Source organism: Nicotiana sylvestris, chromosome 1 (assembly GCF_000393655.2).
Source record: "Nicotiana sylvestris chromosome 1, ASM39365v2, whole genome shotgun sequence".
NCBI lineage: Eukaryota > Viridiplantae > Streptophyta > Magnoliopsida > Solanales > Solanaceae > Nicotiana > Nicotiana sylvestris.
In genome coordinates, this window is record NC_091057.1 from 175,101,979 (window position 1) to 175,174,067 (window position 72,089).

General features: G+C 38.7%; 1 protein-coding gene and 1 long non-coding RNA gene across 3 annotated transcripts in view; one reads left to right on the forward strand and one right to left on the reverse strand.

Annotated features, from left to right (window-relative positions):
* Positions 1 to 24,180: 24,180 nt before the first annotated feature.
* LOC104246161 (uncharacterized) lies at positions 24,181 to 25,891 on the reverse strand. The gene has a single exon (XM_009801927.2). The coding sequence runs from the start codon at positions 25,889 to 25,891 to the stop codon at positions 24,287 to 24,289; it is 1,605 nt and encodes a 534-aa protein (XP_009800229.2). The 3' UTR covers positions 24,181 to 24,286.
* A 42,408-nt stretch (positions 25,892 to 68,299) lies between these two features.
* Positions 68,300 to 72,089, forward strand: part of LOC138880900 (uncharacterized) — a 12,018-nt gene continuing 8,228 nt past the window's right edge. The window contains exons 1-2 of one of the 2 annotated variants that reach the window (XR_011403371.1): positions 68,300 to 68,535; positions 69,810 to 69,874. This is a non-coding gene — a long non-coding RNA (uncharacterized lncRNA). The remainder of the gene's footprint in view (positions 68,536 to 69,809; positions 69,875 to 72,089) is intronic. The other variant, XR_011403370.1, reaches the window with a different exon arrangement.

Genomic DNA, 72,089 nt, shown 5'->3' on the forward strand with positions numbered 1-72,089 from the left:
ACCGGGTTCGCATTGCCGAAAGGGATGAGCCGAAGATAACATATGTGACGAGATATGGAGCCTTTGATTGGTTGGTGATGCCCTTTGGCTTAGCCAATGCACCGTCCACATTTTGCACCCCTATGAACAAGATTTTTCATCCCTACCTTGATCAGTTCATGGTAGTTTACCTAGACGACATAGTCATCTACAACAACACCTTGGAAGAGCACATGGAGAACTTAAGGAATGTTTTCCAAGTCTCGTGGGAGAACGAGTTATACATCAAGAGGGAGAAATACGAGTTTGCACAATCAAAACTGCACTTCTTAGGCCATGTCATTAGCAATGGCGAGCTACGCATGGACGAGGATAAGGTACATGCTATCCAGGAGTGGGAGGCACCTATAAAGGTAACTGAGTTGAGATCCTTCCTTGGCCTTATTAACTACTATCATCGGTTCATTAGTGGCTACTTAGCCAAGGCCGCACTATTGACTGAATTGCTAAAGAAGAACAATCCATGGGTTTGGAGGAACATTGTCAAAAGGCGTTTGAAGGCCTTAAGGAAGCTGTAACAAAAGAGCCAATCTTGGCCTTACCTGACTTTTCCAAGACATTTGAGGTGCACACAGATACCTCAGACTTTTCCACTAGGGGTGTCCTGATACAGGATAAGCAACCCATAACGTTTGAGAGCCGCAAGTTAAATGAGACGGAACACATTGTACAACAACAACAACAACCCAGTGTAATCCTACAAGTGGGGTCTGGGGAGGGTAATATGTACGCAGACCTTACCTCTACCCGAGAGGCAGAGAGGCTGTTTCCAGGAGACCCTCGGCTCAAAGAGGCAACAAGAGACACTATATTAGTACTATCAATAGACTCATAATAAAACAACATAAAATACCATGAAATCCATAACATAACATAAATGCCATAAAAAACAAAGTAACAGCAATATAAGAGATATAGGAAATACGAGAAAGATATAAGGTATTAATACACAGCAGATAAATCCCATCATCAGTAGTTGATCAATAGCATCCTAAGACTAACTCCTAACTGGCTAGTCTCACTCTAGTACGCTGTAAAAAAGACATCACAATTTCCCCTAACCTACAACCTTAATGCTCGATCTCCACAATTCCCTGTTTAGGGCCATGTCCTCAGTAACCCTAAGTCGCGCCATATCCTGCTTGATCACCTCTCCCCAATACTTCTTAGGTCTCCCTCTACCTCTCCTCGTACCCACCACCGCCAGTCGTTCACACCTTCTCACCGGTGCATCAGTGTTCCTCCTCTGAATGTGCCCGAACCATCTGAGTCTTGCTTCCCGCATCTTGTCCTCCATGGGGGCCACACCCACCTTCTCTCGAATATCTTCATTTCTAATCTTATCCTTCCTTGTATGCCCGCACATCCACCTCAACATCCTCATCTCTGCAACTTTCATCCTCTGGATGTGTGAGATCTTCACCGGCCAACACTCGGTCCCATACAACATAGCAGGCCTAACCACTGCCCTATAAAATTTACCTTTCAGTAACAGTGGCACTTTCTTGTCACACAGGACTCCCGTCGCTAACCTCCATTTCATCCACCCCACCCCTATACGGTGTGTGACATCCTCGTCGATCTCCCCGGACCCCTGAATAAACGACCCCAGGTACTTGAAACTACCCCTCTTAGGGATGACTTGAGAATCAAGCCTCACTTCCACTCCCGCTTCCGTCGGCTCTGCCCCAAATTTGCACTCAAGGTATTCCGTCTTCGTCCTGCTCAACCTGAAACCTTTGGACTCAAGGGTATGTCTCCAAACCTCTAACCTCTCGCTGACGCCGCGTCGTGTCTCGTCGATTAGGACTATGTCATCAGCAAATAGCATGCACCATGACACCTCCCCTTGTAAGAGAAGAAAATGACTGCCATTGTGTATTGCCTTCGTACATGGCGACATTATTTGCTTGGGTCGAGATTTGTGGTCAAGACGGACAATGTGGCTACTAGCTACTTTTAGACGCAGAAGAAGCTCACGCCAAAATAGGCTAAGTGGCAGGATTTCTTGGCCGAGTTTGATTATGTGCTAGAGTATAAGTCGAGCAAAGATAATGTTGTAGCCGATGCCTTGAACCGGAAAGCCGAGCTTGTTGCCATCACTTCAGCAAGTTGGGACATTCATGAGGCTATAAAAGAAGGCATGCAGCATGATCTAGCAGTCAAACATCTTATCGAGTTAGCCAACTAAGGTAATATGAGATGTTTTTGGGTAGAAGACGGCCTATTGCTTACTATGGGTCGGCAAGTTTACGTGCCTAAGTTTGGAGATATTAGATGGTGAATCATAAGGGAGAGTCATGACACAATGTGGTCTGGTCATCCTGGCCAATGTCGCACTAGGGCCTTGGTTGAGTCAGTCTACTATTGGCCACACATGCGAGATGACATAGAGTGTAATGTGCAAAATTGTCTTGTTTGTTAGCTGGACAAGGTTGAGAAACAATAGCCCGGAGGACTTCTGGAACCACTACCAGTCACAAAGCATCTACGGGAGAGCGTGACTTTGGACTTTATCACTTGTCTACCGAAGTCCAACGGTTATGGTACTATTATGGTGGTTGTGGATAGATTTTCTAAATATGCCACATTAATGTCCGCCCCACTAGGTTACATAGCCAAGGAAGCCGCCAAGCTATTCTTTAAAAACGTAGTAAAGTATTGGCTTACCGAAGCATATCATCAGTGATCGAGACCCCCATTTTACTGGAAATTTTTGGAGGGAGCTGTTCTACATACTTGGCACGGAACTGCACTTTTTCACTAGTTTCCACCCATAGATGGATGGACAAACGGAACGAGTCAATGCCTTACTAGAATGCTACTTGAGGCATTATATAAGTGCGCATCAGAAAGATTAGGCAAGGCTCCTAGACATCGCCCAATTCTCTTATAACTTGCAGTGTAGTGAGTCCACGGGGCGGATACCATTTGAGCTAGCCACAGGCCAACAACCACAAACTCCCCATTCATTACCAGCCGCGTTCGAGGGAAAGAGTTTGGGGGCTTATCTTATGGCTAAGGGATGGGAGGAGTAGCTTTTTCACTGCTAAGTCCTGCTTGATCAAGGCAACTAAGAAGATGAAGAAGTTTACGGAGCATAAGCGGTGTCCCACGGACTATAGAGTTGGGGACATGGTCATGGTGAAGTTTAACCCGAGATAATTCAAGGCACTATTGGGCATGCATCAGAATCTGATTCACAAGTATTGTCACACCTCCTTTTTGCGCGCCCGCCCCGAAGGGTTAATGCGCGAGGAAGTTTTTCCAATTTAAGTGACAATATTCGAAATGAGATTATTTATTTAATTTAGAGTTGCCACTTGGGAAAGGTTTGGCTTTTGGTGTCCCAAGTCACCGGTTTATCTTGAATCCCAAATCGAGGAAATTTTTGACTTTCCAAATGAAGTCTGCGAACCAAAAATTCTAAGTAAGGAATTCTGTTGACCCGAGGGAAGGTGTTAGGCACCCTCGAATCCCGTGGTTCTAGCACGGTCGCTTAAATTGTTATAATGGCTAAATATCTGATTTAAATACATGTTGTGACTTATGTGCTTTTATTAAGTTTAAACCGCTTTTATTATTATCATTTATTTTTTATAGAATTGCAACGTCGTGAAAATGCATCTCGAACCACGTCACAATCAATGCACCCGTAGTTGTTAACACATTTCGACTCCGTTGAGATTTGGATTTGGGTCACATAAATGTGCACCCGAATTTAAGAAGGTAAGATTATTAAAACACGCGCCTGAAGCAATTATCGTATTATTATTTCTGGGTAAGGCCGTGGAATTTTGCTAAACGGCTCATCCTGAAGTCTAAGTAATTTTAATTAAACATTTATCGAGGGCCCCGCAAATGTGCGTTTTATTGGGCGAGGCTCATCTCATTTATTTTATCAGGATAATCCTAAAGTGCCTACATTTTCTATTAAAATTGTCTCCAAAAATGAAAGAGAAAATGTCTTAATTTATTTACATGCTTGAGTTGTTGTAGTTGAGTTTCGAATATGATTCGTAAATTCTGAAAAATGATACAAGCAAGGCAGTCTGTTGCCAATACGGGCACAGGCCCAACGTATATGGCATTAAACTAAACCTGGGCTTCACGTATTACTACCTAATTACATTATACTAGGCATGTTCTCAGTTTGTCAAATTAAAAAAAAAACTTGGCAATCTAATTTTAATCCTAAAACAATTACATGCTGGAATTAACCAATATTATTTAACTAAACAATTTTCTTACAAGTTCCGAAATGGTCTATTCGTTTGATTTTTAACTTAGACGGAGTTACTACACCATTTATTTATTTTTAAGCAATATATAGATAGTTCATCCGTTAAGCTATCGTTGGATGTTCCACTATATATACATTAAATAGCTACATGATTCCGATTTTTGTAAGCTAAATAATTTATATATACAAATAAAATTAAGAATATAATTCAAAATAAATTTAGAACTTCAATTCTTCATTTTTCGTATTCATGCTTCCTGTTTCAGTTTACAATAATCAGCGTGTCAGTTGTGTACCTGATATTGGAAGCAAAAGAAAAGTGAGAGATCAGCAGAAATTCAGTAGCATACAACAACAGCAATCCCAGCAACTAGTAACAACCAGCGACGAGAAACTTAGTGACAGATTTTAAAATCAAGACAAAATCCAGAAACAACAACAACCAACAGACAGAAGAAAAGGGAAACTTTTCAGATTTTTGAAAGACTAGTTAGTGTTTAACCCTTAATTTCTCAATCCGTATCTCAGAATATTTGGATTGTATATCAGGTGTATATTCTTCTTCTTTTGAATTTCCAGAATGTTTTTCTTTTTGTTTTTCTAAAGTCTTAGTATTTTTTTCGGAATTTCCTCTCTTAAATTTTTCTTTTTCTCTCCCCCTCTTCTTTTTTCTCTCTATTTCTGTCTTCCCTTTTGTGTTTTCAAGACCTCCTATATATAATCTCATCCCATAAATCTTTTAATCAATTAAAATCAACTCATTTTCTCTACCAAACCCATTATCTTCTCACTCATCCCCATTACATTAAATAAACATATCACACCACCCCATTATATTTTGTCCCCCATGCCTAACATAAATAAATACAAGATTCCCCCCACTAAATTTTGTCTTGTCCCCCCTTTATATTAAACAACTATATCACAACCCACCCCATTTCATTTTGTCCCCCATGCTTCATATAAACAATTACAAAATGTACAATTCCTAAACTACCCCTCCGACCCTATTGCAAATTACTATTTTACCCCCGATCGTACTACAAATTACCAAACTACCCCATCAACTATAACAATCAATTAATCAAACTTAACCAAAATATAGACAATATGATCAATTTCTAACAATGTTCAAACAACAATATGAACACGGATGAACATCATAACAACAATATCACATGAATACAAATTAAACAAAGAATAACTAAAATTTGATTGAACAATATTTTTAGCAACAACAAGCCTATTTTCGGATTCAACAACAACAACAATGAAACAAGTATATTTAGATTTCTAAATTCAATAATATTGAACTTAAAATTAACTCTAACAACCTTACAACCAACAATTCTTATATTAAACTTTATGAGACAAATTCAAGAAATAATCATAAATGGTAAACAAGAAATCAAGCTATACAAATTTCGGATTCAAGAACAAACAAACAAAGTATGAACATGAATGAAATCTATTTTAAACAACAAACATGATGGATTCAAACGATTAAATCAACATATTTCCCTTAACACAACTAAATTCTTTTAGACAAATAACAAGATCGACGAAGAAACAATTATGAACTTAAACTTGAACTTAACAATATTAACAATTTCTAAAAATACATAAACACATGAAACAAATTGAAGAAACAATTAATTAAACTTCAATTTGTATCTCACCAACATTAGACTAACAACTTTTACCTAAACAACAAAACAAACATGAAATAAACATGAAAAACCATAAATTTCCATTTGAAATCTGAAAATTAATTTAACAAAACATATGAACATGAACAAAACAAAAAATCAAATATCTAACCATAGACATGAACAAAACAAACATTTGCCGTTTTTAGATTCGAGAATATCAAAACAAGGTACGGACAAAAAATAAAATTCAAAATCTACCAACCGGATTGAAACGACAAACAACGACCAACCAACAACGACGACATCGACCAAAACTCATCTGTGTACGCGAGGCCGAAGTGAAGAGGACGAAGGTGAGTCGGCAGCGCGGCAGCGTCGGGGGCAACTGAAGCAACTGTCGCGACGAGGCAGCAGCGGCGACGACCCAGCAGCGGCAGAAACGCCGGCAGCAGCTCGACGGAGGAAGCAAAAGCAGCTGCCGCGCTGAGCATCCATGGCAGCGGTCGCGAGCAGCAGCATCATGGCGACCAAACGCAGACGATGCAACAGTAAGGTCAGCCATGGATGACACAGCAGGTCGTTTGGTTTCTTGGATGGAGAAGATGGAAGTAGAAGGGTCGTTTGGGTCGTAGCAGAAGCAGAAGAAACGAGGTGGAGGAGGAGTAGCCATGAACGTCGAGCTCAAGCTCGAGCTTGACGAAGAACGAAGGAGGAGGAGTAGCCATGAACGTTGGTGAAGCTGAAGGCGCAGCTGGGTTGTCCATGGTGAGGATGAAGGGCAGCCATGGGAGGTGGGGTTTGGAAGGTTTGGAGAAGAAGATGAAAAAATGAGGGGGGGGGGGGGTTAGTTTTTTTTTTTTTTAGGGTTTTCTCTTTTTATTTATTTATTTTGTTTGTAAAATAATAGGGGTGTTAGGTTATGGACTGGGTCGACCCAGTTCGAAATGGACTGGGTCGTAGGGAAGATTGGGCCATTTTTTGGGCCTGTGGCTTGAAATCGAAGAAGAGGTCCAATTCCGACTTTCTTTATATTTTCGCTCTCTTTTCTTCTTTTATTTTTCTAAAAACTAAATTATAAAAATACTTAACTTATTATTAAGAACTAAATTAAGTTATAAAGGCGCAAATTAATTCTCAATAACAATTAACGCACAATTAAGTAATAATTAAGCATAAAATTGTATATTTGGACATTAAATGCTAAAAATGCAAACGATGCCTATTTTTGTAATTTTTATTTTTTTGTAAAACAAACTTAGTTACTAACAATTGTATAATTAAATCCTACATGCGAAATGCAACATATTTTGTATTTTTAATAATTTAGCAAATAAACATGCATAGACAAACATACAAATAGTTACACAAAATATCACAAAAATTGCACATCAAGAAAAATTATTTTATTTTTGAATTTTTTGGGAGTAATTCTCATATTGGGCAAAAATCACGTGCTTACAGCTGCCCCTCTTTGCTCGAAGACACGAAGAGTTTTCGTGCAAAGATAAAGCGAGCGATTTTTGCCCATCCGAGTACTCCGTATGAAGCATTTTTTTTAAAAGATTCGACCGAACCTTTGCTTCAAAGGTTTCCTACATATCCTGGGCTAAACAGGAATCAGGTCAATGTAGTTCGGGAAATTTTGGTAGCTGGGACTACCATGGGATTGCAATGCTTGTTGTTACTGCTGTTGCTGTTGCCACTACTGCTTTACTGACCTCCTTATTACAACCAAAGGAAATTGAAACTGAACTAACTACTTATGCCTGTCAACCGCTAGTTACAAGATTCCTATCTATAATTCTTTTGCAACTTGATCTTGGGTCTCAGCTAATTCTGCTTGTAGACTTCGATCCGAATCTTGATGCTCGCAAGTTGTAGGCGTTTGTTTATTTCTGCAGTATTGAATGAAACGGGATTGGCGGAGCTCGGGAATTTGATCCAATTTTTGAGCGACCTGCCCTTTGTTTGTTCCAATATGTGGGAACATCTTCTTTTTTTCTTTTGTTCTTTTGTTCTTTTCTTTATTCTGGATTGAGACTCACCCCGTAGGTCGTCTCGATCCATGCACCTCAGGGTCAGACCTGCTGAGACAACAAAACAAACGAACGAAATTTCTGCCCCAGTTTCACTAGGAAAATTTCGTGAGTTAATTGTCATGAAAATTTACAGCACTGATGAGGGGATTGGAAAAAACCCTAATCTACAAAGCGCAACTCAGGGATTGGAGCCCTAATGTCGGCTAACAGAAAAAATGCTTAGTTCAGGGTTGGAGCCCTAATGCTGGCTAAATGGAAACTTGCTCAACTTAGGGATCGGAGCCCTAAATTGGGAGGATTGCCAGGTTATGCTGGGCACTTTTCGGGTTATGTCAAAAAATTTGTCGGGTTTTGCCGGAAAAAGGGAAAGAGTTCTCGGGTTATGCCGATAGGTCATCGGGTTATGTCGGAAAGATTCATCGGGTTATGCCGGAAAGATTCATCGGGTTATGCCGGAAAAGGTCCACGGGTTATGCCGGGGAAGTCATCGGGTTATACCGGGAAGATTCATTGGGTTATGCCGGGAAAAGGTAAGAGTCCTCGGGTTATGCCGGGGAAGTCATCAAATCATGCCGGGAAAATTCATCGGGTCATGCCGGAAAGATTCATCGGGTTATGCCGGGAAAAGGTAAGAGTCCTCAGGTTATGCCGGGGAAGATTTATCGGGTTATGCCGGGAAGATTTATCGGGTTACGCCGGGAAGATTTATCGGGTTATGCCGGGAGATTCATCGGGTTATGCCGGAAAGATTCATCGGGTCATGCCGGGAATATTCATCGGGTTATGCCGGGAAGATTCATCGGGTTATGCCGTGAAAAAGGTAAGAATCCTCGGGTTATGCCGGGGAAGTCATCGGATCATGCCGGGAAGATTCATCGGGTCATGCCGGGAAGATTCATCGGGTCATGCCGGAAAGATTCAACGGATCATGCCGGGAAGATTTATCGGGTTATGCCGGGAAGATTTATCGGGTTATGCCGGGAAGATTCATCGGGTTATGCCGGGAAAAGGTAAGAGTCCTCGGGTTATGCCGGGGATTTGGATAGAAAAAGCTCCTTGGGTGATGCCAGGGAGATCCGTGGTTTATACCGGGATAGTTGAGGAATGAAGTTCTATGTTACCCTGATTTGTTTTTCTTCTGGGGATTTTCATTTTTCTTTCTTGTCTTCTTTCTTTTCTTTGGTTTTCCTTTTTATATATATATATATATATATTATTTTTTATTTTATTTTTTTATTTTATTTTTTATTTTTAAAAAAAATGCATGAAAGAATTCCGGGGAAACTTACTTTTGGTCGTTTTCCTGCTGCAAAGCTGTTTCGACGCTCGCGCGCTTCATTTCTTTTGGGCTAACCTGCTTCTTGCATGGTTGCTTTGGATTGTACCTGTCTCAATTTTCCTAAGCAAAGAAAAATTGTCAGTTTAAAAACGGTGGTTGATTCGGTGGCCCTGATCGTTACAATTGCTTGGTCTTGGACTAATTCCTGTTGAGAAAATTTGCCATCGATTGGATTCACAGGCGACCCGTTTTAAATTGATCAAACTCGCATTTCCGGATTTGTGATGATTTGTTCGTGTAAGGTTTTGGTTCTTTCATCCCATTCTGCTTGGGGATTCTTTACGAGGCCAACTCAGTGGGGATTTTTTATTGGGGAGACTCTGTGGGGATTTGTACAAGGCAGACTTGTTGGGGATTTGCTGGGCGGACTCTTTGGGGGATTTTTACAAGGGAGACTGGGATTTTTACAAAGGGAGACCCTGTGGGGATTTGTTGGTTTTGTGTCAGGGATTTTGATCCTGAAACCTAAACTACAGTGGCTAACCGCGTGGTACTTAACCTTTCCAACTTTATTTTACCTTTGTAGGCTCTTTTTTTCTTTCGAAGTCTTTACTTTGGAAGCAAATCAACTACCATGGTCAGTCGGGATGGGACTGACGCACCTCTGAGGCCGCCTATTTTCTTTGACTCTTGCCAAGCGGGGGCCTGTGAAACCGGTCCTGCCACCTTTTCTTTGTAATTGTTACGGAATCAGAGTTAGATCGAAAGAGATTCAAAGGAAACTATGCAAAAGGAAAGCATATGAGTTTAAAGAGAAGCGTCCCTTTCGGGGAAAAGGGACTTATCTGGAGTGCATGCTGGCTTCAAACTGACATGACATGCCTTTTGGACTGGATGTTCGATCCGTATCAAACTCCAGCTTCTCATGAACCTATTGATCTGGGTTTCTAAACCGGAGAACCTTTCGAGGACTTTCAGTAATGACGTATCCTTTTTCCGGTCGACCACGCCCTTTGCGGGTTTTCGCTAATCGACCTCTCTCATTTTTGATTTCTCTACTCTCATCGCCTCATGGTGCCCAAAGGTTTTCACCAATAAGATTTTCTCACTTTATTCTTCTCGATTTGATTTCTATCAGATTCCAACAATGATGTTTTCCACTTTCCTGCCTTTGCCGATTGATCAGAAGGACTTGGACAAGGTTTGGGGTGAAAAGAATCGGGATTGAACTACAACTTTGGAACCTTTTGGGCGGGATCATTGCCGAACCATTATAACTTCTGCCCCAGTTTCACTTTTGGGGGACTTCTTGGATTTTTGTTTTGGTGTGACTGAACCCCAGGGAGAGGTTGCCTACGTATCCTTTCGGAATCAAGTCAGACGTAGTTCAGGCCACTTTTGTTTTTGGAATTTCTTTTTGTTTTTCTGCTTTACTTTATTTTTCACTTCCTTTTCTTTTTCTCATTTTCATTGTATCTTTTATATATATATATATATATATATATATATATATATATATATATATTCTTATTTTTTTCTTCTAATTCTTTATTCTTCCCTTCTTTTTTTTGTCTTTTTCATTTCAATTTCTCTTTTTCTTTCATTTTATTTTTAATAATACTTTCAGGTTCCAAAGAGGGTAATCAAAGAAGAGTAACCGGCTCAAATGGGTTTGCAAAGGGTTGATAGTGTTTGGGTAGCGAGAATGAAAGCCTTCGTCATCTCAAACTGTGCGAAGACATTGCCGGAGCGATTTAGGCATAGTACTGCATTTGCTTTCAAAGCGGGGTCGGCGTTATTTCTTTCGACGTCGCCTAGATACAAATGCTCCTCTTGGCAATATTTTCCAATGACGTATGGACCCTTCTTTATCGGTACAATTGCTCGTGACAAACCGCAGTCATTAAGGTTAACATTCCGTACGGGTCTAAACCCATTTACTGTCCTCAAACTCTGCTTTAGTGACAGACATTTTCCAAACCATGAACCAATTTTCTTTAGTTGTCCCTATTTTCTCAAATTCTTTATATTTCAAATTTTGACTCATTATTTGAAGTCTGACGGAGTTCTCGGGATCTGGGCATGAAGTCCGCAAGCATGTCATGTTATTTAAAGCTGCATCATCAGAATTGAAGAGAACAAAAAAAAATATAGCAGATCTCTTGAAAAAGAAAGTGAGCGATGAAACATGATTTCATTTCTTGGAATTTTGGGAAGATAATAAAACAAAAGTTGACATTCAGGAAATTAAAAACAGGAATCTAAAGAAAACATCTGAGTCACACCCTGGGGTAGCTCGTGATGCAGAGAAAGTGGCAGGACAGGTCCATTAGGACTTCTGTTTGATCAGGAATGGCGTAGCCTTCCAGTTTTGAAGCTTGGCGCTTGGTCCCATGTACGATACCTCAGCGGTGCTAGTGCCCTCTCTTGGCTGGACTATGTGTGTTTCGCATAACTTATTCCTCATCGCCTCACATGTTCCCTCACTCTCTTTGAGCGTGAACACCTTATCATCTTCCTCTTTACTGTACTTTGGCTTCTGTGGTATGCGTCCAATAACCACTGGCTCATTCAGCCGAGGTGGTTTGATCGTCCCCCATACCACATAGGCCTGCTTGGATACATCAATTTTCTTTTCCGGTTCAGTCTCGGTGATTTTACTCTTCTTTTCACCTTTCTCTTGCTTCGAGGTTGCCTTGGGCTTCCTTTCTATTTTAGAAATAGCAATTATGGCCTTAAGCGCCGGATCAAATTCCTTGTCTTCACAAATCATCGCAATTATCGGTCCGTTGTTGTGGGCGGGCAGCGGATTATTGGTCACATTTGGGACATCCTCGTCTTTCAACACAATTTTCCCTTGCTCTAACAAATTCTCTACCGCTTGTTTCAATGTCCAACAGTTGTTTGTATCGTGCCCTTCTACCCCTGAATGGTATGCACACCTGACACCCCGCTGATATGATGGTGATTCCGGGTTTTGCCCGTTTGGTGGTATGGGCTGCAACAAATTCATCTGGACAAGCTTAGGGAATAGGGTGGAGTAGGGTTCACCGATTGGTGTATAGTTGGGTCTCCTGGGTGGTTCCCGAGGACGGAAGTTATTTTGGGAAGGCCGAGGATTGTAGCGGTTTCGGTAAGGAGGCTGACTTCTAGGAGGTGGAGCTTGATTTCTGTTAGCCTGTGGTTGCGGTCGGCTGAAAGGTTGAGCATTCATAACCGCATAAAGTGGTGGAGCATAGACCATATCAGAATGAGGATAGTAGTGTTGAGGGGTTATTTCAGAGAACACAGGTCTAGGGGCCCGGTATCTTCTTCCCCATGATGCTGCCATGGTTGTTTCTTCTCTTGTCCTATTCTTTGCCATTCCTCCGGACCCGCCTTGGATGGCTTGGGAGGTTTCTCTAATGGATGCCTGACTTAAAATCCTACCTGTTTTCAAATCGTGTTCCACCATGTCACCAATTTTGATGGCCTCTGCAAAAGGTTTTCCCATGGCCGACATCATGTTCTGAAAGTAATCGGGATCTTGGGCTTGCAGGAAGACAGTGACCATTTCCATCTCATCCATTGGAGGTTTCACTCTTGAAGCTTGTTCGCGCCACTTAACTGCATATTCTCTGAAATTTTCTGAGGGTTTCTTCTTTAGATTTGTCAGAGAGTTCCTATCTGGAGCAATATCGACGTTGTACTGGAATTGCCTGACGAAATCTCTAGCAAGATCATCCCAGATGTACCAGCGAGACATATCCTGGTCCATGTACCACTCAAATGCGATGCCAAACCAGACTTTCTCCGAAATAGGCCATGAGTAGTTCTTCCTTTCCACCGGCTCCCCGCAGCTGATTGCAATATCTTTTGAGATGAGCAATAGGATCACCATGCCCATCGTACTTCTCGAATTTTGGGGTTTTGAATCCCAATGGCAGGTGCACATGAGGGAACATGCATAAATCGGCATAGGATACACTTTTCTGTCCGCTCAAGCCTTGTATGCTTTTGAGACTCTGTTCCATACTCCTCATCTTTCTGGTCATTTCCTCTTGTTCAGGCGTTTTCTCGGCTTTCTCCTGTCCCGCAGCGAACTCAAATTGGAGTGGTTGAGGGTAAGTGCTGGTGGTAAACCGAGTTGGTTCCAGTGAGAAGGATGGTGCTTGAAATGTGAATGAGGACGAGTCAGAATTAGGCCTGGGTAAAACAGGTTGTGCCGTGGATGAACAAGGTGGAGCAGTGAATATGTTTGAAACCGCTCCGGCAGCTAACACCTGGGGGCGAGACTCAGAAGGTGTTCCAGTAAAGTAGGTTGAGATGGTAGGAAATCCCAGTGGGGTATTTGGATAACTTGTGGGGATGTTGGAGGTCCCACTTGCCCTAGGAAAAAGCTCAGGGAATCCAGGGATCGCACTTGGTGGCTCTTTTCCATTGGCCCAGGCGTCCCACATTTCCATCATGCGGAGACGCAGAATCCTATTTTCCTCGACAGTTGCTGACTCAGAAGTTGGGATGACTGAGATTGAACTTTCCTCCGAAATAGGAATCGTTGGCAAAGGAATTTCTGAAGACATTTCGACACTTCCCTTCGACCTTGTGAAATATGTATGAGCAATTCCTCTCGATTTAGCGACGGGTGGCTGAACGTTTCCTTTTGATCTCGTGAAGTACGTATGAGAGGCCAGATTACCACAAAACCAAACCACTTTTCTAGGAACCTGAACTTATCAGCAAACATGACGGTTAGTTTGAAACAAATAACAGACAGGTAATCTCACATTGGGGTGCACCTATACAGTCAGGGGAGTTTCTAAATGCTTGCAACAAAGACATGCGTCATTCTGGCTTCTCCTTAGGCTTTCCTTTATTTATTACCATTTTTTTTCTTTTTTCTTTTTTTTTCTTATTATTATTTTCATTATTTGCAGTAAAAAAATGTGACCGGATCCGATGAGGTTTACCTACGTATCACGATGTCGCGTGAATCAGATCTTGCGTAGTTCGGGAATCGAAAATGGAGTAACTACACTAACCCCTTTTTTGGATTTTTTTTGAAAGAAATGCTTTAAAAGAAGAAAGAAAATATTATTTTTTTTATATTTTTATTTTGATTTTTGTTTTATTTTTTAAAGAAAGTCTTCTAAAAATTTATTTGCTTTTGACTTGAACTTTGGGAATTTTTTTTTGTTTGGTTGATTTTTTCATTTGTTTCACCTTTTTCTACGGAAGAAAGAATATTTATTTATTTATTTATTTTGATTTATGATGTTGCCTCTTAAAGTTTTGAAAGAGGGACTTTTAAGAAAATGATTTGGAATTTCTGAGTTTTTATTTATTTACAAAAGCACTTCTAAAGAAAAGCGAAAATATTTTTGGAATTCAATTTTTCAAATATTTTTTTTTGGACATTTACAAAAGAAAGACTAAAAAGAAAAGAGTATTTTTTGGATTTTTGTTGCTGATTTTTAATTCTTATTTCATTTTTTCGTATGAAAGACTTTAGAAATAAGGAAACTATATTTTTTTATTTGAGTTTAAAGAAAACTTCTATATTATTTTTTATTTCTTTTTTTTTTTGCATTTTCTAAGGAAAGATTTATAAAGAAGGAACTAAAGGAAAATATTTTTGGATTTTTTTTTTGAAAATTGGGGTCGGAACCGATGAGGTTTGCCTACGTATCTCACATCCGGTGAGAATCAGACCCGCGTAGTTCGGTCCGATCAGGCGTAGAGGAAATAAACTAAATCCCTTCTGAATACAATCTTTTATAGAAAAGGAGAAAAATAGTTTTTCTGGATTTTTATATATTTTTTTTTTTGAAAAGAGATGAAGACTAAAGAAATATTTTTTCTTTGAACTTTTTTTTTTTTTTTTTGCCTTTTTTTCTTGAAATTTTGAAAAATCTTTTAAGGAAGTATTTGGACTATTAGTGTGAATTTATAAAAGAGATACTACAAAAGAAACAACATTTTTTTTTTTGAATTTTGACTTTCCTTTTTTTTTTACTTTTAAATAAATAAATATATTTTCTTTTTTGGATTTTGAAAGTGATTAAAAGGAGTTTTTTTTATATATGTTTTTTTAATAAATCAAAACTAAAAGACAAACTTTGTTTTCATTTTTTTCTTTTTTCTTTTTTTTTAAGAAAATTCCGGCGAGGTTTTGACACTACTTGGACATTGGTTTTATTTTTCCAAAAATAAGTAATTATGTCCCTACGCCGCTATTTTTTTTTTAAGTTTTTTTTTTAGAAACGGTCAGCATGCAGAACTGAAGCAAATAAATGCGCAAAACAAACGGGATGCAGCAGGATGGTCTTTTCATTTCAGGTTGCCTGTCCTAGACGGACCAACCCCTGTGTTGAGTCTCCTATGTCAAATGCAACATGATGCAAATAAGCGTTCCTACTAGGGATCCGGCATGAGGTTTCGTTATACTAAGTTCATCCTGGGTATATGTTCTAGACCATGTACCCGAGCGGACAACTCGAGTCGAGGAGGGGGCTACGTACCAGGGACCTACGAGATCGTCCGACTTTGTAACTTGTCCGTCCTCTTTCTTATTTCAGATTTGACACTAACAGAATAGGGAGTCTCGACCAGCGAGCTTCTCCCCGGAGGTAAGAAGAGAAGGGTTTCGGCACAGTTTATATACAGTTCAGATAATATCAAAGCGGTAAAAGATAACATTTAGCACGTTATGCCCAAACAGGTAATAAAGATCAGATAATAAAGCCAAATATAACAATTATTCTAAGCTCGAATTCTTGAACCCTGAACCAGAGATTCTGGGTTCTAATCCCCAGCGGAGTCGCCAGAGCTGTCACACCTCATTTTTGCGCGCCCGCCCCGAAGGGTTAATGCGCGAGGGAGTTTTTCCAATTTAAGTGACAATATTCGAAATGAGATTATTTATTTAATTCAGAGTCGCCACTTGGGAAAGGTTTGGCTTTTGGTGTCCCAAGTCACCGGTTTATCTTGAATCCCAAATCGAGGAAATTTTCGACTTTCCAAATGAAGTCTGCGAACCAGAAATTCTAAGTAAGGAATTTTGTTGACCCGAGGGAAGGTGTTAGGCACCCTCGAATCCCGTGGTTCTAGCACGGTCGCTTAAATTGTTATAATGGCTAAATATCTGATTTAAATACATGTTGTGACTTATGTGCTTTTATTAAGTTTAAACCGCTTTTATTATTATCATTTATTTTTTATAGAATTGCAACGTCGTGAAAATGCATCTCGAACCACGTCACAATCAATGCACCCGTAGTTGTTAACACATTTCGACTCCGTTGAGATTTGGATTTGGGTCACATAAATGTGCACCCGAATTTAAGAAGGTAAGATTATTAAAATGCGCGCCTGAAGCAATTATCGTATTATTATTTCTGGGTAAGGCCGTGGAATTTTGCTAAACGGCTCATCCTGAAGTCTAAGTAATTTTAATTAAACATTTATCGAGGGCCCCGCAATTTGTGCGTTTTATTGGGCGAGGCTCATCTCATTTATTTCATCATGATAATCCTAAAGTGCCTACATTTTCTATTAAAATTGTCTCCAAAAATGAAAGAGAAAAGGTCTTAATTTATTTACATGCTTGAGTTGTTGTAGTTGAGTTTCGAATATGATTCGTAAATTCTGAAAAATGATACAAGCAAGGCAGTTCGTTGCCAATACGGGCACAGGCCCAACGTATATGGCATTAAACTAAACCTGGGCTTCACGTATTACTACCTAATTACATTATACTAGGCATGTTCTCAGTTTGTCAAATTAAAAAAAAAAAACTTGGCAATCTAATTTTAATCCTAAAACAATTACATGCTGGAATTAACCAATATTATTTAACTAAACAATTTTCTTACAAGTTCCGAAATGGTCTATTCGTTTGATTTTTAACTTAGACGGAGTTACTACACCATTTATTTATTTTTAAGCAATATATAGATAGTTCATCCGTTAAGCTATCGTTGGATGTTCCACTATATATACATTAAATAGCTACATGATTCCGATTTTTGTAAGCTAAATAATTTATATATACAAATAAAATTAAGAATATAATTCAAAATAAATTTAGAACTTCAATTCTTCATTTTTCGTATTCATGCTTCCTGTTTCAGTTTACAATAATCAGCGTGTCAGTTGTGTACCTGATATTGGAAGCAAAAGAAAAGTGAGAGATCAGCAGAAATTCAGTAGCATACAACAACAGCAATCCCAGCAACTAGTAACAACCAGCGACGAGAAACTTAGTGACAGATTTTAAAATCAAGACAAAATCCAGAAACAACAACAACCAACGGACAGAAGAAAAGGGAAACTTTTCAGATTTTTGAAAGACTAGTTAGTGTTTAACCCTTAATTTCTCAATCCGTATCTCAGAATATTTGGATTGTATATCAGGTGTATATTCTTCTTCTTTTGAATTTCCAGAATGTTTTTCTTTTTGTTTTTCTAAAGTCTTAGTATTTTTTTCGGAATTTCCTCTCTTAAATTTTTCTTTTTCTCTCCCCCTCTTCTTTTTTCTCTCTATTTCTGTCTTCCCTTTTGTGTTTTCAAGACCTCCTATATATAATCCCATCCCATAAATCTTTTAATCAATTAAAATCAACACATTTTCTCTACCAAACCCATTATCTTCTCACTCATCCCCATTACATTAAATAAACATATCACACCACCCCATTATATTTTGTCCCCCATGCGTAACATAAATAAATACAAGATTCCCCCACTAAATTTTGTCTTGTCCCCCATTTATATTAAACAACTATATCACAACCCACCCCATTTCATTTTGTCCCCCATGTTTTATATAAACAATTACAAAATATACAATTCCTAAATTACCCCTCCGACCTTATTGCAAATTACTAATTTACCCCCGATCGTACTACAAATTACCAAACTACCCCAACAGCTATAACAATCAATTAATCAAACTTAACCAAAATATAGACAATATGATCAATTTCTAACAATGTTCAAACAACAATATGAACACGGATGAACATCATAACAAAAATATCACATGAATACAAATTGAACAAAGAACAACTAAAATTTGATTGAACAATATTTTTAGCAACAACAAGCCTATTTTCGGATTCAACAACAACAACAATCAAACAAGTATATTTAGATTTCTAAATTCAATAATATTGAACTTAAAATTAACTCTAACAAACTTACAACCAACAATTCATATATTAAACTTTATGAGACAAATTCAAGAAATAATCATAAATGGTAAACAAGAAATCAAGCTATACAAATTTCGGATTCAAGAACAAACAAACAAAGTATGAACATGAATGAAATCTATTTTAAACAACAAACATGATGGATTCAAACGATTAAATCAACATATTTCCCTTAACACAACTAAATTCTTTTAGACAAATAACAAGATCGACGAAGAAACAATTATGAACTTAAACTTGAACTTAACAATATTAACAATTTCTAAAAATACATAAACACATGAAACAAATTGAAGAAACAATTAATTAAACTTCAATTTGTATCTCACCAACATTAGACTAACAACTTTTACCTAAACAACAAAACAAACATGAAAAACCACTAATTAAATTTCCATTTGAAATCTGAAAATTAATTTAACAAAACATATGAACATGAACAAAACAAAAAATCAAATATCTAACCATAGACATGAACAAAACAAACATTTGCCGTTTTTAGATTCGAGAATATCAAAACAAGGTACGGACAAAAAATAAAATTCAAAATCTACCAACCGGATTGAAACGACGACCAACGACCAACCAACGACGACGACATCGACCAAAACTCATCCGTGTACGCGAGGCCGAAGTGAAGAGGACGAAGGTGAGGCGGCAGCGTCGGGGGCAGCTGAAGCAACTGTCGCGACGAGGCAGCAGCGGCGACGACCCAGCAGCGGTAGAAATGCCGGCAGCAGCTCGACGGAGGAAGCAAAAGCAGCTGCCGCGCTGAGCATCCATGGCAGCGGTCGCGAGCAGCAGCATCATGGCGAGCAAACGCAGACGATGCAACAGTAAGGTCAGCCATGGATGACGCAGCAGGTCGTTTGGTTTCTTGGATGGATAATATGGAAGTAGAAGGGTCGTTTGGGTCGTAGCAGAAGCAGAAGAAACGAGGTGGAGGAGGAGTAGCCATGAACGTCGAGCTCAAGCTCGAGCTTGACGAAGAACGAAGGAGGAGGAGTAGCCATGAACATTGGTGAAGCTGAAGGCGCAGCTGGGTTGTCCATGGTGAGGATGAAGGGCAGCCATGGGAGGTGGGGTTTGGAAGGTTTGGAGAAGAAGATGAAAAAATGAGGGGTGGGGGCGGATGACTTCTTAGTTTTTTAGGGTTTTTTCTTCTTTCTTTCTTTTGTTTTGTGTTGTTTGTAAGATAATAGGGGTGTTGGGTTATGGACTGGGTCGACCCAGTTCGAAATGGACTGGGTCGTAGGGAAGATTGGGCCATTTTTTGGGCCTGTGGCTTGAAATCGAAGAAGAGGCCCAATTCCGACTTTCTTTATATTTTTGCTCTCTTTTCTTCTTTTATTTTTCTAAAAACTAAATTATAAAAATACTTAACTTATTATTAAGAACTAAATTAAGTTATAAAGGCGCAAATTAATTCCCAATAACAATTAACGCACAATTAAGTAATAATTAAGCATAAAATTGTATATTTGGTCATTAAATGCTAAAAATGCAAACGATGCCTATTTTTGTAATTTTTTTTTTTGTAAAACAAACTTAGTTACTAACAATTGTATAATTAAATCCTACATGCGAAATGCGACATATTTTGTATTTTTAATAATTTAGCAAATAAACATGCATAGACAAACATACAAATAGTTACACAAAATATCACAAAAATTGCACATCAAGAAAAATTATTTTATTTTTGAATTTTTTGGGAGTAATTCTCATATTGGGCAAAAATCACGTACTTACAAGTATGAGAGGCCATTTAAGATCGTCGCCAAGGTAGGCAAGATCTCATACAAGCTTGACATGCTATCATATCTTAAAATCTATCATGTATTCCATGTCAGCATTCTTAAGCCATACCATGAAGACAAGGGTGATCCGAGTAGGGGTCAATCAAGTCGAGCACCTATTACTATCACCGCCTCACATGATCGGGAGAGTGAGGCCATCATTGGTTACCAGTCCAAGCGAAAACAAGGGAAGAAAGCTATCGCTGTGTTCCACATCCATTGGAAGGGGCAATTATCGGAGGAGGCCACGTGAGAAATTATGAAGACTTATGGCAATTTAAAGATAAAATTCGAGAGTTTATGCAGCAGCATTTTGCCGCGGTCATCGCAATATTAGGTGGGGGAGTGTGATAACCCGCCATGTCATCATGCCATATAGGCACCATTTGACATATATTAATGTCATGTGAAAGCTTACATAGGAGGAAGGCTAGCATTTGTGAGAAGATTCTAGAGAAGTATGAACATTTTCTTAGGAAGACCCTAGATCCCTATGGATTTGCTATGGAAGTCCTTGGAATCTTCTAGGTTTGTAGAGAGTTCTTGAGGAAGCCTTATCTTGTAAATATTAAGGACTTGTATAACAGTTAATATTTACATACTAGCCCCTAGGAGACTAGTATATAAAGCAAGTCATTCATTTGTAATTCACCAAGAAAACAATTCAAGTTCTATCTGATACAAAGCTTCCTTTAGCAATTCTCTTGTGTTCTTTCTAATATTCCCTTAGCGATCTTGAGTGTAGTATTTTAGGTTGACTTGGCATAACAAGATTGTGATCGAGTTATGCAAGAACATGAGCAAATTGTCTAGTATCGCACGTGCGCTTAGTTGAAGACTAAGGGCGTGACATCAGGTTCAAAACTTTTGAGGTTGGTGGTTCAATTCTCACTGGTCACACTTCCTTTAATTTTTTAACTTTTTTTTTGAACCACTTAGCAGACATCGGCCAATGGTGCCCATGTAAGTATTTGCAAGTATCTGACTTGTAACAACCTTCTTGCACAAAAATAGTATGTCTCATCGACACCTTAGGAATATTATTGTCATTGAACTCGGAAAGAACTACGCATTACCTATGATTTTTATCAATCTCTAATCTTATATTATAAGTCTTGTATAGCTTTTGCACGTCTTTTAATAAAATATTTAATAATTTTAATCGTAAGAATAGTGCAGTAGGCATCAAGTGATACATTATTAACTCCCAACAATAATTTTTGCTTATATATATATATATATATTGTTATTTCATATTAGACGTCTAGGTATAGACAAATAATTGAATTACCATATAAATAACACAAACGTTATTGATACGGAAACTGAAATGATAACTAAAATGCACAACTATACTTTTTAAATCATAGGTGCGACTGGTAAGAAAATTGTCCCCCAAACCTCAAGTCATAAGGTGAGATACTCTTTCATCTCCAAACGTTTAATGATATCTTACACACTTAAGGCATTTAATAGTATAGTGATAAAACACCTGATCCATTTACATTACTAGATGGATCCAAATTAAGGTTTTGATCATTAATAAGTATTACCCTACCAATATCTGAGGTGATAAAAAAAGGTAGAAATATTATCACTAGAACAAAGTACACAAATAAAGGTGATCTACACATAGTCATTCTAGTTCCACGATATTAATAATTAAGTATATTTGTGCCTACTTTTCCCTGATATAAAAAATTCAATATTTAGAGTTCAACTTCATCATGTTAAGTGAAATGTTAAGCTGAGTGTCAGGCAAACTAGGAACCACTGGAAGAGTGAGTATGTCTTCATACAATTCAACTGCTTATTGAAGATGTAAATTGATGTATGAAACAATAACTACACCTGACACTAGTTATGATGTCCAGACTCTGAGTCACTTTATGCAGAAGCTGAAAAATCTTACTGGGAGGCTGCACTTAGAGTTGTCAGATATCTTAAGAGTGTACCAGGGCAAGGGGTGTAGTTAAAAACTAAACCTACTTAAACTTTAACCTGCTGGTCTGATTCAGATTGGGATACCTGCCCAAACACCAGGAGGCCAGTGACAGGATATGTCATCAAGTTTGGTGAATCCCTGACATCTTAGAAGTCCAACATTCCAAGAACAACAAACTGTATCGAGAAGCTCTGCTGAAGCAGAATATGGGAGTATGGTTTCCACTGTTGCAGAGGTAATTTAGTTGCTAGGTTTGTTTAAGGCCAATTGGTTGTTGACTTACATAGTCATGTTGCTATAACGAGTGATAGCAAGGCTGCAATGCAAATAGGTGCTAATCTCATTTTCATGAAAGAACAAAGCATATTGAGATTGATTGTCACTTCATCCGGAACAAGATTAAAGATGGTATGGTGAAAACATTTTATGTGCCTACAGGAGATCAATTGGTTGACCTGTTGACTAAAGGTCTGGGGCAGCATCAACATATGCACTTATTAGGCAAGCTGATCAGTGTGCTTAACATATTGTACCCTCCAACTTGAGGGGCAGTATTATCACAACTGAAGTATACACGTGGCAGGTTGTTATTGTTGGTGCTCTATTATTTGTATGACATGCAGTATTAATTAAGTTGTTAGTTAGTTATTAGCCGTAAGATTTAGTTGCAATTAACTGTACTATATGAGGTCGTTTGGTATGAGGTATAAGAAGGTATAAGGGTGGTATAAAAATTTAATACCACCTTAATACTCTGTTTGGTTAGCAAACTAGGTATAAGTTATTCCGGTGTTAATTTTAACACCGGGATAACTTATACCTTATAAAAGGTAGGTTAATTAGCACCGGTATAAATTATACCTTCTTCTTAGAAATTATGCAATTGTCATTCTTAATACAACATACCGAACAACGAATAAATAACAATCCCAGCATAACTAATACCAACATAACTTATCCCAATATAACTTATACCGGCATAACTTATACCGGTATAAATCATATTCCAACCAAACGACCTTTATGTATGAGGTATAAGAAAGTATAAGGGTGGTATAAAAATTTAATACCACCTTAATACTCTGTTTAGTTAGCAAACCAAGTATAAGTTATCCCGGTGTTAATTTTAATACTGGAATAACTTATACCTTATAGAAGGTGGAGTAATTAGCACCAGTATAATTTATACCTTCTTCTTAGAAATTATGCAATTATCATTCTTAATACAACATACCAAACAATGAATAAATAACAATCCCAGCATAACTAATCCTAGCATAACTTATCCCAATATAACTTATACCGGTATAAATCGTATTCCAACAAAACGACTCATATATATATATAGACATTGCAGATGAATGAATGGGCGTCAATTATCATTTTTCCCAAAATATCTTCTTTCAATTCCTTTCAATCTCCACTGAGAGATTTCCTCCATTGACGACCTTCTGTATTCTTCAATATTTTATCAAAGATGCTTGAATTTCTTGTAAATGTAACCCCTAGAAAAATACAAAAAATGATTGCATAACCTGGTGCAAGAAAGGTAACCTTTTAACGTATTTGATATTATATAACTTTTTATGAAGAAATTTCAGGGAAATTGTTATAGTAGTAAAAATTATTTTTATTGGATTCTTCTCTTGTCGTATTCCTTGTCCCAACCTTGATTTGTCCCCCCAAACATAAGTTCAAAAAAATTATAGAGATTTTTTGTACATGTTTTGGTGATATGTGTTCAGAAACTCGTCAGCTTTTGTGGCAAGTGTTCTCTCAATATACTAAGAGTATTCACTATTGGTATCTGCTTTGCAACCACTCAATAGGAAAAAATAAGAAAAATGAAATTATCTAGAATCAAAAGATGTCAATGTGATATTTGTCTTGATAATCAATACTACAAATATACAAATGTAATGCATACATATATACAAAATCTCCTTTGGTTAGTAGCATGAACTAATTTTAAAGCGGCGCACGTATCAACTTCATCAAATATAATTAGCTTTATTTCCCATAAACATATATATACACACAAGATTACACAATATATTGTTACATAAAACAGGTATTTATAGTCACTAATTATATTCCTAAAATATTTTCCCAGGAATCAAAGGCAAATCGACCTCATCACACCATTCCACAAGCCTTGTCTCATAGTATGAGCTTTTTACATTATTTGGCCAATAACTTAACCATACTTGACCCCCTACTCTCCACTTCAACACACTTCCTTCCATTTCTTTGCTCAACCTCCATACTATTTCTTCACCACATTCCTCCCCTGCAAATACCAAACCACCCTTCTTAGTAAATGCTCTATTTCCTCCAAAATATCTTCCTCGAAAATTGTTCATCAATTGATTGTTCCTATCATCGCCAGTACTCGGCTTCCACGTGGCAATTTCACAGCCAGACACGTGGTCGTACAAGATTGCTTCATATACAGCTGCATTTCCTTCAGCTTCTTGGTCCCACCTCCAATTTTTCATCTTTGATCTTGTTGCCATCTTTGCCCTCGCCTTCACTTCTGGTTGTTTTGGATTACCGAAATTACCCTTTAGGACTCTTTGCATTTCGAATTCACGCTCAACGTTGTTAGTGGACCGGCCCAAACTTAACCCGCCCACATAATTTGCACCCACTTCTGGCCCAACCCAAACTCGAATCCTAGATGGAAAGTGCTTCTCTTGCAAATAAGAACCCTCCTCTTCCTCATTTTTATTAAAGCCCAATCTTGTCACTCCAAGACGTATATTATCCAAACGGGCCCTAACTTGGATAAACCCATCATAGAATCCAACCGTATATTCAAATTGGATCACAGCCTCAAGTTGCTGATGGGCCAGGGTATATTTTAGTGCAATCTCTTTCGCTTCAATTACAGGGAATTGAATTTTGTCACCATTCATGCGCGTGGGCTTCATTGCCTTCACTGGCGCGTATCCTTTTAAAATCCATAACCCGTGAGCCTCCGTGGCGTAGGAGAACCCGAGGTAATGAGATGCTAACGGCGATAACGACTTTAATCCTACGCCGCCAACTTCCCTTAAAATCAGCCATTTTGCTAACATGTACCCGAACGTGCGCATGAAACAGAGCTCCACGTCCGTCCCGACTGAAATGAAGAAGGTTCTCAGAACTGGCGCGTGCTTGCACGAGAAGGTTTCTAGGTTTGGAGCTAGCAAGGAGTGGAAGTATAGAGACCCCACCTCCGGTGGCGCGTCGAATGCAAACATCCAGAAAAGTCGCGTGAGGAAGATGAGATTGAAGAAGCTGGAGAAAGATTCTGGTGAGTGGGAATCGAGGATCCAAGAAACCGGGTCGGGTTGGAGCTTCTGGAGCTGTGAACGTGGACAGCAGCTATCATGCGCCGTGGGTGAACGCGAGATGATTTCTTGAAGCAGCTGTAAAACCAGCGGCAAGAATGGCTTGTCCGAGGAAAGATGACACGTGTCAGAAACCCAGATACTCACATCTTCATCGGAGGATTCATGAAATCCTACCAAGCATACAGAGAAAACCAATGAAGAATTAGGCTCAGTGTTAAGCTCAAATTTTCTCTCAGCTTTGAATTGAATGGACTGGTTAGAGTTGGCTATGGGAGTAGCAAGAGTATAAATGAGAGACGAATCATTCACAGTACTCCAGTTCTCTGAGTTAGGAAGTTCAGATATCCAAGACCAAACATCCATATTTGTTTGATGTTGTTGTCTCTTTGCTTTTGGAAGTTTAAGGTTATAGTGTAAAGAGATGAATGCAAGAATTTATAAAGTGAACGAGTGATTTGAGGGTGACCACCATGGAGGTAATTTTGTCCGCAGTTGAGAGAAAGAATTCGTGGTTGTAGGAAACACTTGTGTGAGGTTTAAGTTCTACTGCATTAAATGCTCCATATATGTTAAAAAGTTTTTTTCACTAATTTTTCCGGTGAATATTCCATCATCCTTTATTCTGCGGCTTTATTTTTTCCTGATTTAATTTTCTATTTTGATTCGTTTTTAGAGAACTGCATTATTGAATGAAACATACAAAAAAACTTGTTTTTTCTTGGGTACTTGGGATAGAGACTTATGTGGTGTAAATAGGAGAGACGTCCAAGTCATGCATGCATGCCAAATTTCCTACAAGATATAGAAAGAGTGTGTGGAGAGTTAACAACCTTAGCTTTCGACGACAAAACGGAGACTAGGGTTTCCATGAGGGCAACATAAATTTAATAGATATTCTTAGTAAGTTTTTAATGAGACGATAATGATGGTTATATCTGATATATGGAGTTCAACATGCAACTGGCTTTTACGGTATTCGATATTACACGCGCAATTCTAAAGATGTAATGGCCCCTGTTGATCGACGCTCGTGAATTAGACGTGTTGTTTTGAGTTCTCTTTGTTTATATAATTGACAGTAGATCGATTTTACTGCTTAATTTACTTACTGCAAGGACTTTAGAACGATCTCCTTTTTCCAGATCGGATTAAAGTTGAATTCTCATGCAGTAGGTTACGTTGTAGTCCAAGAAATTCATTAAAGCACTAGTATTAACGCTAGGTAACGGTTTATATGCATTCATAACTCAGATTTTGTTACTCCCTCCCATCCACTTTAATTGATTTTTTGACCATTTTTTGTGTGGTCCAAAATATTTGATTTTTTATATATTAAGAAGGAATTAACTTCTTCTTTTTAAAGTTGCTCATGGAGTAAAGAGCCTAGGAGTAGTTTGTTATATTTCTGATGAGCAAATTAAGGTTAATATGGTCAATTTTATTGTTAATTAATGTTAAACAGTGAATTCTTATTATAAAAGCACGAATGTTTTGAAGCTAAATGTTGAGTGACAAAAATATTCCTGAAATTTTGATGGACTATTTTGTCCTTTTAAGTTTAATATTACTTCCATGAAACAAGTCAATGTAGAATATAATTGTAATATTGGATAGAAACTGAATCCTTCTATTAAAAACGAATCTTATGCTACACATGAAACAAATTAACAGTAGTTGAATTCCAATAGTAACATATATCCTTTCAAATCATATCAAAACACCTCATATGTGACCTACAAGTACAATTATGTTCTCGAACGTACTTAAGTTAGAAAATCACCTGTTAACAATTACTCCTTTGCACTAAGCTGCGTTTGTTTAAAGAAATTTAAAACCAACTTTTGAAGTGTCTTCCGTGAGCGTCGGAAGCTATCAAGCAAAAATTCTATAAAATAAAACCATTACAATTACAATAGGATTCTTCTTATATATCCAAAACGCCATACGGCCATATATTTCATATCGAGATGAATCAAGACTTACAAATATGTTTAACAATTATTTATTAAAATTAGATAAGTCAAATATATTTTAAAAGCTATATAATTATTTAATGAATTCCAAAGTTATAATAATAAGGAATAAGTAGTACTGTTATGTACAAATTTCGTAATGATTTTTTCACTTGCGCACGTAAGTCTTCCTTGTCCATTTTGTTGTCCATAAGTAACTAAAAAAGTATTAATGACAATAGAATATACATGGTAATATATGAATTAGCTCCAAAAAGTAGCATTTTTAATTTTATAACTAAGTTGCTCGAATCAACACTATTTTGATAACAAGTATTCATATATATATTTCACATTAACTATTAGGTGCTTTAATAGTTATACACTTCTAATGTCTACTATCTTATCTTTTATTATACTTTTGCTTTTAATCTTTTCCAAGTCCTAAGTATTACGTGCGAGACACGTACATAGAGATTAATATTATATTAAAAGCACGAAACCCCTTAGCGAAATGTCGTTCATCTTTTTTACCCTTTAAAAATAAATTTTATATTGGACAAAGTTGTCATTTAAATTAAATTCCTAATATTAGGACCTTAAAATAATTAAACTTTTACTTATTAAATCTTTCCTTATTTGATTATGTAAGAAGTTCTCAATTAAAATTTTACCATATATAAACTTCTTTCCTACTCAACTAACATTTCTTAATCATTAAAATTTTCGATCACTATTCTCTTTTAACTTTCACCTATTGCCTCGGCAATCTTTAAGTCTAAAGTGACTTCTTTTTAGAAGGAAATAGAATTCTTATTTTTTTTATTGAAAAGGTAAATTCTAGGAAAGTCAAAGTAGAAAATTGTAATAGACTTAAAATCTTAAATATTTAGTGTAGGCATAAAAAATTTATTGGATTTAAATCCATAAAATTAATTTGGTCTATATTTTAAATTCAAGATATATTGGTCCAAATAAATATTATGGGCTAATATGATTGAATTAATTATATAAGTCCAATATATATGGATTAAATAAATAAGTCTTAATCTATTGGGCTAGAGTGATGAGCTCACTTCATCAAGCCCAAGATGTCATCTTTCTAGAGGCCCAGTTTGGTGCCACGTGTCAAATGACGTGGCACGCCAACTGTAAGCACGTGATTTTTGCTTCACGGGAATTACTCCAAAAGAAAAGAAAATCAAAAAATATATGCATAAGTGTTTCTTGTCATTGGTTGATTTTTATTAAATGTTAATCTGTGGGTATATAATTTTACTTTGTCTTATTTAGGAATTTTGTGTTTAAATTAAAATAGAAAAATCAAAAGAAAATGAGGATACTCGGATTGGGCCAAAAGTTAAAACAATAGGCCCAAACCACGTCCACCATCCGGTCCAAACCAGGCCTGCCCAGGCACATCCCGAAAACGACGCCGTATAAGGCGTCTAATCTGAGCCATCCGTCCAGATCAATCCAACGGCCCAGGATTCCCTTTCAGTAACCCATTTCCAAACCCGACCCGGTAATCAGTTCGAACCGACCCCCCAACCAAGGCCAAACGGTGTCGTTCCGTATTAAGTAAAAGATCCTGGCAATCAATCTCGATGCATCCAACGACCAGGATCTAATTACTCGTTACGTATATAAACCTAACCCTTTACCCAACCCCCCTATACGAACACCCCCCTTCCGTCGTCCCCAAGCACGAACCCAGACCTCCCATTAGGAACCCTAGCCGCCCCATCTCCCCTCACCATTAAAGCCGGCGGCAAGGATGCCGGTGACCACCCCCTTAACACCCCTGATGCACCCCAACCCCCTGAATCCAAATCCATCAACAGCTTGGCTCGAATCCTCCTCCACCTTCTCGAATCTTCATTGGAAGATTCGAGACAAAACTCGATCTACACCGATCTACCCCAGATTCATACTAGATACTCCTCTAACATCCCTCGTGACCAAACCATGCTTGGTTTGGTCCGAATCCACCCACAAATCCCAAAAAAACAAATCTGGAAAAGTCAAATCCTAGAACATAAAGATCTCATGAAGTCTGTTTGAATTTTAGACAAGTTTGTAGTCTAGTAAACCCTAATCGAAGTGTTCTTGGTCGAGAACACCTCGGTTTGGATTTGTTCGACTTTAAACGAACAAATCAAGCCCGGGCCTGGGTTCAGCTATGTTTAAAGTTTTTCAGGTTTGTTCATTTGTCTCTTTTATCGTCCATTTTGTTATTCAGATTAATTTGTTAGCATGTTTAGTTGTTTGTCTAGTTCGGGGATTTCTGTTAGCAGTTTGTCTCCCCATCTATACAAGACCTTTTGTTTAGTTTATTCTGTTATGTTAAGTTCATGTGGTAGTGTGTTTATTTCAATTCAGTTAGTATTCGTCAAACCAATAATGTCCGTCTGTTTTCCTGTATCGTTGCAAATTGCCAAGAGAGTTGTTACACTTTGTTTTGTGTTGTTTTGTTGGGTTGATTGCTTGTCATGTATCACGATTAATATAGTCGAGTCGATGTATGTCGTCAATTAGTTTCAGCCATTAAATTGTAACAATTTGATTCATGCTGTTTGTTTCTGTTGTGATCGTATTTGAATTCCATTAGGAACTGAAGTGTGTTGCCTATTGATTTTTGTTCAATTTGAATCAAAAACATTTAGGGGTAAGTTATAATGGCAGTTCAGACTTTGGTCTTAAATGGATGACATGTTTACTTGGTTCAGATTTTGGGCAGCATGTGCTTGGTCAGCTGATTAAGGAATTTAAATAATTGGACAGCATGTGCTGTCAGATTATATTCCTGCTGCCCATGCTTTACTAAATGAATAAGAGATTAGGCCACTTTAACAACCAAATAGAGAGGAGCTGTCAGGGAATCTCGTGGGAGTTTTTGTTTAGTTTAATTAGCTGAGTGGGAAAAACAGCAGGGAGGGGGGAATTCTGAGTTGTCAAACAGACTGTAAAATGCTGAGTTTAGGCTATAAAAGAGGCAGACCTTCCATTAGAAGAGGGAGGGATTTTTTGGAGACTGGATAGAAGGTTTTCTTAAAAAGCTAAAAGAAAGAAACAAAAAGAAATCTCAGAACATTGTAACAAAGACTGTCTGAAAACAACATAAGAATTTAAGCTGGCCAAGCTGTCTTGGCCAATTGTTGTTGGCTATTTGCCGAACTGTGTGTGATTGTTAAACTGTTGGTGCTGTTACATTCAATATTCTGGGCTTCCTGCTGTTGTTTTTCTACTCTGTTTCTGGGATTTGACTGTTTGATGCCCGATCATCTGTGGGCTGCATTGTTGTTGCTGTGTTGTGGCTAAGTTGTTGTTGCTGTTAGTTGCCTGCTGCTGATACTCTTTCTCTTCCTCTTCTTATTGTCCTAATATCCAGGTACACATTCTAAATTCACTGATGTAATGATGAGTTTGGAGCTGAATAAGGGCATAAAGAGTTTTGTAGTCTAAACATCAATACAGTTACCTTTATTCTGCTGCTGGTAGTTTAGAATATTTGTGTGTTCAACATGTAGAGACTGGCTTTTAAACTATGTAATAAAACAACATTCATTTTATAAGGAATTTAGTCTGGTAATCTATGGTTGTATATAAATCAGGAAGAAGCTAGTTGGATAGTAACGATTATCGGCCAACAGTGGTTTCACATAGGGTCTGTTGAATCGAAAATGCATTTAAGCACATTAGCCGCACCTTAAATCATCAGTTGGTAATGCACAATTCGAATGCACTAGGCAATTTGGGTTAAAGCAAAAAGGAAAAATCGTGTAATCAAACATGTAGTAATATCACATTAAGTTAGATAGGTTCGTTTCAAATGCCTTGTTTTTTTTTTCAAGTATCAAACATGTAAGGAGTAATTACCTGAACCTCGTCCGTATGATGAACAAGGCCGAATATGTCTAATCTCTTCACATAGAATAATCTGCTTCGATATCATTGTACGCTAATCTCGTGTTTCAAATCTTCCTTGAATAATAGAATATAGAACAAAAGCAACATTTCTTTGCACAAACTCCGTTGCGATTCTCCGTTTGTATCAACCGTAAACTAATAATTAATAAGCTACGTTTTTTTTAGCATGTAAATAATTAAGAAAGTTTTTTTATTTTTAGAGACAAACCCAATAGAAGAAATGTAGTCACTGTAGGTTTATCCTTTTAAATAAAATGAGACGAGACTCGCCAAATAAAATGCACAGATTGCGGGGCCCTCACAAAAAAAAATGTATGCTTTAATTACTTAGAACTCGGGATCGGCCGTTTAGCAAAGTTCCACGGCCTTACCCAGAAATAATAATACGCTAATCGCTTTAGGCGCGTATTTTAATAATCTTACCTTCTTAAACTCGGGTGTGCATTTCATGCGACCCAAATCCAAACCCTAAAACATTGAATAATAATATGTTCCGGATCGCGGGTGCATTTCATGTGACGCAATCCAAAGACATGTTTTAAACAATGTTCACATTACTTTAAAAAATATATATAATAAAAGCGGTAAAAGTTAAAATTTGCACATAAGTTCATATTTGTATAAAATCAGATAATCAAGCCGAATATAACAGTTGAGCGACCGTGCTAGAACCACAGAACTCGGGAATGCCTAACACCTTCTCCCGAGTTAACAGAATTCCTTATCCGGATTTCTGGTACGCAGACTGTAATATGGAGTCATTCTTTTCCTCGATTCGGGATTAAAATTGGTGACTTGAGACAGAAATCTTCCAAGTGGCGACTCTGAAATAAATAAACAAATCCCGTTTCGAATGTCCTTTAATTGGAAAAACTCCCTTGCACCCCCTCGGGTGCGGAAAAAGGAGGTGTGACACCAACTCAAACGAAAGAGCCAATAGGGTCGTGCCATGTGTCAAAATGACAAGGCATGCCCAGTCACACTAAAAGGCCAATGAAATCGTGCCACGTGTGCAAGTGACATGTTCTGGCCAATCAAATGCGGTCATGTCACACTTCAATTTGATTGGTCAGAAAGAGTTTGTTCTTATTACAACTCCTCCCTTCCACAACTATAAATAGAGGCCTTCATAACTTAGAAAAGACACCAGAAGTTATAACAAGAAGCAAGAAAGAGCTCGTGGATCAAACGCTGCAAATTCCTCCACAAGTTTCAGGCTTCAAGTTCAAGTTCAAGAAATCAAGTGCAAGTTCAAGAACGAAGAACAAATCAAGGTCAAGTTCAAGCAATCAAGCTCAAGCTCAAGAACAAGATCATCGTTCGAGACAACAAATACATATTCAAGATCAAGCTCAAAGGCCCTTGAATTTATTTACCATTGAAAGGAAGAATCAGAGGATTCATAAAGATTGTAACACTCAAATATTCGAAATAAAATACTACGATCGTTGCGATATTTTATGGTCTTGATTTTATTTTCTCGAACCAAATTTATTGTCTACAAATTCTGGCACGCCCAGTGGGGCAATCTCTACCTTTCATCTCAACCTTTCAATCACCAAAGTTCAAGAACATTGAAATGGCTTCAAAGAAAATCAACTCCGGTTCAACTTCCACCAAGATTGCTAACTTCAGGTTCTATGCTGATGTGGAAAGCATCCTCGATGTTACCTTTGGAAGCTTTGGACCAGTTACGAGGAGCAAAGCAAGCTCTTTAGGACAACAAGCACCCCAAGAGCCGTCCGCATTAACCCCTGTTTTCGGATCTTCATCCTCAAAAGGAGCAAGATCTTCCACCAACGCATCTAAAAGAGGAAGCGATGTTGCTGAAAAGATCAAGAAAACTCTTACTCTGCTTGACCTCTCCGGCTCCAAGCACTCTGCTGTGAAGGAAGATGATGATGCTTCAAGCGATGGATCCTCCCCACTTACACCACATAGTGTGAGCCAATCAAGGATCAATCTGTGTGAAAATCCATGCTACTCATCCATGACAACCATGCAAGCCATGGTGACAAACACTTCATCTATGGAGGAGCAATTGGCAAACTTGACGAAAACAATCACTGGCTTGACCAAATGCATGCAAAATCAAGAGGCTAGTGAAGTTTCAGGCATAGAGATGTGCATCCAAGGCATGCATTGGGGATTGCGCTACATCTTGCAAGGTACCAAGCCTAGCACATTTGAAGAACTTGCAACTCGTGCCCATGACATGGAATTGAGCATGGCCTCTGTTGGAAATGAAAGGCTACCCATCTATGAACCTCGCAAAGTGAATGACAAGCAAGAAGTCAGGAAGTGGGGCAAGTTCGTACCCAAGTCTGAAAGCAAAGAAGCTATGAATGTCAATACGTCACCTATGAAGTTTACGGCGAAGATGAGCAAGAAGCAGAGTATGAAATCCACTTATTTTCAAGACAAGCCAAGTGGAAAGTTGACTCTAAAAGAAATGCAGGAAAAAGAGTACCCATTCCTGGATTCTGATGTGCCAGCCATTTTCGAAGAACTCCTCGAGTTAAATCTCATTGAGCTTCCGGAGATGAAGCGACCAAATGAAGCTGGGAAAACAAATGACCCAAACTACTGCAAATATCACCGACTTGTAAGCCACCCTCTGGAGAAGTGCTTTGTCTTCAAGGATAAAGTCATGGATTTGGCTCGCAAAAAGAAGATCGTGCTTGAAGATGAGAAAGCAAGCGCAAACCAAGTCTCTATCACCTTTGGCTCATTCAGTCTGGACAATTTATGTGGTTTTAAAGAAAGTAAAGATGAAGAATTACTGCAGAGCGACAAAGCTGAAGTCAATCAACCTGATGATGATGAAGGTTGGACATTGGTGACTCGTCGTAGGCATCACAAAAGGAGCCCACAAAAAGAATCAATAGAACAACCAACAAGGAAGATGATGATAAAAAGACCAACGAAAAAGAATCCAGTTAGGCATTTGAAGAAAGCAAAAGTGGAGATGCCCCATTCTCAAAAGCCACAAAATTCAGTGACCTTGGAGGAGTTTTTACCAAGTTGGTTCCGCACGAAGATTTCCCATGAAGGCATTGATGCCTCTTGTTGCCATGCTGACAAAGGGGAAGAAAAGAGTGATGACCTACTGTTGGCACCATCTTCGGAAAAGCCCATCGAGTCTACTCCTCAAGAAGTTAATGTTTGTGGAGAAAAGGTCACGTTCACAAATGACAATCTTTTGCTAGGTGACACTCCTCGTAACCACCCATTGTACCTAGTTGGCTATATGCGCGATGAAAGGGTAAATCGAATTTTGGTTGATGGAGGATCCTCAGTGAACATTTTGCCAATCCACACTGTGAAAGAACTTGGTATTCCCCTGAACGAGCTCTCAGAAAGTTGTGTGATGATCCAAGGATTCAACCAAGGGGGCAAATAGCCATAGGCGTGATCAGGCTGGGAATCACTATTGAAGATATGCAATCAAGTGCATGGCTGCATGTGATCGACGCGAAGACTTCATACAATGTTTTGCTTGGGAGGCCTTGGATACATGAGAATAAAGTAGTTCCATCTACCTACCATCAATGTTTAAAATACTACAAGGGTGAAGTCGAGAAGACGGTAGTTGTTGATGATGAGTCATTCACCGAGGCTGAGTCACACTTTGTCGATACAAAGTTCCACTTGAAGAACCGTATTGTGAAGGAGCTGAAAGCTGATGATGGCATGAAAATCAAGAATAAAGAGCCCTCAAATAAAATAGAAGAGGTGACTACTGGTGAAGCCAAAGCTGCTAGTAAGGAGGTACAACCCAACACGAATAAGTCTTATAGAGGGAATGTTACGTCTTATGGCAAGAAAGTAAGCCCGGCACTCCAATATATCCCTAAAATGAAGAAATATGAAAGTGAATCATCTAATCGCCAAGCCAACATGCTAAAAGAGTTAACTCTTCCGATCAAACGAATTGAGGTAGTAAAGTCGTCCTCAATGCCACTTGCAGGGTTTGTAGCCCAAAATCGTTTGCAGAATGTGGCACTCCCTACAAAGCGAACAGATGAAGGTTTTGACCCTAACGCTTACAAGCTATTTGGAAAAGATGGATACGATCCCAATGAGCCGTAAAAGTTAGGGAAGCTCCCATCGGAAGCTGCAACGAGGCAACCACGTGAAGGTTTGGGATACAAGTAACTGTCACCAGTGCACATCTCAATAAGAAGGGCGAGCAGTAGTTATATCACTGTAGAAGATGAATCAGCCGCTTCTAAAAAGCCTTCTATCTTTGATTGACTTGGAAAATCACTTGTGAGGACCTCCGTGTTTGAAAGATTGGGTCCACTAAAGAAGGGGAACAAGTTCCGGGGAAATTTTCAAAGCATAAGAACACCTGCTTCCCCCAAAATCCGGGAGATCTCTAAGGATTTCCAAAGTCTGGTTCCTTCTAGAATGAGGCAACAAACAAAACTTGTGGTTTCATGTAAAGAAGTACTGAAGGTAAAATCATATACTGTGGTCTATGCTAAGGAACGTGATAAAGACAAAGAAAGTGTAGGTTCTTCGTATCATGTTACTGGACAAATCAAGAATGACATTCCATTTTCGATGGAAGCTAATGTGGAATTAGAGGATGTTCCATCGTGTTATCACATATCCTTCAATGATGGGGACCCTCAAGAAGATGAAGATGCGAAAGATGCTCCACCTGAACTTGAAGAAGGAGTGAAGACGACAGTTGATGCCTTAAGAGAAGTTAACCTTGGCACCGATGAAGAACCAAGACCCACCTACCTAAGTGCTTTACTTGAAGCTGACGAATAGAGCACTTATATTGAATTAATCAAAGAGTTCAGGGATGTATTCGCTTGGAGTTTCAAAGAGATGCCTAGCTTGGACCCGAAAGTAGCAGTCCATCACCTTGCAGTCAAAAATGGTGCTTGTCCTGTTAAACAAGATCAAAGGCATTTTAGGCCAAACTTGGTTCCCTTGATTAAAATCGAAGTTAACAAACTCATCAATGCTGGCTTTATTCACGAAGTTAAATACCCAACATGGGTTTCAAGTATAGTCCCTGTAAGGAAGAAGAATGGCCAGATTCGAGTGTGCGTTGACTTTAGATATCTCAACAATGCATGTCCGAAAGATGAATTTCCACTTCCTATTCCAGAGCTGATGATCGATGCTACTACTGGTTACGAGGCAATGTCTTTCATGGATGGTTCGTCGGGCTATAACCAAATACGCATGGCGCCAAAAGATGAAGAGCTTACTGTATTTCGTACCCCATAGGGTATTTATTGCTACAAGGTAATGCCTTTTGGCTTGAAGAACACTGGTGCTACTTACCAAATGGCTATGTAGAATATTTTTGACGATCTTCTCCACAAGAATGTTGAATGCTATGTTGATGACTTGGTGGTGAAATCAAGAGAGAAGGGAGACCATGTCACACCTCCCTTTTCTACCTACACCCCGCAAAGGGCGTAAAGGAGTTTTTCCATTTAAAGGACAATCGGAACGGGATTTAATTATTAATTATTCAGAGTCGCCACTTGGGAGATTAATGGTGCCCCAAGTCACCGGTTGAATCCCGAACCGAGGAAATTTATGACTCTGTTAACAATCCGCGAACCAGAAATCCGAGTAAGGAATTCTGTTAACCTGGGAGAAGGTGTTAGGCATTCCCGGGTTCCGTGGTTCTAGCACGGTCGCTTAACTATTGTATTTGATTTTATCTGATTTTTAACACATGCTAGCTTATGTGCCTTTTATTTGTAAATCGCTTTTTATCATTATTTAGTTTTTAAAAGAATTGCAACGTCGTAAAAACATGTTTCGAACCACGTCGCAATCAATGCACCCGTGGTTGTCAACACATTTCGATTTCGTCGAGATTTGGATTTGGGTCGCATCAATGCGCACCCGAGTTTAAGGAGGTATTTTAATTAAAACTGCGCCTAAAGATTCCAACGTAATATTATTTTGGGAAAAGACCGCGGAGTTCGCTAAATGGCCATCCCGAATTCTAATCATTTTAATATCCAATTACTGACGGCCCCGCATACGTGATTTTGTTGGGCGAAGTTCGTCTCTAATATTTTTAAAGGGCCATTTGAGAGTGACTATTGTTTTTCTAATGATCAAATATCCCTAAAAAAGAAAGGGAATTTAATTATATGTAAACTGAATAAAATTCAGTAGTCCAACCTCAACAATGGCCTGGACCGCTGATGGGCCTCAGAAACGGCCCAGAATTTGGTCAGGCAAGCGAAAGGGAAGCCCAGGTGGCAGACATCAGCACCTGGGATCGAATCCCTTAAGAAGCCAAACTCATGAAGGCTGCTCGCGTGACAGCCTGAGATGGCTTATCGTTGAGCCCAGCGAGGCTTTGATTCCAGCTTACCCAGACACCCCCTGAAATTGCCTCTAAACTATTTCAAGTATTCAATAATTAGCAAAGGGGAAATAATACACATCTACTTGAATGAGAAGAAAACTAGTCAATTGAATTCCAGTTTTATATATACGGACTAATTTATCCACTGATATTCCATTGTGTTCTTAGACATCATCAAGGTGAACACCAAGCTGTAAATACGATCTCAATAACATAGAGCAGACTAATTATTCCCGAATTAATTCACGCCAACATTACTATCAACCTATTAAGTAATCAACTAACACTGGTGTTCATTTCATAGTAATCACATGAGTTCGAAATGTAACAGTTTATATAGTCCATTTATCACAAAGGCAAACAAAACTTAAACAATATCCATGAATTAAACACTGAATACGTAGATCTGAAAATTAGCTAAATCAGAACTCAATTCTGCATGTACATTTATTCTTCACATGATTTATTTCTGCTCGTTTGAGCTCACATTCATCAGGGGTACAATTGTGTACCTAGATAAAGGAAAATATGAGAAGGAAATGAGTCAGCTACTTTGAACAGCAACAGCAACAAACTCAACAACATACATCACAGAACAGGCCAGGAACTGCTTTTGAAACCAGAAATGCAAGCAGACTCAACAGGTCAATTCAACACATACTTGAAATGCACTCCTAGCCCTCACATCTGAACCTAAATACCTCTGCAATCCTGCTGGACCTAAAACCCAACTGAAATCCAAAACTAGTAATGAAACTGTAAAATTGTTTTTGATTTCTTCATTTTTGATGTTTTTATTTTTTGAATACTGGAATTGAAATACTAGCTGGAATTGAAAGCAGGGAAGAGAGCTTTTGGTGGGGATTTTTGGGCTGAGAATTCAAGTCCCCTTCCCCAAGGCACTTGATGCCCTTTTATAGGTGATACAAGAGGGTTAATCAGATTTTGGGGTTTCTTTTTTAGTCTCTCCCCTATTTTCAGTTTAGTCCTCTTATTTTTAACTTGTTACTCAAGTAAGCACCCCTATTGTGCTGAAATGTGCACTAAAATCCTATTCTAGAAGGCCCTAGGGTATTCTTCTACCCATGCAATACCTATACTGCCCTTTCATTACTTTGCCATTACTATTCCTATCAGAATTATCCTTTTCCATGCCCAAACTAACCCTGAAGGCTTCTTAAAGTTACTGATTCTACCCTCATCCTCAACAGCTATAACCAATTCCCTAAATTAATCCAAAATTAACTAAGACTGATTAATTAGAACTCAGAAATTAACTAATCAAATTAACCAATCCCCATTGTTCAATTACACCAGCCCAATCAAACTAAGAAAATCCAGAAACCAGGATCGATCAAAGCAAAGTTTAAGCTACAGAATCAACATTAAATGAAATTAAACTAATTCTTAACCAATAAGCTCACAATCGACCATTCAAATATCAAAATCAGAACTAATAGCAATTGACAGAACTATACTAATACATAAAAATAAATCGTAAAATTGACAGAACACTTAATGAAACCAAGACTGTAATTAAAACTTCAACCATGCAAGTAAAAAGAAACAGGAAAAACTCATAGAAGCACGAGGAACTCCGGCCAGTCACTGACGTCCGAATCCTTTCAGATTTTTGACACGCAACATCTCTAACCATGTGTTCTTACAAGAGATCACATGGTTAAGGATATTACGGTTCGAAATCATAAAGATTTTGGTTTAGGGTTTTGGCCAGAAATTCTTAGATCTGAAATTCGAGCCGCTTCACAAAGATTTGAAGGAAAATAATCATGGATTTGGGTTGAGGGAAGTCCGGGGATTGTGTGGTGTGATTTTGGGCTGGTTTGGATAAACCTGCGATCTGACCGGAAAAGTTCAAATCGATATTCGACGAGTTCTGGCCGGATTCGAGGAAAAACAAATACAGGACTGGAAAGAGGTAGAAGAGGGGAGTTGATGGTGTTAATTGGGTGACTGTTGGTGTAGTTGACGTTCACCATCGGCGAGGGATTTTGGGGCAGCGTGGATTAGGGTTTGTGAGGGTGAGGGAAACGATGCAAATGGGGTAGGGGGAGTTTTTGGACAATTATATACAAACATCCTAGTTAGATCCGGACCGTTGGATTGATGAGATCCAACGGTCGTGATTGAAGGCTGGGGAAACGACGTCGTTTGGACTTACTAGGGACCAGATCGGGTTGGGGGATTTGAGTTGGACTGGTTGGCATAGATATAAACGTGTTTGTGCCTGAGAATTTCTACTGATTTGGCCCAAAATTGGCCAGCCCTTTGCTTCTCATTTCAATTTCCTTTTTTATTTCATTTTATATATTTGTTTTCCACTTTGTAATTTTGTAATTATTTTTCTGATTTTATAGAATTGCAACAATTAAAATAAAGTCCTAATATATTTCAAAACTAAAACTAATTAATGCCTAAATTTGTTTTAAAACTATTTCATGACAAATTCATAATAAAAATCATTAAAATGCAAAAGTGAACTAATTTTTGTGATTTTCATGTTTTCTTCTAAACAAATTAACCCTTAATTGATACTAAAAACCTAAATGCAAAATGCATATTTTTGTATTTTATATAAATTAACATGCATAAATAAAATGCGACAATTATCAAAAAATGACACCGAAATGCACAAAAATTTGTAAAAAAAAAGAAAAATTATTTTGTTGGAATTTGTGGGAATTATTCATATATAAGGCAAAAATCACGTGCTCACAGTTGCCCCTCTTTGCTCGGAAACATGAAAGGTTTTCGGGCAAAGATAAGTGAGCAAATACGAGCGATTTTTGCCCGTTCAAATATTCCGTTGTGAAGCATTTTTGAAAAGTTTGACCGCATCCTACTTCAGAGGTTGCCTACATATCCTAGGCTAAACAAGAATCAGGTCAGTGTAGTTCGGGAATGTCTGGTAGCTGGGACTACCGGGAGCTGTGATTTCACTGTGATTGCTGTTGTTGCTGCTTGCTGACTTCCCTTATTACACCGTGTAAAAGAAGTTAGACTAAGCTATGAACTATGAATTACAAAAGTCCTATCTAGGTTCTTCAAACTTGCTCTTGTACTTCCTTATTGCCTTGTTGTCGTTGCCTTGTTGTCTTGTGCTTTCTCGATAAAATTCCATGTTGCTATTCCCCTGGTGAATTGAGATGTTATTCCCTCTCTCCAAACTGCTGAACTTGAATAAACTCGAACTCGAATGTATTCCTCTATTATCCAGGCGGGCTCCTGACTGCTGAACTTAAAATTAAAACTACTCCTTTATTATCCAGGCGGGCTCTTGATTGCTGAACTTAAAATTGAAACTACTCCTCTATTATCCAGGCGGGCTCCTGACTTCGACTGCTTAAAATATTTAACACCTCCATTTTCCAGGCGGGCTCCTGACTGTTGAACTTAAAATTGAAACTACTCCTCTATTATCCAGGCGGGCTCCTGACTTCGACTACTTAAAATATTTAACACCTCCATTTTCCAGGCGGGCTCCTGACTTCGAACATACCAAGAAATTGATTGAAAACTAAAATCTGAGTTGTGTGACCTCTGTTCTTCAGGTGGGCTCCTGATTGCTAAAATTAAACCGTATGTCTCTATTCTCCAGGCGGACTCCTGATTGCTAAAATTAAATTATATGTCTCTATTCTCCAGGCGGACTCCTGATTTCAAAATAAACAAAGAGATTGATGGGAAGCTAAAAACTTGAATTGTATCACCTCCGTTCTTCAGGCGGGCCCCTGATTGCTTAAAATTTGAATGGTATGTCTCTATTCTCCAGGCGGACTCCTGATTTCTGAATTTGAAATTGAATGTATTCCTCCGTTATCCAGGCGGGCTCCTGACTGCTCCAAACAATTATGAACCTAAGGTGTTACTTCTCACTGTACCAAGGTATCTTACCCGGGTATATGAATTACGTCCTATTATCCAGGAAAGTCCTGACAACTTGCACTTATTCTAATCATGCAAACTTTGCAACCAAATTATATTCCCCTATGCTATTCAGGATTATCTTGTATTTAATCAACCGCACTTTGCGATCAAACCTGATTACTGCTTGTTTTTCCTTCTTGGAGAATTCCTCCTCAATGGCTAACTTTCTGTCCCTGTTTCAATCAAAGAAAATTTCGTCAGTTTAAAACGGTGGTTAGTTGATGGCCTTCTTGCTGAAAAATCCTTCCACTGCATTGCTTTGTGTTGACTGCCTTCCACGCACTGACCCTGAACCGCTTGACTTTCTGACCAACTTTTAAATTTCCCGACCTAAATGTTTTACACACGCGCTGTTATTTCACTTTTCTAACCTTTTGTTTAAGCTTTTGCCTTTCCTACGACATTCCCCAATCATTTCACCGATGAAACTTCCGTTAATTCCCTGTATTCCACTTGACATCAAGTTGTTTTTGACATGCTCTGATCACGTTGAGCTTTACACTTCTGGAAGCTGGTAGTGAGCTTTGAAGTCCTTTCTGCTTGTGTTGACCAAAACTAGTACTGAAACATCTCAGCTAGATAAAACCCTCAGAAGAAAATGAAATGCGATGATTTTTGAGTTAAGGACAAGAAGAATCCAAAACCAAATGACTGTTTGAAAATAGAAGGAAAAGAAACTTATCTGGGCGAGACAGCTAGTACCAATGGTCATGACATGTATTTTGGATTAATCAGCCCAATCTGTCCAAACAAACAACTCTCAATTGTCGTACCTCATTGCCCAAAACTTCCATCACTTGTTTGTTTTATCCAGACCTTAACCTTGTTTCCCTGCGGTATCGCGAAACGGTTTCTATCAACAGACCTTTCTCAGTTTGCCATTTGTTTTGTTCTTCTTGCTTGAACCAGAGTGTTGCCATTGCCACGAATTACCGCTACCTGCTCGACTTGGCATTTTATCAAAAATTGATCAGAAGGTCTTCCTTTGGACCGTAATGTAGGCTTTTGGATTGGGTTAAAAAGAAAGGTATGAAAGGCTCAAAACCATTCAAATGGGTTCAAATTACAACTTTCGGAATCCAACTTTCACAACAATCACAACTTCTGCCCCAGTTTCTTGCTTGGGGATTTTTGGATTTCTATTTTGGTATAACTGAACCTCGGAGTAAGGCTGCCTACGTACCCTTTCGGGATCAAGTCAAACGTAGTTCACTGTATCGTAATTAACTTTTGTTGTTGTGTTTTTCTTTCTTTCCTTTTCTTTCTCTTTCTTTTCCTTTTCCTTTTCTTTCTTTTCCTTTTCCTTTGTTTTTCTCTTCTTTCTTTTCTTTTGCTTTTCTTTCTTTTTCTTTTCTTCTTCCTCCTTTTTCTTTTTCTTTTCTTTATTTTTCTTTTCCTTTGTTTTTCTCTTCTTTATTTTCCTTTTGTTTTTCTTTCTTTTTCTTTTCCTTTGTTTTTCTCTTCTTTCTTTTTTTTTCGGCACCTGTGTTCCCTGATAGTGCCGTTGATTCCGAAAGAGGGGTATGAAAAATAAGTAAGGCTCAAAGGGGATAACAAGGGATAAAAGTGTTTTGATAGCAGGACAAAACGCCTTCATCATTTCAATCTTTAAGATATGCCAAATACAAACAGATACATTTAGAACTAAAGAAATCATACATAATATCTCTTGACCGCATCAGAATTGATGGCCATTTCTATACATTTTCCTTCCACATCTGTCAAATACAATGCTCCGTTAGACAACACTCTGGTTACCACAAATGGTCCCTGCCAGTTTGGGGCAAATTTTCCTTTTGCTTCAGCCCAATGATGCAAAATTTGCCTCAGTACTAACTGTCCGACTTCGAATTTCCTTGGACGCACTTTCTTGTTGTATGCTCTTGCCATTCTTTGTTGGTACAGTTGCCCATGACACACTGATGCCAATCTCTTCTCGTCAATCAAACTCAACTGCTCAAGACAGCTTTTCACCCATTCATCATCATCGATCCCAGCCTCCGCAATGATTCACAGAGACGGGATTTCCACCTCTGCGGGTATTACTGCCTCGGTGCCATATACTAATGAATAAGGAGTCGCCCCTACCAAGGTACGAATAGTGGTGCGATATCCTAACAATGCAAAAGGTAATTTCTCATGCCACTGTCTAGATCCTTCAACCATCTTCCGGAGTATTTTCTTTATGTTCTTATTGGCCGCTTCAACCGCACCATTTGCCTTGGGACGGTATGGAGTAGAATGCCTATGAGTAATCTTAAACTGCTCAAATGTCTCCTTCATCAAATGACTATTAAGATTTGCCCCATTATCTGTGATGATTACCTTCGGAATCCCAAACCGACAGATGATATTCGCATGCACGAAGTCGACTACAGCTTTCTTAGTCACAGACTTGAACGTCTTAGCTTCCACCCATTTGGTAAAATAATCTATAGCTACCAGAATAAACCTGTGCCCATTCGATGTTGCTGGATCAGTTGGCCCAATAACATCCATGCCCCATGCAACAAAAGGCCATGGTGCGGACATCGTATGCAATTCTGATGGTGGGGAATGAATCAAATCTCCATGCACTTGGCATTGATGACACTTACGCACAAAACTGATACAATCCCGCTCCATCGTGAGCCAATAATAACCTGCTCGGAGAATCTTTTTTGCTAGAACGTACCCACTCATATGCGGTCCACAAACTCCGGAATGTACCTCAGTCATGATAGTCGTGGCCTATCTTGCATCTATGCATCTCAACAACCCGAGATCTGAAGTTCTTTTGTACAACACTCCTCCACTAAAGAAAAACCCGCTTGCCAATCACCGAATTGTTCTTTTCTGATCACCGGTGGCCTATATCGGATACACTCCCGCCCTAATGTACTCTTTGATATCATGGAACCACGGCTCGCCGTCAATTTCCTCTTCTATCATATTACAGTAAGCATGCTGATCACGAACCTAAATCTGCAATGGATCAACATAATCCTTATCTGGATGATGCAACATCGACGCCAAAGTAGCCAAAGCGTCAGCAACCTCATTATGAATCCTTGGAATGTGCCTGAATTCTATGGCCTGAAAACGTTGACAAAGCTCATGCAGACACTGCCGATACGGTATAAGCTTCAAATCCTGTGTTTCCCATTCTCCTTGAATCTGGTGTACCAATAGGTCCGAGTCACCCATGACCAAAACTTCCCGCACACCCATATCCACAGCTAATCGCAATCCCAATATACATGCCTCATATTCTGCCATGTTGTTCGTACAATAGAAACGAAGCCGAGCTGTAACAGGGTAATGCTGACCTGTTTCAAAAATAAGTACCGCTCTTATTCCCACGCCTTTCATATTTGCAGCCCCATCAAAGAAAAATTTCCATCCCGACTTCTCAGCTTGTTCTAATTCATCAACGTGCATCACCTCTTCATCAGGGAAATAAGTTTTCAAAGGCTCATAATCTTCATCGACGGGGTTCTCAGCCAAATGATCGGCTAATGTTTGTGCTTTCATTGCAGTCCGTGTCACGTAGATAATGTCGAACTCTGTAAGCAAGATCTGCCACTTTGCAAGCCTCCCTGTGGGCATGGGTTTCTGAAAAATATACTTCAACGGGTCCAGGCGAGATATAAGATAAGTAGTGTAAGATGACAAATAATGTTTCAACTTCTGTGCCACCCAAGTTAGGGCGCAACATGTCCTTTCCAGATGGGTATACTTAACCTCGTAAGATGTGAACTTCTTGCTGAGATAGTAGATAGCCTGCTCCTTTCTGCCCGTAACATCGTGCTGCCCCAGTACACAACCGAATGAACTATCCAAAACTGTCAGATATAGAATCAAAGGCCTCTCTGGTTCTGGCGGGACCAACACAGGTGGGTTCAACAAATACCCCTTTATCTTATCAAAAGCCTCCTGACATTCATCAGTCCATTTGACCGCGGCGTCTTTCTTTAACAACTTGAAAATTGGTTCACAAGTTGCCGTGAGCTGAGCAATGAACCTGCTGATATAGTTCAATCTTCCCAACAAACTCATCACCTCAGTTTTGTTTCTTGGAGGTGGCAACTTCTGAATGGCTTTGATCTTCGACGGGTCTAATTCAATACCCCGCCAGCTGACTATAAACCCCAACAACTTCCCAGATGGCACCCCGAAAGCACACTTTGCAGGATTGAGCTTAAGATTGTACCTGCGAAGCCTTTGAAAGAACTTTCTCAAATCTCTGACATGGTCGGATTGTTGTCTAGACTTCACGATCGCATCATCCACGTACACCTCGATTTCGTTATGTATCATATCATGGAATATGGTTGTCATGGCCCTCATGTAAGTTGCCCCAGCATTTTTCAAACCAAACGGCATGACCCGATAACAATATGTTCCCCACGGCGTGATGAATACCGTCTTTTCTGCATCTTCCTCGTCCATTAGAATCTGATGATAACCCGCGTAACAATCCACAAAAGAGTCAATATCATGTTTGGCACAATTGTCAATCAGTATATGGATGTTGGGCAGTGGGAAATTATCTTTTGGACTTGCCTTGTTAAGATCTCGATAATCGATGCACACCCTGGTCTTGCCATCTTTCTTCGGCACAGGCACGACATTAGCTAACCAAGTAGGGTACCGTGTAACCTGAATGACCTTTGCCTCAAACTGATTGGTAATCTCTTCTTTGATCTTCACACTTATGTCTGTTTTGAACTTTCTTAGCTTCTACTTGACATGGAGGAGTGCCGGATCAGTGGGTAATTTATGAACCACCAAATCGGTGCTTAGACCTGGCATATCATCATATGAACATGCAAAAACATCTTTGTACTCATGCAATACTTTAATTATCTCCTCCTTGAGCTGTGGCTCCAGATGAACACTTACTTTAGTTTCCCGCACATTGTCTTGGTCCCCTAGATTAACTACTTCTGTGTCATTTAGGTTAGGTTTGGGTTTTTATTCAAAATGACTTAATTCTTTACTAATTTCCTCATAAGCTTCATCGTTGTTACAATCTATCCCATCATCACACTCGATTTCTTGTATTATTACTTCCGAGCTAGATTGGCTTTTAAAACTGGGCCGAAGATTCCTTATGCATGTCATACCATTGATATTAGCGTAAAAATAACTGTACAAAAGAAAAGAAAAGAAAATGGAAAGAAAATTAGGGACGAAGAAAATTGCATTTCATTGAATGTAAAGATAACAAAGTTTTAACTCATCCAAACGGACGGAACATAGCAACTGGATTACAAACCCTGGAATAATCCAGGTGACAAAAGGAAAACAAAACCCACTACCACGACTCCCTCCGAATTGGAAGAGGAGTAGCTTCCCAATTGTTGATGTTAGCATGTGGTCCGATGTACTGTATATCTGCTCCGCTTGACCCTTCCCCGGCCTCAACCATGTTTACTTCAGCAAATACTCTCTCGAACACCTTATCCAAATTCCCCCCTGCCCCAATCAATGAACCTGACACCTTTGCTAATGACTGTTTCTTGCTATCCGGCCTGACGAAGGACCTGGACAATCGTGGAATTGGTTTGGGAAGAACCCAAACTTTCTTTTTCAATTTACGGGCCCTTCTAACATCTGCCGTTGTTGGTTCGAACCCTAATCCGAAGGTGTCCAGATTTTTGGGCAGGGAAACAGGTTGAATAATGCCCTGAAGTTCAGCCCCCAGACCTTTCCCTGGTACGAACTCGTTACTCAGCATTTCTGATACTACCATGACAGTCGCAGCTGCCACCCTGGGACATGGAATGCTTTCACCCTCGGGCACTCTGCTCACCGGGACCGTGTCGAAGACCTGATAAACCCATGGTCCCTTATCATCTTCAGTTTCTATAAAGGGCACAATGGCATCATTCATGGCGCATGTGGGATCTTCCCCATATAACACAATTTCTTGTCTGTCCCACTCGAACTTGACCATTTGGTGCAGCGTGGAAGGCACGGCTTTGGCCGCGTGGATCCATGGTCGACCCAACAAAAGATTGTAGGATACTGCAGCATCCAACACCTGAAATTCCATACTGAACTCGACTGGACCAATAGTCAATTCGAGTACAATGTCCCCTACTATGTTTGTTCCCCCTCCGTCGAACCCTCGAACACAAATGCTATTTTTGCGGATTCTATCATCATCGATCTTCAACTTGTTCAATGTGGACAACGTGCAAATATTAGCACTCGACCCGTTATCGATCAGTGCCCGAGTAACCATTGAACCTTTACATTTAACCGCCAAATAGAGAGCTTTGTTGTGTTCTGTGCCTTCCACAAGCAATTCATCATTAGAAAATGCTACCGTGTTCACTTCAAAGATTTTGTTGGCAATTGTCTCCAGATGGTTCACTGAAATTTTGTCGGGCACATGATCCTCATTCAATATATTCATCAAAGCTCGGCAATGCTCGTCAGAATGAATCAATAACGACAACAACGAGATTTGGGCCGGTGTTTTTCTCAGTTGTTCAACAATGGAATAATCTTGCACTTTCATCTTTTTCAGAAACTCTTCTGCCTATTCTTCTGTCACAGCTTTTTTGACTGGCACTGGATTGTCTTTAGCACCCTTAGCCTTTCTCAACTCTTCGGGAGAAAAACAACGTCCCGACCGAGTTAGTCCTTGTGCTTCACAACTCTCTTCCTCAATTTCCTTTCCTTTGTATGTCACCACTACCTTGTCATATTTCCACGGTACGGCTTTGCTATCAACCATGGGTAACTGGACTACTGGTTTTATGACAACTGGTTCTACGTAGGCCCCTTTCACAACCACTACGGGTACAGATGATGACCCTGGTACCATTAATTTGACTGGCTCTAGCTTTTTTGCAGCCACAAATGGTCCCTTTCCCATTACCAATACTGGCTTGGCTTTTATTGCAGCCACAACTGAACCACTGGCCTTGCACTCACTGTCTTCTTTTTGGCTTCCGTAGAACGAATCACCATAACCACCTGCGAAGGTTTTTTTAGGCTCTGTCCCATTATGTATCAGTTCGATCATGTTGGCCTCATAATGTGCTGGTAACGGATTTTGATTGATGTTCGGGGCTCTGGAGCCTGTACTTCAATACGGCGATTGTCAATGAGCTCTTGTATCGCATTTTTCAACTTCCAACATTTTTCAGTATCATGCCCCGACATCCCTGAGCAATACTCGCAGCTAACAGAATGGTCCAGGTTTCTGGTAAGGGGTTTGGTGCTTTGGATTCAATCAGGGTCAACATTTCCAACCGTTTCAATCTATGGAAGAGAGTAGTGTAATATTCTTCCAACGGAGTAAATGTTTTTCTGTTTGGGGCCTTCTCACTTCTAAAAGCTTGGTTTGGGCGGAAGCTAGTTCCTGGTCTGTTTGCCCTGGGAGATGGATAGGTGTTTTGTGGGGGTGGATGTATGTTTTAGGGATTCGGTGCACGCCATTGCGAGTGCACCGGGGGCTGAGTGTAGGTCTGGGCGTGGCAGATAAAAAGTGTGGTTCTGGTGGTGGATAGTAGTGTGGCGGTGGGCCATATGAGGTATATTTGTAGTTTGGGTGGTGGGGTCTGCGTTGGTTGTAGTAGAGTGGAGGGTTATTGGGCCTGGACCAAGCACTAGCTTCAACCGTAGCAACTTCTTCTTTCTTCTTCTTTCCAAGCACACCACCAGTACCGCTTTGGATGGCCTGGGTGGTTGCTTTCAATGCCGAGTAGCTCAAGATCTTATTAGATTTCAATCCCTCTTCAATCATGGCTCCTATCTTTACCACTTCATTAAACGACTTTCCGACGGATGTCACCAGATGACCAAAATAGGTAGGTTCCAATGTTTGCAAGAAGTAATCTACCATCTCACTCTCCCTCATTGGAGGATCAACCCTTGCAGCTTGTTCCCTCCAGCGGAAACCAAACTCTCTAAAACTTTCCCCAGGCTTCTTTTCCAGTTTCAACAATGACAAACGGTCGGGGACTATCTCAAGGTTATATTGAAAATGGCCAATGAATGTCTGTGCCAAATCATCTCATGTATACCATCGGCCGGGGTCCTGTCTCGTGTACCATTCTAGCGCTGACCCACTCAGGCTTTGACCGAAATATGCTATCAACAATTCATCCTTTCCCCCAGCACCTCTCATTTTGCTACAAAAGCCACGCAGATGAGTTACTGGGTCACCGTGCCCCTCATACAAGTCAAATTTCAGCATTTTAAACCCCGCAGGCAACTGAACATCAGGAAAAGGGCACAAATCTTTGTATGCGACGCTGACTTGATTACCTAAACCATGCATGTTCCTGAAGGATTGCTCCAGGCTTTTGACTTTACGAATCACTTCCTCCTGTTCTGTATTCTTAACCGGTTTCTCAACCTCTCCCAGGATTTCAAAATGGGGAGAATAGGTATATGGCTCAGGCGCTTTGAAAGTGTGTTCGGGAGGGTAATATTGGGTGTCATGAGCTTGGAATAGCGGCTCACTGGCCGATCTATGTAGTGGGACTGGGGGAGGTTCCACAAAGACTGGAACCATGGGTGGTGGAGGGTTCTGTTTGGGGGGTGGAGCTGGGGGAGCATATGAAGTGGTACCATAACCCTGGGCATGATAGGGGAAAGCTGAAGATGCGTGGGGAGTGGTGGGCTCCTGAGCTTGGGCCAGGGGTGGGATGTAGGATGGATTAGCGGGATATAGTGGTGCCGGATGTCCCTGAGACCATTCCCGATGCATTTCAGCCATTTGTGCTTTTAACTTCCTCATCTCTTCTTTCATAGCACTCACATCCGTTACCTCAACTTCATTCGAAGGGTCTACGATGCTGGTTTTCGAATCCTGCCCTGTCATTTTTACTTGATCTTTCGACCGGGTGTTGTACGGGTGAGTTGCCAGAATTGCCACTCAACTAACCACCTGCCTGGACTCACACATTTAGACAACCACTTTGTTAGCGATTAGGTTTTAACAGATTTAACAACCGCATGTTGGCATGAATGCACTTATACAGTTAATCATTTCTATTATGCATTTGCTCGATTGCATGCGTCATCCCAGCACTTCGCCCCTTCTTCAAAATTTCCTCACCTCATCCCTCTCTTGTGCTCTTCTCTTTCTTTTGTTTCTTTCTCTTTTGTGTTCCTGCTAATTTCTCTTTTGTTTTTCCGCTCTTTTCTTTCTTTCTTTGGTTTTCCTTTTTTTCTTTTTTTTTCTTCTTTCTATTTTTCTTACGATTACGGTCGAATCCTATGGAGATTGCCTACGTATCGTGACCCTGCACGAATCAGACCAAGCGTAGTTCGTGAAAATAAATGCAAAGATAAAGGGTGGAAATAAAATTTTCAACTTTCATTACTAAAACAAACTATTACAAACTCAACACTTTTTGGAATGAAACTAACAGACGCAAATTAAAAGTAAACCACAGACTCTAATACTGCAAACAAACTTGACCCGAAAAGATAACGAACATACGAAAGACTGACTCAAAATGGTAGAAAATTACAGACACGGACTATGCATATTCTAGTGCTTCAAACTTAGGTGTCCGCGGGGCGTCGTTCGGCCTCGCCGCGGCCCTAGGATCCAAATCCCTTTCAAGCTGCTCTAATTCATTCATGGTTCGCTTCACGTAGATCATTACTGCTGAGATAAAAGTAGTATAGGTCATGTCTTCACAAACCCGGCATCTCCTAAAAATGGCATGAGCAATGGCTCTAATCCTGTCTTTTGTTTGCTTCTTTTTTATGAGCAAGCGTCTTATCTGTTCGCTGCACGTCTTTAAAGCTCGAGAATCTTGCAGGTGTTGATCTTGCAACCGCTGCACTTCTACCTCCATTCGGTCCAACAAGTCGTAACAATGCCCACTTTCAATTTCAAAATCTCTATCCTGCCTAACCGTTTTACCCTCAAGGGCAACCACTTTTCTCTTTAAATTGGCAACAATTTTCTCATGGTCCCTTTTTAACTGATTCAAGTACTGGCGACGCTACTCTGTTCTTGTAGCCCACTGTACTTTAAGCTCTGCCATGATATTCTCAGATTTTTTTAATTCATCCCGCCATTCCCTGACTTCGTTTTCCAATCTTTTTATCAGTTGCTCATCGGATCGGCTCCTTGGCTGCTTATCGACGGTTATCTTCAATTGTCGGATCTGGGCCCTAAGTGCTTCATTTTCTCGAGCCAATCTATTCTTTTCACCTTGATCCGCGGCAACCTGTACACTGTTCTCGAATTTCAGACTCTCAACTTGCTGCTTCAGTTTACCAATCTCGACTCGATAGCCTTCTTCCTTTGCTAACCAGTCCCACTGCTCTTGGGATGACCTGGAGAAATCTTCGAGATGAGGTCGTTTAGCCGGTCTTCCACATGCCACGTCACCTCTGAACCAATCATGATACCCTGGGGCAACTTCCCCTTTAACCCTATCAGACACGCAAGTATTCGCTATCAAATGTTGACACTCACTCCAGATTTGGCGAACCTCTTCCTCGGGGAACCGACCGTCAGGACTAATTTCGACCACCTAGGTACTCAAATCTTCATATCTCGGTACTACTTGATACCTCCTGAGTTGCCTTAGAACCCGATATGGTGCATAGGGCTGAATTCTTTTGAGTCCCATCAACAAAAAATGCTTCCGAGCTGCTGGAATATATATGACTTCCTCGACAGGCAACCATCCAAGCACCCACTGTATCTGGCGGGCAGTGAGGTTCCGAAATAATGATGTCCAGGCCGTGACTCCTTCAGGTAGACTAGCCCCTTTGATTCTTGTGTAAAATTCACCTATACAAGTTTTCTCAACCGAACCATAGCTCAATAGCTGAGAGCGAGGGCACAAATGCTCAATCATCCACATTTGTAACAGCAAGTTACATCCCTCAAAAAATTCGCCCTCGGCTTTGCACGCAGTGAGAGCTCGGAAGATGTCAGCCACGATCATAGGTGCTAAAGTGCTTTTCCCCATGGTTTGCAAGGTACTGACGACCCCTGCTACTTTCAAATCAATATTACCATCTTTCCTTGGGAATATTATGAGGCCCAAAAAGGCTATCATAAAAGCCACCCGTCTGTGTTCCTCCCATTTTTGTCAGTTACTTCTACTGCATAGCTTAAAGTCTAGATTATTGAACCCGCCCACGTGGCCATATCTATCATATATGAAGCGGAAACTGCAGAAACCCTTTGCAAAATCTGGATGATGAACTGTTCGGGGTATTTTCAAGGAATCCAAGAACCGGTGTATGGTAATGGCCCTAGGAGCAATCAAGTATTTGAACCTCAATGGAGCTTGATCACTTCCAATATACCCCGCTATTTCTTCCAATGTTGGGGTGAGCTCAAAGTCTGAGAAATGAAATACATTATGTGCCGAATCCCAATAGGCGACCAATGCCCTGATGATATCCCCCCGCGGCTGAATGTTTAATAAATCTGGAAGGTCTTTCAAATATTTTTTCACTTCATCTTACCCATCTTTGCCTAAATTATTCCATCATAATTCCAGCTCAAAAGGGATTTTGGTCATTATTGAAAAGGGCTCATTTATCATCGTGCTCATCTTGCACATTTATTAAAGCATTTAAGCAAAAAGAAAACTTTTATTCGACTCAAAAAAAACTATCTAATATCCAGCTTATTCACGATTCTTACTTCTCTTTTCTTTTTCTTTTTTTTATTTAAGATAAAATACCCAGTATTGCAACACGGCCTTTCAACGCCTTGCAGACGAAAACTTAAGGCTGTGAGGGTCGAAAAACAATAAAATGAAAACATGACCAAAGGCAGCCATGTATGCAAGGTCAGCCTTTCGGCGTTCCGTTTGGGAACATTTGGCTATTTTTGACAAAACAGCATTACCCAATTTATTTATGACCCAAAAATAAAAATTTTGACACATTTTTTTTGACTATTTTTTGCAAAGGGGAGGTTGGATCCGATGAGGGTTGCCTACGTATCTCACGCCCTATGAGAATCAAACCATGCGTAGTTCGGGCAAATTAACCGAACTATTTTAAATCATGACTCTTTTCTATTTTTATTTTTTGGCATTTCATAAGGGAATAAAACTATTTTTAGAAACAAGACTCTTTTTTTTTCTTTTTCATTTTCCACAGACAATCAAACAACCTATTTTTTGAAGCTAAAAATAAAAGACTCTTTTTTCCTTTCCTTTTCAACAAATGATGAAACAGCTTATGTCTTTCGAACTAAAATAAAGACTCTTTTTATCCTTTTCTTTTTCAACAACTAACTTTCCAAAATAAAAGACTCTTTTTTCTAAATTTTTTTCTTTGCTTTTTTTTTTTTAGTAAAACAAAATAAAACATTTTCTTTTTTTTTCTCAAAATTTCGGCAGAGTTTCGCCAGTAATTGGTCATTGATTTTTATTTCTAAAATAATCAATTAACTCCCTAATTGATATTTCTTTCTTTTTTTCTCTTTTCTCTCTTTTTTTTTCAATTTTTCAACACTCCAGAGATTCAGAAACCGGTCAACATGCAGGTTCGAAACAAATATATGTACAGAGCAAGTAGGATGCATCAGGATGGTCTTTTCATTTCAGGTTGCTAGTCCTAGACGGACCCAACCCCTGTGTTGAGTCCCCTAAGTCAAATGCAGCGTGATGCAAATAACCGTTCCTACTAGGGATCCGGCATGAAGTCATGTTATTCTATGTTCAAATCCTGAGTCGGTGTTCTGGACTGTGTACCCGAGCGGACAACTCAAATCGAGGAGGGGGCAACTTACCGGGAACCAAAAGGCCATCCGGCTTCGTAGCTTGTCCGGCCTCTTTCTTATTTCAAGGTATGACACTAACAGAATGGGGAGTCTTAACCAGTAATCACATCCCCGGAGGTGAAGAGAGAAAGGTGTCAGCACAGTTTATATACAATTCAGATAATATCAAAGCGGTAATATTTAGCACATTCAACACAAAACATGTAGGAAAATCAGATACAACCAAATACAACAATTTATCTAAGCTCGAATTCTGAACCCTGAACCAGGGATTCTGGGTTCGGGTCCCCAGCAGAGTCGCCAGAGCTGTCACACCTCCCTTTTCTACCTACACCCCGCAAAGGGCGTAAAGGAGTTTTTCCATTTAAAGGACAATCGGAACGGGATTTAATTATTAATTATTCAGAGTCGCCACTTGGGAGATTAATGGTGCCCCAAGTCACTGGTTGAATCCCGAACCGAGGAAATTTATGACTCTGTTAACAATCCGCGAACCAGAAATCCGAGTAAGGAATTCTGTTAACCCGGGAGAAGGTGTTAGGCATTCCCGGGTGCGTGGTTCTAGCACGGTCGCTTAACTGTTGTATTTGATTTTATCTTATTTTTAACACATGCTAGCTTATGTGCCTTTTATTTGTAAACCACTTTTTATCATTATTTAGTTTTTAAAAGAATTGCAACGTCGTAAAAACACGTTTCGAACCACGTCGCAATCAATGCACCCGTGGTTGTCAACACACTTCGATTTCGTCGAGATTTGGATTTGGGTCGCATCAATGCGCACCCGAGTTTAAGGAGGTATTTTAATTAAAACCGCGCCTAAAGATTCCAACGTAATATTATTTTGGGAAAAGACCGCGGAGTTCGCTAAATAGACATCCTGAATTCTAATCATTTTAATATCCAATTATTGACGGCCCCGCATACGTGATTTTGTTGGGAGAAGTTCGTCTTTAATATTTTTAAAAGAGCTATTTGAGAGTGACTATAGTTTTTCTAATGATCAAATATCCCTAAAAAATAAAGGGAACTTAATTATATGTAAACTGAATAAAATTCAGTAGTCCAACCTCAACAATGGGCTGGACCGCTGATGGGCCTCAGAAACGGCCCAGAATTTGGTCAGGCAAGCGAAAGGGAAGCCCAGGTGGCAGGCATCAGCACCTGGGATCGAATCCCTTAAGAAGCCTAAACTCATGAAGGCTGCTCGCGTGACAGCCTGAGATGGCTTATCGTTGAGCCCAGCGAGGCTTTGATTCCAGCTTACCCAGACACCCCCTGAAATTACCTCTAAACTATTTCAAGTATTCAATAATTAGCAAAGGGGAAATAATACACATCTACTTGAATGAGAAGAAAACTAGTCAATTGAATTCCAGTTTTATATATACGGACTAATTTATCCACTGATATTCCATTGTGTTCTTAGACATCATCAAGGTGAACACCAAGCTGTAAATACGATCTCAATAACATAGAGCAGACTAATTATTCCCGAATTAATTCACGCCAACATTACTATCAACCTATTAAGTAATCAACTAACACTGGTGTTCATTTTATAGTAATCACATGAGTTCGAAATGTAACAGTTTATATAGTCCATTTATCACAAAGGCAAACAAAACTTAAACAATATCCATGAATTAAACACTGAATACGTAGATCTGAAAATTAGCTAAATCAGAACTCAATTCTGCATGTACATTTATTCTTCACATGATTCATTTCTGCTCGTTTGAGCTCACATTCATCAGGGGTACAATTGTGTACCTAGATAAAGGAAAATATGAGAAGGAAATGAGTCAGCTACTTTGAACAGCAACAGCAACAAACTCAACAATATACATCACAGAACAGGCCAGGAACTGCTTTTGAAACCAGAAATGCAAGCGGACTCAACAGGTCAATTCAACACACACTTGAAATGCACTCATAGCCCTCACATCTGAACCTAAATACCTCTGCAATCCTGCTGGACCTAAAACCCAACTGAAATCCAAAACTAGTAATGAAACTGTAAAATTGTTTTTGATTTCTTCATTTTTTGATGTTTTAATTTTTTGAATACTGGAATTGAAATACTAGCTGGAATTGAAAGCAGGGAAGAGAGCTTTTGGTGGGGATTTTTGGGCTGAGAATTCAAGTCCCCTTCCCCAAGGCACTTGATGCCCTTTTATAGGTGATACAAGAGGGTTAATCAGTTTTTGGGTTTTCTTTTTTAGTCCCTCTCCTATTTTCAGTTTAGTCCTCTTATTTCTAACTTGTTACTCAAGTAAGCACCCCTATTGTGCTGAAATGTGCACTAAAATCCTATTCTAGAAGGCCCTAGGGTATTCTTCTACCCATGCAATACCTATACTGCCCTTTCATTACTTTGCTATTACTATTCCTATCAGAATTATCCTTTTCCATGCCCAAACTAACCCTGAAGGCTTCTCAAAGTTACTGATTCTACCCTCATCCTCAACAGCTATAACCAATCCCCTAAATTAATCCAAAACTAACTAAGACTGATTAATTAGAACTCAGAAATTAACTAATCAAACTAACCAACCCCCATTGTTCAATTACACCAACTCAATCAAACTAAGAAAAGCCAGAAACCAGGATCGATCAAAGAAAAACTTAAGCTACATAATCAACATTAAATGAAATTAAACTAATTCTTAACCAATAAGCTCACAATCGACCATTCAAATATCAAACTCAGAATTAACAACAATTGACAGAACTATACTAATACACAAAAATAAATCGTAAAATTGACAGAACACTTAATGAAACCAAGACTGTAATTAAAACTTCAACCATGCAAGTAAAAAGAAACAGGAAAAACTCACAGAAGCACAAGGAACTCCGGCCAGTCACTGACGTCCGAATCCTTTCAGATTTTTGACACGCAACATCCCTAACCATGTGTTCTTACAAGAGAACAAATGGTGAAGGATATTACGGTTCGAAATTATAAAGATTTTGGTTTAGGGTTTTGGCCAGAAATTCTTAGATCTGAAATTCGAGCCGCTTCACAAAGATTTGAAGGAAAATAATCATGGATTTGGGTTGAGGGAAGTCCGGGGATTGTGTGGTGTGATTTTGGGCTGGTTTGGATAAACGTGCGATCTGACCGGAAAACTTCAAATCGATATTTGACGAGTTCTGGCCGGATTCGAGGAAAAACAAATATAGGACTAGAAAGAGGTAGAAGAGGGGAGTTGATGGTGTTAATTGGGTGACCGTTGGTGTAGTTGACGTTCACCGCTGGCGAGGGATTTGGGGGCGGCGTGGATTAGGGTTTGTGAGGGTGAGGGAGACGATACAAATGGGGTTGGGGGAGTTTTCGGACAATTATATACAAACATCCTAGTTAGATCCGGACCGTTGGATTGATGAGATCCAACGGTCGTGATTGAAGGCTGGGGAAACGACGTTGTTTGGACTTACTAGGGACCGGACCGGGTTGGGGGATTTGGGCTGGACTGGTTGGCATAGATATAAACGTGTTTGGGCCTGAGAATTTCTACTGATTTGGCCCAAAATTGGCCAACCCTTTGCTTCTCATTTCAATTTCCTTTTTTATTTCATTTTATCTATTTGTTTTCCACTTTGTAATTTTGTAATTATTTTTCTGATTTTATAGAATTGCAACAATTAAAATAAAGTCCTAATATATTTCAAAACTAAAACTAATTAATGCCTAAAATTGTTTAAAAACTATTTCATGACAAATTCATAATACAAATCATTAAAATGCAAAAGTGAACTAATTTTTGTGATTTTCATGTTTTGTTCTAAACAAATTAACCCTTAATTGATACAAAAAACCTAAATGCAAAATGCATATTTTTGTATTTTATATAAATTAACATGCACAAATAAAATGCGACAATTATCAAAAAATGACACCGAAATGCACAAAAATTTGTAAAAATAAAGAAAAATTATTTTGTTGGAATTTGTGGGAATTATTCATATATAGGGCAAAAATCACGTGCTCACATACCACATGAAAGATTTGAGGATGGTATTTGAATTGCTCCGGAGATACCAACTTAGGATGAACCCATTGAAATGTGCCTTTAGAGTTACTTCTGGAAAGTTCCTTGGTTTCATTGTCCGACATCGAGGGATCGAAATTGATCAAGCCAAAGTGGATGCCATTTTGAAAATTCCTGAGCCTCGAGACATCCATGAATTGAAAAGTCTGCAAGGAAAGCTAGTATACCTTAGAAGATTCATATCAAACCTGGTTGGGAAGTGCCAACCATTTAGTCGCCTCATGAAGAAAGGCGTTCCTTTCAAGTGGGACCAATCTTGTAGCAATGCCTTCGAAAGTATCAAAACCTACTTGATGAAGCCTCCAGTTTTAGCAGCTCCTATACCTGGAAAGCATTGATACTATACATTGCGGTGCAGGAAAGGTCTGTTGGAGCACTGTTGGCCCAAGAAAATAATGAGGGAAAAGAAAACTCTCTTTACTACTTGAGCAGGATGATGACACTTAACGAGTTGAATTATTCGCCAATTGAAAAGTTGTGTTTGGCGCTAGTCTTCTCAATTCAAAAGTTGAAGTACTACTTTCAAGCTCATGTTGTCCGTCTTGTTTCTAAAGCAAACCCTATCAAGTTCGTGATGTCAAAACCTGTTTTTAGTAATCGACTAGCGGGATGGTACCTCCAATTTCAACAATTCGAGATTTTGTACATCCTTCAAAAGGCTGTAAAAGGACAAGAATTGGCAGACTTCTTGGCAGATCATCTGAAACCTGATGACTGAGAGCTAACTGATGAACTATCTTATGAGGACGCAATGGTCGTCGAAGTTCAACCTCCATGGAAGATGTACTTTGATGGTGTTGTGCATCATGGGGGAGTCGGGGCTGGCATAGTATTTGTCACTCCCCAAGGTAAAGTCTTGCCCTACTCCTTCACCTTGACACAACTCTGTTCCAACATGTTGCTGAATATCAAACATTAATACTTGGGCTTGAAATGATCGTTGATATGAAGCAATTGCAATTGCAAGTCTTTGGTGACTCCCAGTTAGTGGTCAATCAGCTTTTGGGTAGTTACGAGGTCAAGAAGCATGAACTACGCCCATGTCATGATTACCCTAAAAAGTTGATGGGGTGGCCCGGTGATGTGACTATTCAGCATGTGCCAAGGAAAGAAAATAAAAAGACTGATGCTTTAGCTTCTCTAGTTTCATTATTAGCCCTGCCTGACCAAGTGCAAGTTACCGTCTGCCAAAAATGGGTAGTACTGCCGCCAAATGAGGCTGAAGGTGAAGAAAATGAACTCAAGCATCTTGTTGCTGTTTTTGAAGTTGAGAAGAAGAATGGCGACAAACCATTATCGACTACTTATGCTATGGGATACTTCCAGAAAATCCGAGGAGAAGGACTGAAATCCGTCATCGTGCACCTCGCTTCCTTTACTAGAAGGATACTCTATACAGAAGGTCGTTCGAGGGAGTACTCTTGTGATGCCTACGAGAAGAAGAAGCTCTCCAAGCTTTGCAAGAGGCACATTCTGGGGTATGTGGGTCACACCAATCTGGACCAAATCTCCACTTCCATATAAAAAGGATGGAATATTATTGGCCAACGATGGTAAAAGATTGCTTGGACTACGCTCGAAGATGCAAGGCTTGTCAATTCCATGCGAATTTTATTCATCAACCTCCTGAAGTGTTGCACCCGACTATTGCATCCTGGTCATTTGACGCTTGGGGATTGGATGTTGTTGGACCACTGCCAAAGTCCTCTGGTGGGCACCTATGTATCTTGGCTGCAACTAACTACTTCTCAAAATGGGCTGAAGTTGTTGCTCTTAAGGAAGTAAAGAAGGAAAATGTTGCAAGTTTAATCCGAGTAAACATTATTTATCGCTTTGGCATTCCTCGTTACATAATAACGGATAATGGAAAGCCATGCGATAATAGGTTGATGAACAAGATTTGTGATCTCTTTGGCTTCAAGCAACGTAACTCTTCAATGTACAATACTGCCGCCAATGGTCTAGCTGAGGTATTCAACAAGACTCTATGAAACTTATTAAAGAAAGTCGTCTCCAAATCCAAACGAGATTGGAATGACCGTATGGAAGAAGCTCTATGGGCATATAGGACGACTCACCGTACGCCAACAAAGGCGACTCCTTATTCACTCATTTATGGAGTCGAAGCCGTCTTTCCACTTGAGTGTCAAATACCTTCGTTACGACTGGCTATTCAATAAGGGATCATTGATGAAGAAAATGCTCGACTTCGGTTAGCAGAGTTGGAAGCTCTTGATGAAAAGAGATTGGAAGCTCAACAGAGTCTTGAATGTTATCAAGCTCGATTATCTTGCGCCTTCAATAAAAGAGTTCGCCCGAGATCCTTTCAAGTAGGAGATCAAGTCCTTACCATATGAAGACCCATAATTACTTCCCATAAACCTGTAGGGAAGTTCACTTCAAAATAGGATGGGCCATATGTCGTACAAGAAGCTTACTTAAGTGGGGCTTACAAGCTGGTTAATGCAGATAGTATGAGGATCATCCCTATCAATGGTAAGTTTTTGAAGAAGTATTATCCTTGAAGTTGCAACGCTCCTTGATGCACGACCTAAACTGTATGTTGCTACACTCCTGGCTCGCAAGAGTATAAACTATGTACGGCCCAAAAAAAGTCCGCTAGGTTGAAAATCTCGAAAGAGGCGGCCTAGGCAAAAGTTAGGATGTAAAAAAAATAAAAAATCTACCTAGTCTGAACTACGGTATGACTTGATTCTCTTCACCGAGGTACGTAAGCAGCTTAGACTTTCATTCTAAGTTCAGTCGCATAAGTTCAAAAGATACATATTGCCCCGATTGTTGTTCGAATGAAGTATGAAGGAATATAAGATCAAGCTGAAATGTCATTCTCCTACTGAACTTTGACCTCATTTGATTTAAAGGGGGCAACCCTCTATGGTAAATTGATATCTTCGATGGGCCGATTTTAGAAGGATGTCAAGTATTTGCATTGAAGTCCAGGGATTCTCTATGTCTTCAGGTTCGCCAAACCTTCAAGTTTGTTGGTCGCCAAATTCGCCCTCTGCCTTATAAAAAAGGGGAAGATAAGAGAGACATTAAAAAGAAACACAAGTATAAGGAAATGATTGCTTGGCATAACGTTTCAAATTCAGTGAGACTTGAACTCAAGATATTTGAGAGATATGACTCTTAAATTTTGATTGATGGCAAGTAAGACATCTTCCGATCTCGAGGCTTCCATACCAAGATATGAATTTTTGTGAGACTGCGCAAATCTGGAATTGATGGCGTGGTTCAATGTAAAGTTGATTTCAAAATATTATCTGGGACGATTCCGAAGTTATTTGATTGACAATTTTGGATATATTCTAGATCTTGAAGTCTAGTTTACAATAAATCAAACGGTTCCTAGTTTCGACGTTCCTATACCAAGATATGAATCTTTTTGGTGAGACTGCGCAAATCTAGAATTGATAGCGTGGTGCAATATAAAGTTGATTTCGAAACAAGATATGAATCATTTGTTACAAGAACGTAAAGCTGAAAATTATGCGACTAAGATAAAAGTCGAACAATGTAAAGCAAAAGAGAAGCTGAAATATTTAAGCCCTCGAAGTCTCCAAGTTGAAGTCTTCAAGTGTATTCAAGTTGAAGTCCCCAAGTTGAAACCTTTAACCCAATCGGTCTTCAAGTTGAAGTCTTCAAATCCGCTGATCTTCAAGTTGAAATATTTAGGCCCTCCAAGTCTCAAAGTTGAAGTCTTCAAGTCCATCGGTCTTCAAGTTGAAGTCTTCAAATCCGTTGATCTTCAAATTGAAATATTTAGGCCCTCCAAGTCTCAAAGTTGAAGTCTTCAAGTCCGTCGGTCTTCAAGTTGAAGTCTTCAAATTCGCCGATCTTCAAGTTGAAATATTTAGGCCCTCAAAGTCTTCAAGTTCGTCGGTCTTAAAGTTGAAATATTTAAGCCCCCCAAGTTGAAGTCTTCAAGTCTTTCGGTCTTCAAGTTTCAGTCTTCAAACTCGCCGATCTTAAAGTTGAATTGTTTAAGCCCCCCGAATCTTCGAGTTGAAGTCTGCAAAGTCCGCCAAATCTTTAAAGTTTTCCAAGTGTTCAAGTCGATGTCGTCTTCGAGTTGAAGCTTTATAACTTTCCAATCTTAAGGTGGACATATAAGTCCCTTTGCACCTTGAGTTGGCCTCTTCACGGGTTTGTCCTTAAAAGGAACTATAACTTTCCAATCTTAAGGTGGACATATGAGTCCTTTTACACCTTAAGTTGGCCTCTTCACGGGTTTGTCCTTAAAAGGAACTATAACTTTCCAATCTTAAGGTGGACATATGAGTCCCTTTGCACCTTAAGTTGGCCTCGCCGATAGTCGAGCCACATTGAGAGTAATCTCTCCGGTAATCGGGCCACATTGAGAGTAATCTCTCCGATAGTCGAGCCATTTTGAGAGTAATCTCTCCGGTAATCGGGCCACATTGAGAGTAATTTCTCTGATAGTCAGGCCATTTTGAGAGTAATCTCTCCGGTAGTCAGGCCACATTGAGAGTAATCTCTCCGGTAGTCGGGCCATATTGAGAGTAATCTCTCTGGTAGTCGAGCCATGAGAGTAATCTCTCCGATATTCGGGCAAGGATGAATACTCATCCCCTCACACCCCAAGATTGTCTTCTTCATGCATGGATCATCTCGTTGAACAAGAACATATCTTTCTCGCTTGACCTACAAAAAAAATGACAAAAGAAGAAAAGTACAAGAAAAGAATGAAGAAATTACCTTCTCGTCAATGCTTCTGAATCTACAAAACTAGACTCAAGTGGCTTGAGAAAACTGTGAATTGATGCTTAACGATTACAAGCACATGGGTTTATATAGATCTCCGTAGATGACCTGCAACAGTATAATATCGATGTGGGAATCACGGAAATCAGTCCTCGAAAAGAACTTGGACTGCTAAGGCGCCTCAACAAATTGTCTCTGATATGGACTCGGCGTCCAACTCCAAAAAGAAATCGATAATGCATGGTTATTTCTTTAACCAAGTAATGTTGAGACCAAATTCCATTAAACAAGGAAAGTACTTTGAAAAGAGTACAAATTGTTATAACTGAAAAGCAACGTGTCAATGGACGCTACAGCGAAGGTGCTTTTCTAAGTTAAGGAAAAGTGACATTTTCAAATTCGTTGATTAAATTCAAGTTCCAAGATATGCCTAATCAATGTGGCAATTAGCTTTTAAGTCTCATAGTCAAGTTATTTGAAGTAGTCACGATGATCTGCGTCAATTCTTTGCAAATAAAAGCACATTTGGAGGCCAAGCTTAATATTAAAATAATATTCTTTGTAGTCTTTGGTCACTTGACCTTAACTACGTGGCAGATTTAACTTAAAGTTGTCATGACTCACTTTGTCTAACATGAACTTATCTCTCACTGTGCTATTTGCTCATATGGAATGTTCATTATAAATTAAAGTCTTGGCATGGATTATAGATTAAAAGAATAAATCAGTTCAGGTTGGAAAGCTTGGAAATCGTTTAAGCATGGTACTTCAAGCCTCATCTTTTAGAAGTCAATAAGTTGATATTTTGACAAGTCTTGAAGTAGGGGCATTTGTAGGCATACAAAATTTATTGAATTTAAATCCATAAAATTAATTTGGTCTATATTTTAAATTCAAGATATATTGGTTCAAATAAATATTACGGACTAATATGATTGAATTAATTATATAAGTCCAATATATATGGATTAAATAAATAAGTCTTAATCCATTGGGCTAGAGTGATGAGCCCACTTCATCAAGCCCAAGATGTCATCTTTCTAGAGGCCCAGTTTGGTGCTACGTGTCAAATGACGTGGCACGCCAAGTCAAACGAAAGAGCCAATAGGATCGTGCCATGTGTCAAGATGACAAGGCATGCCCAGTCACACTAAAAGGCCAATGAAATCGCGCCACGTGTGCAAGTAACATGTTCTGGCCAATCAAATGCGGTCATGTCACACTTCAATTTGATTGGTCGGAAAGAGTTTGTTCTTATCACAACTCCTCCCTTCCACAACTATAAATAGGGGTCTTCATAACTCAGAAAAGACACCAGAAGTTATAACAAAAAGCAAGAAATAGCTCGTGGATCAAACGCTGCAAATTCCTCCACAAGTTTCAGGCTTCAAGTTCAAGTTCAAGAAATCAAGTGCAAGTTCAAGAACGAAGAACAAATTAAGGTCAAGTTCAAGCAATCAAGCTCAAGCTCAAGAACAAGATCATCGTTCGAGGCAACAAATACATATTCAAGATCAAGCTCAAAGACCCTTGAATTTATTTACCATTGAAAGGAAGAATCAGAGGATTCATAAAGATTGTAACACTCAAATATTCGAAATAAAATACTACGATTGTTGCGATATTTTATGGTCTTGATTTTATTTTCTCGAACCAAATTTATTGTCTACATTTAGTTCATCCAAAGTTTAATATACTAACGCAATTTTAATTTTACGTAACACGGATTATAGTAAAATATAATTTATCCAACATAAAATTATCTTTTTGAAGAAATAATTAGCTATTGAAGGCTAAATATAATTAATATTTGCTACTACTTGACGAAGTAATAAGAGAAAGAACATGAAAAAACATGCTAACGCTTAGGAAGAGAAACAAAAAAATTTTTAAAAATTGCAACGTATAAATAAAATTGCTTAGAAATTTTAATTTGAGTTCTAATCTAATGGTTATTATTTCGCCTATTTAACCATTAACGAGCTAATTTTTGAACCAGCAAAATTTACATTAATTAATCCCATAATATATGAACTAATTTCATATTATAATTAAACTCCTTTCCAACTCAATTAACATTTTTTTTATTGTATTATATTTGATATTACGCTCAATAATTAGAACAAATAACTAAAAGAATAGTTAGAGAGAGAGCCAAAGAGGGAATGTAGTTCGCTAAAAATCACACTATCAGTTTTGCAAACACAAAACTCCAAAAATGAAATATTGACTGTTTTACCATTAAAAATAGAATATGATTGGATATAGTAAGATTACTAAATATTTGAAATTTTGTATGAGTTAGCATTAACCATTCGAATCAACAAGAAAGTAAAGTATTTTTTTTATGTGAGAACAAATATTTAAGAATTAACTAATTAGCAAAATAATCCAATTTAATTTTTGTATAGATTTATCATACAAGTAAAATTATTTTTTTAAATTAATGTAATAGGCTACATATGTTGTGCCCATAAGAAGAGAATCGGCAGCAAAAGAAGTCAAAAAATAAGAAGAATATCACTTATAGTATAATATTAAGAGTCAAACTGAAAAAAATTGCTATTCATTTAACTTAATTAGTATTCTTCACTTAGCTGACATTTTTTTAGCTTTTATTTTATAACTTAAATATAAATTTTTAATATAAATATAATATATATAATTTTAAAAAAAATTATACTCATTGAATTGGATACACGCGCAACGCGCGTAGCCTAATACTAGTATGTGTGAAAAGAGCCAAAAATCATTTAAAATTAAACGGAGAGAGTAATAATTACAACAACAACAACCCAATATAATCTCACTTAGTGGGGTCTGGGGAGGGTAGTGTGTACACAGATCTTACCCCTACCCTAAGGTAGAGAAACTGTTTCCAAATAGACCCCCGAGCAACCCTTTTGTCATAACCTTGGGAGAGAGTAATAATTAGTGGGAGATAAATAACCTTGGGAGTAACAAGCATATACTCCTAAATGAGAAAGAATTAGAAAAAGGAGTAGTCGGAATATGGGATACATCATACAAGTAACCACCATCAAATTAGATTATGGTCTTTTAACATTAATTTCTTCCCTTTTCTCATTTACTAGTACGTAAGTATTACTTTTGTTGCATTGTAATTAACGGGTATTACATGTGACAGTCCTTAGGAACTATATTGAGACGCGTCGATCACCGTTCTCCCCCTTAAGTCAGTGTTAATGTATAAATACTCTATAATAGTATATAATTGAGAAATAAAAAGTTAATTCAAAACAAAGTATGGAGTAATATATATGAATCGCTACAAACTGTATAGCTTTTAACTTTGAGAAATTAAGGATATTATTTATTTTATATAAGATTATCAAATATTGTACCCTCTCGCTTTTCTCTTGAATTCGAATTTACCTTTGTGTTGGTTTCTTTTTTTTTTTTATAACAAGGATCTTATTTTATAAATATCACATAATAGTAGAGTTCATACAACCATAATTGCCCGGTGAAACATTTACTATTTGGCTATTACATATCATGTCCCGAAGGATATTTTTGTTCCCAAAATAAACAAACCTTTGTGTTGGTTTCAAGCCTATAATTAGCTCGTGAATTGGACTGAACTAACCTGGTAAAATAGTGAATCGATTAGGCCCAAGCTCATCAATAAGAATCATCTCTCCTTTGGACTCGTGGTCACGACTCAGCCGGATCCCGAACGAATTTTGAAAGGGAATTTGCCCAATGACTGTTCCAAAGTGTCCTCTTTTAAGTTTTGGTATTTAGTAAATTATACTGGGTCGTTGTTGTTGTTGTTGTATTTAGTAAATTATAGATTTACTTCAAATTACCATGAAAGGATATGGTGTAGTAGATGTGACTGGTTTTCCCTTAACCAGAGGTCTTAGGTTCGAGCTCTGGGTATGGAAAATCTTTGGTAGGGAGCGCTTCCCCCCGAATGGGCTCCTACACGACACAAATCCGGATATAGTCGGGCTCCAATGTGGATATCGGACACCGAGTAGGAAATCAAAAAATAAAAGAAAAATACTTCAAATCGTCTGCCCAAATCGTGAATATACCTACCCACGCGGGTATACTAGAGTCTATTGATGATTTTTATTACATGGAGTAGGGGAAGGAGAAATAGAGAGGGAACTACAAGGTGAAGAATCGAACCTTTACCAATAAGATAGAAAGTTCAAGTAACCGACCAATTGAACTGTTAAGATTTTCCTAGCCTATAATTTATAAATAATACTCCCTCTATCCTAATTTATGTGGCATACTTTCTTTTTAGTATGTCCCAAAAAGAATGTCATACTTTCTTGTTTATAAAAACAATTTAACTTTAAATTTCTTACTTTAACCTTAATAAAATAATTTACAGTTACACAAATATCTATAGTTTATTTCATACTATAAGTTTTAAAAGTTTCTCTTTCTTTCTTAAATGCCGTACTGAGTCAAATACTACCATATAAATTGAAACAGTGGGGTATAATTTATGACATGCTGTATTGCAAATTACAATAGTTATTGTGTGGATGATAACTAGAAGTAATTTCTGTAATGGTAAAAAAAATAAAAAAAAATAAGCTAGACATGTGGCCAGCATAAAAATATATACGTGGCACACATTCTACGATTCTCTTGTCCATTTCGGATCAGCTAAAGTTATCTAGTTGAAATATACAAAAAAAAGGTTCAATTTGTGACAGTTTCAATGCGTAGGTTATAGTAACCTCCGCGGATTACATCAAAATGTGGAGGTTAGGCAACCCCCCACAAACTGTATCAATTTAAGACGATTGTTTGCGTTAAATTGTTGCGGTTTGTATAACCTCCACGTTTTTATGAAATTTGTGGAGGTTATAAGCCAAGAAAATCGCCTCAAAAACTCTGTTTGTATTGAATATTAATCTTTTACTAAGTGATTGATATTTAATTAAGTAATAAATAACAATCAGTTATCTGAATAAGAGAATAAAATTTATATAATTCGAACATAGCCCCTAAGTGCAATGATAAATCACATTTAGCTATCCATTAATAATTGATTTCAAGATAAATTAATTTTATCTTCATAAGTTTTAGCTCTTCTTAAGAGATTATTTAGTTTTTCCCTCTCACCCTTATCCCTTATCCAACTTCCCCACTCAAATCTCTTCTCCCCACACCTGATTCAGCCCTTTTTCCCACTTTAGGGTCATTTTTCTCATTAGATCTATTCACCCCAAATACGAATCTGCAAAACAAATTCTCTGCGACTAGGTGATCGGCGTTGGGAGACCTTCTGGGTGGACTTTGTAAGTGCATTTGTCTTTTGTCTTTCAAAACAAAACACAACATCTGTTATTAGTTGTTTTACTTTAAGTTTATTTTAGTTGAACAAAAATTGCCTTTCTACTGCTATCTTTGCTGATTGCATAAAGTCATGGGCGGATCCACATAGAGAATTGTGCGTGTTCAAGCACCCATTGTCCATCCTTGGTATCGAACATATAATGTTATAAACAATTTCGCATGAAATAATGGATATATATTAGGGTGAGCAACCATTACTCAAACAGTGGGTGCTAATGATTAATGAAATCTAAATATACGCTTTGTGTGATCCGGAGTTCGATTCTTACGTAATGCACTTTTTGACTTTCTTTTTCGTCTCCCTTTAACATGACTTTTCCTTTTGTTCTTAACTTTGCCGTTCTTTTTCAACTCATTTAGTTCATCGTGGCACAAAAAGAAAATATATTCAATTTACCATCACCAAATTTGACAGCTTATATTGTGGTTTGGGATCCTCACAATAATGATAATATTTAAGAAAATATGGATATTTATATTTTTCGTCACTCACCATATCGGGGTGGAATGGATGAAATGGAGGTTAGTGTCTGGAGTCATGTGTGACAAGAAGGCGCCACTGAAACTTAAAGGTAAGTTCTATAGAGCGATAATTAGACCGGCCATGCTATATGGGGCTGAGTGTTGGCCAGTCAAAAATTCTCATATCCAGAAGATGAAAGTAGCCGAATTGAGATAGATGTGTGGGCACACTAGGCTGGATAAGATTAGGAATGAAGATATTTAGGAGAAGGTGGGCGTGGCTCCCATGGGCAACAAGATGCGGGAAACGAGGCTTAGATGGTTCGGGCATGTGCAGAGGAGGAGCCTAGATGCCCCGGTTATGAGGTGTGAACGGTTGTCTTTGACAGATACAAGGAGAGGTATAGGGCGGCCTAAGAAATATTGGGGCGAGGTGATAAGGCAAGACATGGCGCAACTTCAGATTTTCGAGGACATGACCCTCGATAGGGAGGCGTGGAGGTCGAGCATTAGGGTTGTAGGTTAGAGTTTAGTTAAGCTTTTTTCTTCGTTGTTCTGGCTAGTCTAATAGTGTTTTATATAAGACTGCTAGCGGTTATTGTTCCATCACACTTTCTATTTTTTGTTTATTATTTTTTTACTTTTATATTATATTTTATTTTTAATTTTTATTATTGCCATAATTATTGTCCTTCCACTTATTTGTTGTCACTTGGTGTTGATCTTATTTGTATGTTTTCTGTTGTTGTTACAGATTTTTTATTTTTAAGCCAAGGGTCTCCCAGAAATAGTCTCTCTACCTTCATGGATAGGGGTAAGGTCTGCATACAGTCTACCCTCTCTAGACCTCACTAGTGGAATTATTACTTGGTTGTTGTTGTTGTATTTTTTTGTCACTCAATTTCTGTTTTATCCGTATTAAATATAAGTGGTTCGGAAATTTTATCTGTGTTGTTTAAAACGTATTTAATCCATTCATATTGTTAACCCTCAAAAACATATAACAATTGAATTTATATGTGGTTTTAAGGATACACGGATTAATTCAATACAAATGATAAACAATGTTAGATTAAACAGAGAAAGTGTCATGACCTAAATCGATGGGCCACGACGGGTGCCTGAGTCTTACCTGTCAAACATCCCTAAGCATGCGTCTAGGATATGAACTTGTATAACATATGTTGAATTACGAAGATAACATACATGAAATAAACATGCCAACAAGGAATATGTACGTATACATGCAAAATACAGCGGGCGAGCCAGCAAGACTGCTATAGCCAACTACACATCCAATAACTGAAAGCCGACAATGCCACTTACAACCCAACTAGACATACTATCTACATACCTCTAATAAAAACATAACTGTACAAAGACGGGACTGAGCCACATCATACCTATATACATACATATATATATATACAAACGTATCATATCAAAATCAAAGCAGCTCCAGATCAAGTGGAGCACGCCAACTCTCGCTGATCAGGGATCCTAAGAAAGGGGACCATCAGCTTTCCTACCTGCACATAGGGGCGTGGAACGCAGGCCCCGTGAAATAGGGCGTCAGTACAAAAAATGTACTGAGTATGTAAGGCATGAATATTAGTACGTAAAAGACATAGATGAAACATGGAATAAGGAAACACATCTTTAAATCTGAATAACTTTGTAAATTTGAAACGTTTATAATGTCATGCACGTGCGTATAAATGTCGTGCCATGCATAGGTGTGGGTGTACATAATATCATCAAGCCACTGAGGGCATCCCATCGTATCGTCTCGGCCACTGTAGGCAACATCATCAACATATACCAGCTGATCAGGTGGTGGTGCGTACGCCGGAACATTTTCTCATATCTCATATACATATATTTACATATATACGCGTATATAACGTCATCTGGTCATAGGTCAATGCACATATATAAATGAGTGAAATGTATGAAAAATATGTAATAATCTCAATATTCCTTCCGGATAAACTTTTTCAACCGTGTATTATTCTGAGACCCATGAATAGAAGATAATAATATTTTTCATGGGGAATCAAGAATATAGATACCCATAGTATCTCTATGAATAGAGTAATTTATGGAAACTGTGCATTTGCTCGTTTCTTTAGTATAATTCGGAACATGCCAAAAGAAAGAAGAGATGGCCTTAACATACCTGTTTCTTGAATTATTTGAATGAATCTGCTTTTGCAAAATATGGACGAAATTCTGCTTGAATCTCTTAAAATTTTGAAACGAAATTTGGTTGCTCTTTGAAATTCCAATCGAAATGTTGGCTAAAGATTTTGGACGAAATGACTCTGCTTCTAGCGTCTTTGGTTTGAAACCAAAGACAAAATGTGCTTTCATATAATGAATTGCTTACTAAGTTTCCTAGATAATGATCACAAGTCTTATTTGCTAAGATTTAAATTTAAGTCATGTCTTGATTGTATTCATAAGGAGCCATTTGGCAAAAGTGACTACTTAGTCATTTTCAATTTTGTGGCTTCTTGCCACGTTTGGGGGGTTATTTTATTAATTATTTATCCATTTATTAATTAAATGGGTAATGTCCTGTTACCCGATAATTAATCAATTACCCGCATAATTTAAAAATTACCACAAATTACTTAAAATTCTATTTATTTTTAAAATACTTCATATATACTTTATATATTATATTATCGTAGTTATATAGTACCTTGCATGGTACTAGTTCATAATTATCGGGTATTATTGCTCGACCCATATTTTATTCCAATTTGGTCACTTTCAGCGAAATTCGTTTTCTTTAATCCGTGTACCCATTTATCCTTCATAACACTTATTTATCGCTTGTTATAAATAACATAAGTACGTTAATGTCAAGATGATCTCATCCCCGAGTCTACGTCGGTTAATTGAAAACGAAATTTTAACGTACGTAAAATGAGAGAAGTAACATCTTTCCCCCTTAGAAACATTCGCCCTCGAATGTTCAATTCCCCGTGATCCATATAACTTTGGCAGGGTCGCCTTTGTAACAAAT

Bases quoted from the DNA above. Each gene is read 5' to 3' on its own strand.
- LOC104246161 (XM_009801927.2), bottom strand. From the start codon at position 25,891: ATGGATGTTTGGTCTTGGATATCTGAACTTCCTAACTCAGAGAACTGG.